The sequence below is a fragment of the Primulina eburnea genome, chromosome 8 (assembly GCF_022965805.1).
Source record: "Primulina eburnea isolate SZY01 chromosome 8, ASM2296580v1, whole genome shotgun sequence".
In the NCBI taxonomy this organism is placed as follows: domain Eukaryota; kingdom Viridiplantae; phylum Streptophyta; class Magnoliopsida; order Lamiales; family Gesneriaceae; genus Primulina; species Primulina eburnea.
In genome coordinates, this window is record NC_133108.1 from 16886618 (window position 1) to 16958706 (window position 72089).

Genomic DNA, 72089 nt, shown 5'->3' on the forward strand with positions numbered 1-72089 from the left:
GTTTGATTGTTAGAAATTTGGGGGAAGCCCTTCTTCCAAGATGGATAGTGAAAAAAGGCTTCTTCTCTTGGGTACCGGCGCCCTGCTTCCTACCTGCTCTCTCAATCTCCGTATCTCCTTCCACATCTCCCCCATCTCACTAATCTCTCCACTTTGAGGGGGTTGCGTCTCTTCAACCCTGCTCTGGTGGACTTCAACATTTTCCTCACGCTCCTGCCGGGCACCCTGTTTGTAGTAGCCCGAATTCCAAATTGGGTAATTAACGGATTAATGGTGATTAAGAAGGTTTAATGTGTAATTTTGACCGTGGTCATGATCGGACGGACCGAAGAGGGTTCGGAAGCACCGAAGAGTTCGGACGATCCGAAGTGTAGTTCGGTGAATCCGATCATAGGTGTCAAGTGTTGATCGACACGTCATTTTCCATGCATGTTCGGACGGTCCGAAGTGTATGATCGGAGGATCCGATCATGAGCTGTCAAGAGCCAATGGACACGTAGCGTTCGGACGTTCCGAAGTGTTGTTCGGAGGATCCGAACATGGCCTATAAATAGTGCTCGGATTTCTCATTTGTGACTTGCCAATTCATGATTTTGCCTCATAGTTGAGAGGTTTTGGAAGGTTTCTAGGGTTAGTTGTTGGTCGAGCGATAGCCAAGAGCTGCCAGGAGTAGTAGCGTAGCGACGCCTGAGTTTCAAGGCAATCGACATCAAAGGGCTGTCGACGGACGAAGGTAAACCCTAAACCTTTGGTAGTACTAGGGAGTACTGGTTTTGCTAGTCGAGCATGGTAGTATTGATTGAGTATGCTTTTGATGCGTAGGCTTGTGCTAGACCTGATTAGCGGTGTTGCGTAAGGCTAGGCTTGCTGTGATAGAGGTACGAAAGTACTATCCGAGATATCCTGGTTGAGTATACATTCTTATATGTGTTGCATGATTATGTGGTGCATTGATATATGTCATATGATGCATGCTATTATGTCACGTTTATTACTGCACGTTGCATTTCATGTTGAGCCGTATCTCCTTCGAGATAGCCTTTACTGTTGAGCTGTATCTCTTTCGAGATAAGCTATATCTTGTGGGGCCGCTCAGCCCTGTCTTGTCTTGTGGACGCATGGACACCGAGAGTACACAGTGGCCGACGGGTCGGGAGGGCTTCGGTGATCCGGGACATTTTAGGTCCACGTCTGTTCTTGCAGTGGATGCAGTGACCCAGAGGTTGGACCGCGCGGCACTATCCACTTGGCGCCTCTAGACTGAGCATTTTGAGATCCTTTGTTACTCCTGTTCCTTGACTACCCTGGTATCATATCATAGCATGTGCATTTCATATAGGTTTGTATACTCATGCTTTTGTACTGGGCGTTCTTATCGCTCACGTCCTCGGTTTTTGTTTATCTTGGACACCCCATTTCCACGGGGCAGGCCTCAGGTTGGACAGCTCGGGAAGAGCAGGAGGAGGACAGTGAGTATCTGGTTGGTTTAGTTTTCAGTACTATTCTATTTCGATATGGTTGTACCGAATATATTTTGAGTTGTTCTGATTTCGATTGGGTTGTATAACTATCATTTGTTGGCCTTATTTCCGCTGTTATCTCTGATTATTATTAATTAAGTTAGTTGCATGCTTAGTTCTCAACTAGTAGGTGATTCTGGAACGGGTCACTACATTTATGGTATCAGAGCATGCGTATGATTTTGGGATATAGATTCTGTTTTGGGATTTCCGTTGACCATTTTACCATTTTCCCTATTCTATCTTGTAGCGATGGCTGACCATTTTGATGACGGGAGTAGTCAGGGGAGTGTAGGTCGATGGGGTGACCAGGACGATCATAGACGTCATCGTGAGCATCGTCATCGTCGGGATGGTCCTAGGCGTTTTGATTTGCATCGTTTTATTCAGATGGGGCCTAAGCCTTTAGTTGGTGGTGAGACTCCCGATGATGCTGAGGATTGGTTAGAGCGCATGGAGAGTTGTTTCGTTTTGTTCATCCTCTAAACTTGATTTCGAGGACGAAATCTTTTTAAGGGGGGGAGAATGTAGTAGCCCGAATTCCAAATTGGGTAATTAACGGATTAATGGTGATTAAGAAGGTTTAATGTGTAATTTTGACCGTGGTCATGATCGGACGGACCGAAGAGGGTTCGGAAGCACCGAAGAGTTCGGACGATCCGAAGTGTAGTTCGGTGAATCCAATCATAGGTGTCAAGTGTTGATCGACACGTCATTTTCCATGCATGTTCGGACGGTCCGAAGTGTATGATCGGAGGATCCGATCATGAGCTGTCAAGAGCCAATGGACACGTAGCGTTCGGACGTTCCGAAGTGTTGTTCGGAGGATCCGAACATGGCCTATAAATAGTGCTCGGATTTCTCATTTGTGACTTGCCAATTCATGATTTTGCCTCATAGTTGAGAGGATTTGGAAGGTTTCTAGGGTTAGTTGTTGGTCGAGCGATAGCCAAGAGCTGCCAGGAGTAGTAGCGTAGCGGCGCCTGAGTTTCAAGGCAATCGACATCAAAGGGCTGTCGACGGACGAAGGTAAACCCTAAACCTTTGGTAGTACTAGGGAGTACTGGTTTTGCTAGTCGAGCATGGTAGTATTGATTGAGTATGCTTTTGATGCGTAGGCTTGTGCTAGACCTGATTAGCGGTGTTGCGTAAGGCTAGGCTTGCTGTGATAGAGGTACGAAAGTACTATCCGAGATATCCTGGTTGAGTATACATTCTTATATGTGTTGCATGATTATGTGGTGCATTGATATATGTCATATGATGCATGCTATTATGTCACGTTTATTACTGCACGTTGCATTTCATGTTGAGCCGTATCTCCTTCGAGATAGCCTTTACTGTTGAGCTGTATCTCTTTCGAGATAAGCTATATCTTGTGGGGCCGCTCAGCCCTGTCTTGTCTTGTGGACGCATGGACACCGAGAGTACACAGTGGCCGACGGGTCGGGAGGGCTTCGGTGATCCGGGACATTTTAGGTCCACGTCTGTTCTTGCAGTGGATGCAGTGACCCAGAGGTTGGACCGCGCGGCACTATCCACTTGGCGCCTCTAGACTGAGCATTTTGAGATCCTTTGTTACTCCTGTTCCTTGACTACCCTGGTATCATATCATAGCATGTGCATTTCATATAGGTTTGTATACTCATGCTTTTGTACTGGGCGTTCTTATCGCTCACGTCCTCGGTTTTTGTTTATCTTGGACACCCCATTTCCACGGGGCAGGCCTCAGGTTGGACAGCTCGGGAGGAGCAGGAGGAGGACAGTGAGTATCTGGTTGGTTTAGTTTTCAGTACTATTCTATTTCGATATGGTTGTACCGAATATATTTTGAGTTGTTCTGATTTCGATTGGGTTGTATAACTATCATTTGTTGGCCTTATTTCCGCTGTTATCTCTGATTATTATTAATTAAGTTAGTTGCATGCTTAGTTCTCAACTAGTAGGTGATTCTGGAACGGGTCACTACACTGTTCCTCTACAAAGATAAATTCTTGATTCCTTTTCATGGCCTCATCCACAGTTCGGGTGATAAATTGGCCCAGCTGTTCCAGGGTCAAGTTCCCCACATTCTCATTGGGAGGGGTTTGCTCGACCCTCGTTTCGTGAATGGGCTGCTCAGTTCTTGTCTCTTGACGAGGTTGTTCCTATCTCGTCTCAAGAGGCGATTGTTCCTGTCTTGCCTCAGCATGAGATGGTTTGTGTCCCCTCCGAGGACACGATGATGCTGAGGTGGCTCTTCCACTCCCTCTCCTCCCTACCATCTCTAAGTCTCAACTCAAAGATTCTTATAGACGGCACCAAGTGATACTCACGGAAAATTTCAGGTCCGCTCCTAGCAAGTGTCATTAGTAAAGACGCATGGTTTTCAAATTGTCCCGAGCCTTAAATCACGAAAAATACTGTTAAAAGGGGGCCAGGAGGGTGTCTTGGCATAGCCCCTCCGACGCTCAAGTCAGTGACTGAGGATATGGGAGGAGCAGCTAATGGTGCTGCTGAAAACAGTATAGTGAATGAACTATCATACGTTCAAACATGGTATTTATAGGAGATACCTGTGCATTTGATGGGCATGTCTTCCACTTGGGCTTGGGATGTGCCAAGGGATGGGCCAGGGATAGTGGGCCCATTTCTGGGGTATCACCATATACGTAATTGAAATAGTAAAACAAAATAAAAACCACAATATTTTAGCATTTATATATTTTCTACAATAGAATTAGTGTTGCGGAATAAATGACATCATATACGTAATTGAAATAGTAAAACAAAATAAAAAAACAAATAACAAAAAAACCACAATCGATTAACTACAGCAACATGTACCTTTCGACAGTAGAGATCAAAGAGGATAGAAGAAGCCTCTGAAAAGCATAGCCTCTGGAATCTTGATGCGATTAAAGATTTCAGAGAGAAGAAGCCTTCGAAAGTTGTGGCTGTGGCAGTAGATGTTCAATCATTAAGCGATCGTGGTTCTAGTTCTTCGGAGTGGATTTCAAATAAACGGTGTAATGGGTGAATTTTTGATTTAGAGAAAATAAAATTCAATTTAGAAATACAAAATCCATTGGGCATTCAAGAAATTATATGGGATTTAGACTATCGATTTCAAATCCAAAACAACTCTACCAGACATGACCTAAGTTTTTTTGGTTTAATTGAAACTAAGTAATTTCCCAATAAATCTTATATCTATCTATATGAAGAAAAAATCATGTAACGAAGGGGATTCTTATTTGTACAAATGGTACTTCGAACTTGGAACGAACATGAAGAAATAAACAAAACTTCTTTATCTCTTGAGTTGTTCTGCCGGATCGGTCGCTCAAGATCTTTGGTCTCTACCTGGACCCGATGAAAAAAATGGAATCACTTCTTATGGACTATTTGAGAATGATTCAGATCTAGTTCATGACCTATTAGAAGTAGAAGGCGCTCTAGTAGGATTTTCACGGACAGAAAAAGATTACAATTCGCTTGATAATGATCGAGTTATTTTTCGAGTTTTGTTTACCATACTTCACGAAATTTAATATTATATATATTGAAGTTCAAACAAAATCATAATAATAAATGATTATATATATAAAGTTTTATGTAATATTTATAAATGTCAATAAAAATCTTGAAAAATAAATTTACAAAATCATGTGAAAATATTTTGCAAAAATAAATCTGTTATTTTAAAAAAATAGTTGTCTACGACGAATGCACATAATGAGCCAACGTCGTCATAACGAGAGTAGCACTAAGGATATATTGGTAATATAACGTGTCTAGGGTTTTGAGCGACCTTGATAAAGCCCAAACCATTTCCCTTGCTTGTTCTTTACCTCGCCGTTTTCGTCTCTGCACTCTGCTGTGGGGATCTATCGTCACCGCAGGGCCTCTCGTCGGCAATCATGGGTATTCTACTATTTTAATTTGAATGTATTCTGTATTTATTTTACGACGAAAGTGACTGAAATCTTGTTTTCCTTAGGTATTTCACGGGATTCTATGCACAAGAGGCGTGCCACTGGAGGAAAGAAGAAGGCTTGGAGAAAGAAGCGAAAGTAATTTTTTTTTTCCTATTTTTCCATACGAAATCTCCCGTTTTTCCAACCTTTTCATATATATGATCACTGATATGATTTTTTTTTATCTGTGCCTGGTTCTGTGCAATTCACTGCGTACTCGATTGAGTCTTGTTTAATTTTTTTTCCGGTTCAATTGCATTGCTTTAGCCTTGTGTAGACTACATTTCTATTTTCGTCTAGTTAATTCCTTCGTTAGATTTTCTGTTAATTTTAGTCCACAAATTAACTAGTCTACGTGTGTTTGCTCTTGAAGAAGAAAAGATTTTATCTTTGCGCCAGTTACGAATTGGTTTCATTTCATCCGACAGATCTTCTCGCTCGTGTTTATTGTTGGATGAGCATTCTTATCTTTTTCATTCCAATTTTCTGTTTTAATTGAGCTGTTTTAGAATTTGATATATTCTATGTTGTTTTTGGTATGCTCTATCTTTGTTATTGTTACATGATTCAATATCACAATTTTCTTTGCTGATTATTATATACCCATTCTCAAGTTCACTTGTATCTGTTTTCTGTAGAAGTAATGCCATTTTTGTAAAGGTTGCACTTTTGTTTGATTTCTGCTTACTTTTCATCCACAAGTTGACTCATTTATTTGTGTTGAATTTTTTCGTTAATCAGGTATGAACTCGGAAGACAACCAGCAAATACAAAGATTTCGAGTGACAAGACCGTACGCAGGGTGAGGGTTCGAGGGGGTAATGTAAAGTGGCGTGCTTTAAGGCTGGATACTGGAAACTACTCATGGGGTAGCGAAGCTGTGACGAGAAAGACTCGTATTCTGGATGTTGCTTATAATGCATCAAACAATGAGTTGGTTAGGACCAAAACCTTGGTGAAGAGTGCTATTATCCAAGTGGATGCTGCACCATTCAAACAGTGGTATCTCCAGCATTATGGAGTTGATATTGGTCGCAAGAAGAAGACTGCTGCAAAGGCTGAAGCAGAGGTATCAACAAGTCATAATTTCATCTGCCAATTTCAATCGGCTGGGATTTGATGTGTTATCAATAATAAATATTCTGCAGGAAAATATGAGTTCACTTTGCAAAATTTAGGAATCAAATTATTGATAAATATTTTTGTTTAATTGGGCTTTAGGAGACCGAGCCTGCTACTGTTGAAGAGGTAAAGAAGAGCAATAATGTTCTGAGAAAACTTGCAAAGCGGCAAGCTGATCGCAAGATTGACCCACATCTCGAGGAACAATTCGGTGGTGGCCGTTTGTTGGCTGCAATCTCCTCACGCCCTGGCCAGTGTGGGAGAGCAGATGGGTATGTGTTGTACTTTCGTGGTTTTCTCTTGGTTCTCCTATTCACACGTGGAAAATGTTTAATAAATTTTTGATTGCACCAAGAACTGGAATCACAATCTGATTGCTTCTTAATGTGAGTTCATGATTCAATTTTTGGGAAAAATAATTTACATTCACGAGTTTCTATTACATGTCCATACTTGATATAAATTTATTCCTGTGTAGTGAAGTTTATGTTTTCGATTGGACTACTTTGTTTGATCTTTAATCACCAAATGTGTGTGCCGATTGCACAACTTATTCAATTATTTTGTTCTGACTTAATTTTTATCTTCGTTAGATATATTTTGGAGGGTAAGGAATTGGAGTTTTACATGAAGAAAATCCAGAGGAAGAAAGGAAAGGGTGCTGGTGGTGCTTAAATTGCATCAGATCTCCTTTGAACTTTCCATTCCCGAACTTCTTATTTATCTATTTGGTTCTCTTTTGCAATGTATTGAACTAAAGTTTACTGCAGTTTTCTAGAGTTGTGTTGAACATTTCAGTTGCCATACCTGAATTATGAGAATTTTGTTGATTTTCTCTTCTTTGCTCGCTGCAATCTTTTGGCTGCTATGATTAGTAAATACTTATGTTGCAGTTGACCTTTCCCCCATCTTTTAATCATGTTGCAAAAGCGAAAGTGGGATTAGTGTGTGTACACAAGGCTCCAGTCTCAAAATTATAAGCATCAGAAACTTCAATCCAAAAGAAATTTGCTTCACGTAGAGCTTTATGCTCTACGTTATGAACGAATCTGTTCCCTGCTTAAAAAAACTAGGTAAAAAGAGATTCTTTATAATACTACTAGGTAAAAGCAGATAAATTTGAAAAGAATTAAGAATGCATCTTATTATACAACTATTGGTTTGAACAGTAATCCAGAGCAGGTAGCAGGAGTTGACTGAAATTCCTCAATTTCTTTCATCACTTGAGCTTTGTCTGCTTCAAACTGTTCATCCTCTGCAGATAAAAAAAAGACATTAGGATCCAACTTCCGATTGTTGCTCAAGTTGAGACTAGAAATGCAGTACCTTTTTCAATGTTGAATGCATCTAAGAAGTGAAAAAGCTTGCTTTTATTTGCGCACAGGATATTGATAATGTCAGGTGGTTTGTTTCGGTTGCACACAAACAACTGCACCATGGAAATGTAAATAAGAATTAAAATTTATTAAACTAGTTGAATTTCACACATTTTTGACATTGTTAGAAGTCTAGTCTGGCGAAACCTTGAACACACGGAATGCATCAAGTTGTATGCTTTTGCGTGATTCCTGCAACAATGAACATAGACGCGTGATGGAAATGCAGTGTATAATTTAACAGAAAATTTGATCTTCTTTGGATTATATGATGCTAGCAGTTAGTAATAAGAGAGGAATTCCCATTAGGTATTTACCCTTAGTAGATTAATTAGAACTCATCACTCCAGTATTCGAACGATCCAGCAAAATATCTCCCAGAAGCTGAAAATTGAAGGGATAAGCAGAGAGTGTCAGGTCCATGGAAATTGGACATCAACAAGTAAACTATCAAGTAAAAACTACCATCGAACAGAAGAAGTTCACACTCTCCGTGTATACCTTGACACTGTATCGTCTAGTCATGTAATTTGAAGATACCAACAACTTCGAGTTGAAATTGGCAAAAATCTAGGGGAAAAGACTTACATAGAAAGTAAAATATCAGGGTCATATCAATTCTAATGGTTAAAACAAGATAGTTACACGTGACAGGAGTTAAAATTATGGAACCAAGTTGCTAAAAAGAACATGAATCATGTTAGCCTTACAAGTATCAGCTCTTACCCAGCTGTAATTTGCAGCCAGGAATTCAGCTACGGTGGACTTATGCCTTGTCATAAGCTCCTGCAAGATATTACAGACCACATAACCAGAGAAATAGGATTGTTGTAGTATCTTTAACAGGCAAGTCAGTCTGGTGCATATTAATAAGCTTCAAAGCTCGTTAAATACTGGGTCAAACATTATCGAGGGTATCTTGAACCGTATTTATTATCTAAGCCAAGTGAGGAAAGAAAGAACCCTTTGATCCAACAGAACAAAAGAATTCACATCCTTATTTTGTGCTTTAGATTCTTGCATTGTACATCTTGATTACCATTTTAAGAAAAGCCAAACAGACTCAACTTACAGAAACAACTCAATAATCGACTAGTTGCACATGTAAATTATATTGAAAATAGATATAAAAAAAAGGGTGATAAAGGAGAGACGCTACTTTTCGAGAGACAGAATAAGAGAATCATAAACAACCTTAAAGGTAGCTGCAATATCTGAAGCAACATCAAAAGTCGGGAGTTGCATGTAATCGAAAAACTTCTTCACGTGCTGTGATTTTAACGCATATCTGCACATGAAAGATAGAATCGAGAATTTGTAGCCACGATTAAAGTGAGAAGGGAGAAAGAGAAAGACACCTTATAATGCTTAAGAATGGATTAAAATGGCAACATTTTTCAATGGAAACATGTAAATATGTTTCCTAGTATATAACCTGATTACCTAGCAACGATTTGATGTCGTATGCACTCCCTTAATATTGCTTCAAAATGCAGATCAATGGCAGAATCCTCGTACCTTCAGAAAAAATACAAAGAGAATTAGTCCTATACATGAATCAACAAAGATGTTCAACTGAAGAAGGTTACGGAAACATATTATCCATAACCACATTTCTTATTTCACAACCTAAAATTAACTTCCGCGAAAAGGAAACATTTCAGAGCGAGATTGCACTTCTTGTCATCAACCCTTCTACTACATGGATCACGTCTCATTTTCTAATTCTCTGACAAATCATTGACACACTAAATTTATTCCATTAGCAAGTCTCATGCAATCTATTAAAAATAAGCTCCACATTCTACGTCCGGAAGAAAACCAAAACTCCTGAGAACAGCCTACTATATTGCTTCAAACATAAAAAATTATCATGCAGAATTTACTATGCGTTTCCCTTAGTCTCCATCGTCCAGTCAAATTTGTGTAACTACTAGCAACAAAAAAGACAATACATGTATCTACATTAGGTAAAGATCAAAGCCAAAAATAGTATTAGAGTAGATGTCCTGTAAGCCAATGGTTAGCTAGCGATTTTATTGACTCAGTTGTAATAAACAATCTTTATTTTAAAATAATTCATTATTTCATGGTTTTTTATTTCTTTATCTGTATACCCTTGTTAACAACATAGATAAAGACCTTGATTATACTTTAATACAAATGAATCATAATTCGTTGTTGAAACTCATTTGTAAACACTATATGATCTAAATTCGTTCCTAATCGATTCAGCCGCCTAAAACATGGATAAAGGTCGCTTGAGCTCGAGACTAACATCTGTGATGTTGTGTACCACGTTTCTTGGTAAGGACATAGAGATGTCCAAACGTGCAGATGGGTAGTCATACGATGATTATACCAAACAACCCTACCTCGGACTTTCCAAGTGGTTATCATTCATCGAAAGGATAAGTCTGTGGTTATGATTGTATATCATTAGTCCTTGCGACCTGAGACAACACTGAGGTTTTATATGCTAGGGCTATGCTTTGACTCATTTATCGGCTCCAGGAGAGTCATCAGGTGGCGAGATTGAGTATAGTTGCGACACATGTAGGAGCCATTGCATTGTAGTCGAGGATTCACCGCTCACCTGTGGGTGTGGAAATTCTATGTGATCTGATGAAATAATAGTGCGTGGAATCTCTGGCCAGAGTATGAGATGTACGTTAGAGAAGGAGTTCTCCAATAGTACATGCGATGCCACTATTTATATGTATCACGTAGTTATCGAATTATTATGCAACTCTCGATGAACCAATGGTTGCAGATTCAATCGGGATATATGAGATTAAGGGACCGTACTGTACGTTAATCATAATCGACTGGTTCTTTAAGACACTATCAATGATACCTAGGGAATCATGAGGCGATGCTACTAGACGCTCTTACCATGATTCGATGAGTTTAATTAGAAATATAATTTTTGACATTCTCATGATCAATTGTTGATACATAGAATGAGGCAATTAGGGTAAGCTCGAATAAAAGATTATGTCTTGAATCACAAAGAGTTGTGAACCCACATCTAGCTGAATCTTTGAACCATTGAGGGTCATACAAGCATTGGATCATTTGTTCTCGTTGAGAGAATAGATTCAAGGAGTTGAATTTATATTATAATATAGTAAATTGAAGAAGTTGAATTTATGATAATTAAATTTTGAGAAAATAAATTCAAGGAGTTGAATTATGAGATAGTAAATTCAAGAAGGTGAATTTATGAAATTTGAAGAGAATATGTGTAATGGGCTTGTAGGAGTACAAGACCAACATACATGTTATTAAGGTTCTTAATTGGACTTTAAAAGATTAATTAATTAAACTAGTTGGACTAGAATAATTAATTGATTAAGCTCATTAAGTATTTAATTTAATTATTGAACCATAAGATTATATATATATATATATATATATATATATATGTGTGTGTGTGTGTGTGTGTGTGTGTGTGTGTGTGTGTGTATTAGGCTTAGGGTTAAACACAATTCATTCACAATTTTTCGAAAAAACCCTAGCCTCCATCGCATTGTGATGTTCGAAAATCACCTCCACCTTCTCTCAATATTTCGGCCTTCACCTTGATTAACTAAAGGATTTTGAGGTGTCTCTCGTTTTAATTAAAATACTACGCAAAGCTTCTTTCAAATATTCTAGTGCTATTTGGAAGAGGAACAAATCTTCCAGTCGTGGACTTGTTAGAAGGATTGAAGGAAGGAGTTTTTGAAGAAAGTTCATAGAGAATTCATCAAGAGCTATATCCGCCTATACCGTATTAGTTGGAGCCAAGTGAATTAATTCACTAAAGGTATATTACTAAACTCCCTATGAATGTTTAATCATAAAACCATACGAGTGCTCATATAAATATATTTTGATTGTCAAAATAAAAGAAAAAAATTTTAAACTTCAGCTGCTTTTCGGCACATGAAACCGAGATCCCTAGTGGTATCAGATCCAAGGTTTTTCTAAATCGTATGGTTTTTAATATTGAAAATTTTATTCTAATCACACAAGAAAATTTTTCAGAAAAAATATAAAAATTATTTTCTAACAAAAAATTCGGATATCCGAGCAGACCGCGCGCGCAGCCGAATGTTGCACCCTGGATGCTGCGCGCGCACAAAATTCCTGCCGCTGCCTGAAACGTTCAGGCAGTGTGCATGCTAGATAATGGGCTTGAATTGTTTGGGCCTAGAGTGCGATTTTATGATTTTTCAAAATTTTGGATTAAATTGATATTTTATGAAAATTGGTTCAATTTTTATTTTAAAAATTAATTTTTTGAAAATTAATAATTTTCTTATAAAATAAATAATTAAAATATGAATTTAATTATATATGGTAAAAATGAGTTTTACAAAAAATCAATTATTATTGAATTATTGGAAATTAATAAAAGTGTTTATTTAATTTATTAAATTCTTTAATAATTGTGGTGGTTAGTGATAAAATTATTAGATATATGATTTATCAAATAATTAAATATGTTTAATTAATTGATGTTAATATTTGATATTAAATGCATGAAGGATGATCGAGGGCCTTGACCAATGTGTTAGGTGTATGTTAGGATATTTTAGTGTTTTATTCATTTTGTTAATATTTTATATTATTAAAGTGAGCCTGGTTTATGGCCCGTTCCCACCCCATGAGATGTATCTCTTATGTGCCATGACTATTTAAATGTAATTATTAGAAATAGTGGGAGATCAAGACTGGAAATTGATGGGACCGATGCACAAGATGAAGACATGTAAAATATTGGAAGCTCTTGTAATAGTTGCATTTACTTCCCTGCATTCACCTAAGTTTTGGACCTGGATCCATGTCTGGCTCACATGGATCTAATATTGTTGGCGATCGATGGATCTAATATTGTTGGCGATCGATCATCCTTATTTATTGTTGAATGTCATATTATGATATATATGCGATATATTGTAGTATGCATATATGTATATTATTAAATAATATAGTTGCATGAATCCGGCAAACATAAAAACTCGTGGCACGCGATTTTGAATTAAAATGATGAGACAATTTTAAAATTAGAATCCCTCATTTTGAATAAGATTCAAAATTTATATCAAACCGAAAAAGTAAAAATTAAAAGAGTTTAATTTTTCCTTGCCTTCCATCAACCGTGGTTGCATGTTGATCGCTATTATTGGGGAGTCCTGGACGCCGGAAAGTTGTGACTTCCACCAGACATATGATGTGAATTGACTGGAACTCCCATGACTTTGGCTCATATTATTAGGGGAACTCATGGCTACCGTCCACTACAATTCAATATTGATGGGTCAGTTTGACATGTGAAAATAAACGGCGTCATATTATTGGGTTCTTATTAAACGTGAGGCGAAACACGCAGAGGTTGTATATGGATGCAATTGGATTCTACCTTTTAAAAATTATAATTGATGATATTATTCGGGATTATAATTGTTTAATTGAGCTCTACGTGCCCACTAAGGAAATATGATTTTCCTTTTTCATCAGAGGGTGGTGGAAATGTCAAAATAATGGGAGGGGACTTTATAAAATAAAAATCCATATTTTATATCTTAGAATTATTTTAAAATAATCAATAACCATTATTCTGTTTCCATATCAGTATATTTTCGATTTCGTCACATAATCAATTTATGTTATTAAAAAGATAACTTAATATCATTTTCATGACTGGCTGAGAAATTGTTCTGAATTCTGAGAAAGTTGCATACACACTAATGTCAGTCATGCTGAACTGACAAAGCATGCAAGATGGTAAGACTATAGTATGCAAGCAAAAGTGTAACATGCTCGCTTCTATGTCAAATGAACTGTAGGGACAATTTGAGGAAATGTGAATGCTGCTGACATTTGAATACACGTGCAAGAGTTGCATGGTGCATGAAACTCATACAATGATGCAAACCACTTTCAAGGAGCTCATGACTACATGCATGCAAGATGGGGCTCTGGCCTATGAGCGTGGTGTACATATGATTGGACTTATTGAGAATATGGTGGGCCTGAAATATGTGATTCCTAACGAGTTACTTGATTACATCAATTTGTTGTCTTTCTCTTCCTCATTTGACGGGGTAATGGTGAACTTCAATTTGAATAAGATATATAATAGCCTTGAAGAGCTAGTCAATACGCTTATGACTTATGAGATCACCATAAAAGAGGAAAATGTTGTTATTCTCATGGGCCTCTCGTCAGACGAAAAATGGCCCACAAAGTAAGGGAAAGAAATGTTCTGCCCCTCACAAGAAACAAACTCAATAAGAGGCAAACTATGAAGTACATTTAAAAGGCCTACAAAGCACGATAAGTTAGAACATATTTATTTCACTGCAAGAAGTTCGGACATAAGAAATTATATGTGCCAGAAATGTTCTGGAAATTATAAGTGAATATATAAGTAAACATGATTTCAACAACAAACAAAAAAAAGTTAGATGATCCAAATCCCACACAAATATGGCACGCTAGACTATGTCGCATTTTCCAAAGAAGGATGCACAAATTAGTGAGAGAAGGCATGTTTGACTTGTCAGCCATAAACTCTCTACCTACTTGTAAGTCCTGTCTAAAAGGAAAAATGACAAAGACTCCATTCAATGGAAATGTGGAACGTGCGCATGGTCTACTGGATTTGATCCACACAGACGTTTGTGGCCGCTAAGTGTTAGCACAAAATATGGACAATCCTACTTCATTACCATTACCCATTCGAGGTATTGGTATGTTTATTTGATGAAACACAAATATAAAACATTTAAAAGGTTCAAAGAATTCAGATCTGAAGTAGAAAAACAGCTAGAAATGAGTATTACGACACTTCGATCTGATCGAGGCAGAGAATACTTGAGTGCTGAATTTTTGGGTTATCTAAAAGAGAATGAGATTCTTTCACAGTGGACTCCACTGGCAACACCACAATTGAATGGTGTTTCTGAACGTCGTAATCAAACCTTGATGGACATGGTTCGATCCATGACGGGATTCACTAAATTTTTGCCTACATCATTTTGGGGCTTTGTGCATGAAACTGCGGCAATGTTGTTGAATAATGTTGTTGAAATCTTAATTTCGGTTGTTTGACAAACTAAGTGATTAATTTATGGAATAACTGATCAAATAGTTTGAAGTAACTGAACTACAAAAATCAACCGACAATTGCCTAACTGAAGATTAATGCGAAGTTTATCAAAGGCAACTAAAACCAGCCGAATTGAACTTACGAAGACAACTGATTGATCAGTTGGAAATTGATCAGTTCATATATTCAGTTGTGAGCTAACCAGTGAATCAGGTGATCATTCAGCTATACACATCATCAGTTGTTGAAAAGGACATTCAACCGACAACAGTACAAAGCAGACTGCAACTCGTATTGGAACGCCACATTTCAGAGTTTACAGTGTACGAATGTCAGAGGAATATTGACGTGGAAATCAACGGATATAAAGATTCAATTAATATTTAACGTTACCGTTGAAGAGAAGCCTATAAATAGGTGAGAAAAGCAGCAGAAGAAAAAATTGATATATCCATTCTCTTAAGCTTGCTGTTACCCTGCTCAATTTATCGCTCTTATTCAAGAATAAAAAAGCTCACACTTATCAAATTTATTTGTAGCATTTGAAGATACTTTTTGAGCATATAAGCACAATTTGTTTTATTGTTTATTTGAATTTTAACTAGATCAGTTGTGCTAAGTTCAGTCAAAGAACTGTGAGATATTTAGTAAACTAAGAGATTCAGTTTTGGCAGTGTTAAGTCCAAACTGAAGTGGGTCTGTACAAGTTTTGTATCAATCAAAGTCTTTTAGTGCATATCATATCCTTTTGATAGAAGGGGTGACATATGAGTAATTCAAATCTCCAAAAATCCATAAATCTTTGTGTTATTACTTCAGTTATTTATTCTATCTTTCAGTCAGTTTATTTCCACAGCTGTTATCAGTTAAACTGATTGTCATTGACTGACAACATTCCTAGTTTCAGTTTGTTACAAAACTGACACTTCATTCGGAAAGACGATAAAATCATGAGTGTTTATTCAACCCCCCCTTCTAAACACATCTCAACCTATCAACCGATCCTAACAAGTGATATCATAGCAGTTGAATTTGTCTCATAATACTCTTATTCATAAACTGATCAACATGTCTTCGTTCAACAAAATAACGATGTTTTCCAGAGAAAATTTTGACGACTGGAAAATCAGAATGCAGGCTCATTTAGCTGCACAAGATGACGACATGTGGTATGTCACTACTGATGCTCCCATGAAGATCCTAAAAGCAAATGCAGCAGTTGCCATTACTGACGGGGTACATCATTGCATAGAAAAGCCCAGAGAAGAATGGAAAACTGAGGACAAGAGGAAAGACAACCTAGACAATGTGGCTAAGTATATCTTATACAAAAAGCTGGATAAAGTCACTTTCAGCAAAATCAAGATGTGAAAAACTGACAAAAAGATATGGGAGAAACTGATCCAGCTGTGTGAAGGAAACGAGCAAACAAAAGAGAACAAGCTATCAGTTGTTGTTCAGAAATTTGATAACATCAAGATGAAGGCTGGAGAATCCATGCATGAATATGATGAGATGATCAGTGGTATTATCAATGGGCTGAATGCACTTGGAAAGGTGTAATCGAATTAAGAAGTGGCAGTGAAGGTGGTCAGAGGTCTTCCCAAAGAATGAGATGTCAAGACCATGGCAATGAGAGAGTCAAAGAATCTTAACAAGGTTGAAATTCATGACTTATTTGATGATCTAAAGGCTTACGAGTTTGAACTTCAAACCAGAGAAGGAGAACCTTCAACACCAGCTGCCACAACTGCTTTAACAACTGTTAGACTAGAACCAACTGGTTCAGTTGACAAATCTGCTGATCAACTGAGCAATGATGCTATGTCATTATTTGTCAAGAAATTTGCAAGGTTTTTGAGGAGGAATCAAGGAAACTTCCAGAAGCAATATCAGAAAAAAAAATCCAAAGAAGAATCCTATGTTTGCTACAACTGTGGCAAATCTAGTCATTTCATAGCAGACTGTCCTAAGCCAAAGAAGGACAGTCGAGGATCAACTGAAAAGGGAAAGAAGCCCTCTGAGCACAAAAGAAGGACCAAGGATGACAAGAAATAATTCAAAAAGAAACATGAAGTGCTTTTGGCTGAAGAAAGCAAATCTAAGTGGGCAGAAACTGACAGTGACGAGTCAGATGCAGAAAGCCCAAGCAGTTCAAGTGAAGATGAAGAGGAAGTCAAGTGCTTAATGGCAGATAATGCTGAACTGGAGTCGACTTCAACTCTACTAATTTCAGTCGTGAGGAACTCATTACCACATTGCATGACATGGTAAATGAATATCACAAACTTGCTTGATCATTTGAGAAGGTTAGAACTGAGCAAAATGATCCCAATGACAACAAGATAGAAACTGATGAGTCAGTTGAACTGTTGAGTCTAAAAAGGGAGATTGCACAACAAAAAGCTGAAAAATGATCGAAAATCAGGCTTTGATATGTCAGTTAAAAATAGAAATTTCAAAACATACTGAACTGATTCAAGCTTGGAACAAGTCTTCAATTACATTGACTGAAATGCAGAATTCACAAAAATCAGTTGCTGATAAAATTGGTTTAGGCTTTAACAGTCATTATGAAAATTCTGCAAGTGATACAAAGCCAAGGTTGAATGAAAACAAAGGAAAGTACATTACCTTTGTAAAATCAACCATGATATATGAATTCTCAGAACCCAGTAAACCTGCTGTTCAATTGACTGAAAGTAAGAACAAAAGCAAACGGTATGGAATTGGATATAGCTCTGAGAGTTCAACTGATTCAAGAAATTTGTCTCCTAAACGATTCAGTCACAAAATTCAGTACTCAAGGAATGGCTATTACAATTACTACAACTGTAAGAAAGTTCAGAAACGATATCAAAAGAATAATCAGTTGAAAAAGGATACAAATCATACTGTTTCATCCTCACATCACACACATATTGCCAAAAATTCGAGAAAAACTATTTGGAACACAACAACTAGGAAGTCAGTTAGAATGATTCAAGTCTGGGTTCCTAAAGGACTAATCAGTTTAGGACCCAAATGAATATGGGTACCAAAATTATATACCGTCACTACAAGAAAAATGACTTTCCGCAGCACGTCATCAACAGCGTGCATTAAAAGCACGCTGCGAATACGACTTTTCACGGCGTGCACCGACCTGTGCGCCGTTAATAGTGTTACACTTGATACTATTACGGCGTGCTTTAAAAGCACGCTGCGGATAGTACTATCGACGGCGTGCATATAAAGCAAGCTGCGGATAGTAACTTGATACTATGAACAGCGTGCATTAAAAGCACGCTGTGGATATTACTATGGACGGCGTGCATTAAACGCACGCTGCGGATAGTAATATTTGCAGCTTGCAATTTTGTGCGCTGTTAATAAATTATATAAACGACAGCTCACAATAAACGAACGCCGTTAATAGAATTATTAACGACGTGCAAGTTTATGTGTGCTGTTAAAAATAAATCATTTTTTTAAAAAAAATTCGTGTTCAGATATTAACGGCGTACATTAATCGCACGCCGTTAATAGTATTATTCACGGCATGCATATTATTAGCACGCTGCCGAAAATGAGTCCGAATTTCGATTTAAGGTCACAATTAGCGACGGTTGATCTATAACCGTCGCCGCCTTACACGATTTAACGCCACATTTAGCGACGGGTTATCTACGACAGTCGCCGATGTAGATCGGCGACGGTTAACTGATAACCGTCGCTAATAGAAAGAAATCGGCGACGGTTTAATAAATAACCGTCGCAACAAAGCGCAAATTATCTATTTAAACCGATCTCCGTTTCATTTCCTCCACACTATTTAACAACACTTAAAATTTTTCTATACTTATATGATTTTTGTTTCGATTTAGATACCTGTTTTTGTTTCCATTTTTGGTTAATTTTTTAATTTTTATTTGTTAAAATTTATTAAATTATAAAGTAATTTTTTTTTTTAAATTTACACAAAATTTAGCGACGGCTTTTATAACCGTCGCGAAGTTTTAACCGTCTTTTTTTTAAATTCCGTCGCTATTTTAGCGACGGTGTTTAATTTATGAACCGTCGCTGATAGGAGACGGTTTTATCCAAAACCGTCGCTAATATTTTTTTTTATGACTTGTAACGGCATACGCATGCACGCTGCGGAAAGTTGTATTAACAGCGTCCATATGCACGCCGTTAATAATAGTATTAACGGCGTGCATATGGACGCCGCGGATAATCTTGAACTTTTAACAGCTTTTAACTTTGTAGCGTGCGATGCGCGCTGCGGAAAGCTCATATGCGCGCTGCGGAAAGCCATTTTTGTTGTAGTGCGTGTGTGATTGCATGTAATAGGAACAAGCAAGGAATCATCTTGGTATCTAGACAATGGCTGTTCGCGAAATATGATAGGAGATGAAAATTTGTTATCTCAACTGATCAAATATACTAGACCAAACATCAGTTTTGGAGACAACTCCAAAGGTAAAATGTGGGTAAGGGTAAGCTTATCCATGGTAACTTTACAATTAAAGATGTTTTGTTTGTTGAGAATTTGAAGTATAACATGATAAGCATCAGTCAGTTTTGCGACAACAATTTCTCAGTTCAGTTTGACAGACACACGTGTTCAGTTATAAACTCAACTGATGAGGTCATCCTAACTAGAAATCGTTGTGGAAATACCTACAAAGTCAGTTGGACTGAACAACCTTATGCACCAGTTTGTTTCATTGCTTCCAAATCTTCTAAAAACTGGTTGTGGCATAAGATGTTGAACCACTTAAAATTTAATCTCTTGCTTATCTGAGTAACCATGATCTTGTAACTGGTTTGCCCAAAATAGGTTTTTCAAAAGATTAATTTTTTCAGCATACCTTAGTAATTGTGAATGATTTTTCAAAATTTACTTGGGTCATTTTTCTCAAATCCAAAGATCAAACTGCTGCACAATTGATTAAGCTCTTCAAAAGACTTTTAAATGAAAAATCAATTGGGATTGATCGAATAAGGTCTGACAGAGGGGATGAATTCATCAATAAAAATATTTCAAATTTTTTAGAAAATACTGGAATCAAGCATGAGCTCTCAGCAGCTAGAACACCTCAGCAAAATGGTGTAGCTGAGAGAAGAAATCGGACCCTTAAAGAAACTGCTAGAACAATGCTTGATGATTCTGGTATTTCTCAAAGGTTTTGGACAGAAGTAGTAAACACTGCATGTTACACTGAGAACAGATCAATGATTAATAATAATCATATGAAAACACCATATGAGATCTGGCATGAAAGAAAAAGTGTGGTTTCTTATTTCAAAATATTTGGTTGCAGATGTTTTATTCTTGATAATGTTAAAAATCATTTAAAAGCCTTTGATGCTAAATCTGCAGAGGGAATATTTCTTAGATATTTTTCAGTTAGCAAAGCATATAGAGTTTTCAATAAAACTTCTTTAAATGTTGAAGAATCTATTCATGTTGTTTTTGATGAAACTGTACTAACTGATAAGCCAACCGATCCAGTTGAGCTAATGGATCGTTTTACAGAGATAAATTTGGAGGATGATACTGAAGAAGAAAATCATATCAATAGAAATATCCTTCAAACACCTGAACCAGAAATACTAGATTAGTCAGTTGAATAGGAACCAACTCCTGACAATCAGTTGGTGGAGCAAACAGATGAAATTCAGTTACCAACTGATATAGCTTCAACTGAAACTGAAAACATTCAGATGCCAACAGAGTAGTTGATGATATGGAAGCAACAAATACTGAACTCATATTGAAGAAATCACATCCTCCAGAATTGGTGATAGGTAATCCATCTGACCCGGTAAGAACAAGAAATCAAATGCTTAATTTGTTCATTCATTCTTCTTTTGTCTCACAACTGGAACCAAAGAAAACTGACGAGGCTCTTCCTGATCCTAACTGGATAAATTCAATGCAAGAGGAGCTAAATCAGTTTACCCTTGACAATGTCTGGAACCTAGTTCCAAGACCAGTTTGTAAAACTATTATAGATACAAAATGGGTATTCAGAAATAAACTAAATGAAGATGGTTCAGTTGCATGCAACAAAGCAAGACTTGTAGCACAAGGATATAGACAGGAAGAAGGAATTGACTATGATGAAACATACGCACCAGCTGCAAGACTGGAAGCAATCAGAATGTTCCTTGCCTATGCATCATTCAAGAACTTTAAAGTCTACCAAATGGATGTAAAAAGTGCATTTCTGAATGGTCAGTTGCAAGAAGAAGTTTATGTTGAACAACCACCAGGTTTTATCAATCACTCTTTTCCTGATCATGTCTATCATTTGAACAAAACTTTATATAGTCTTAAACAAGCTCCAAGATCTTGGTATGAGACACTTTCAAAATTCTTAACTGGTCATGATTTTACTGTTAGACCAGTTGACAAGACCTTGTTCAAATTTTCTAAGAATGATCATATTTTACTTGTGCAAATATATGTTGATGATATTATATTTGGGTCAACTAATCCCAAATTATGTGAGAAATTTGCCAAGTTAATTCAGGACAAATTTGAGATGAATATTATGGGTGAACTGACATTCTTTCTCGGACTACAAGTGAAGCAACTAGAGAATGGTATTTTTATCAGTCAGACCAAATACACGAATGAATTGCTCAAAAAATTTGGCAGGAAACATGATTAGCTGCAAGAACTCCCATGAGCTCATCAGTCAAACTGGAAAATGATCAAGGGAGAATATCAGTTGAGACGACACTCTACAGAGGTTTAATAGGTTCATTATTGTACCTAACTACTAGTCATCCTGATATTTTTATTTGATGTTTGCATGTGTGCTAGATTTCAAGCAAATCCTAAGCAATCGCATTTTTCAGTTGCCAAAAGAATTTTAAAATATTTAAAAGGCACTAAAAATGTGGGATTATGGTACGCTAAAGACTCTTCTTTCAATTTAGTTTGAAATTCAGATGCAGATTATACAGGATGTAAGCTAGATCGTAAAAGAACCAGTGAATCTTGTCAGTTTCTAGGAGACAGATTGATCTCATGGTTCAGCAAGAAGCAAACATTCATAGCTACTTCCAGAACTGAAGCAGAATACCTTGTTGCTGGAAGCTGCTATGCCCAACTGCTCTGGATTCAGCAACAACTGAAAAATTATGGAGTTGATGCTAAAGAATCTCCCATATTTTGTGATAATACAAGCACGATTGCAATAACTTTGTGGGGACCCGGACGCTAATCATCTTCTTAATCATCACTGGGATGTAATTATCTATTCTGATAAACAGGGTCTAAAAATTCTTCTTTTTAAAATATAAACGCGGAAGGTAATGACATCTAATAATATACATATCTGTATAAAATACATTTCAGTATTAACATACAATAATCTAATCTAAGGTTCAACTACTAAATTCAAGTAATAAAACCCAATCTACTGTAAGTCCGGAATCACCACGCTAACTCGTCTTCTCTCATCGTCATCTCGACCCTGATCCAGCCCCACCTGTTGTCATGCACACATACAAAACAAGACAACAGCCGGATAACTCCGGTGAGAATAAATCCCAGTATAAAACATGGTAAACATGTATATACATAAAATAATTCATGAAACATGCTGTTACGAATAAAATCGAAACATTAGATTTCATAAGCTATGAAATCTAATCACACAACAAGGATGCACTTCAAATCAACCAACCATGCATATAACCAATCTAAATCATAAAAACATGCTAGCACAATTGGAAGCAATAATGATGGGTCCTATGATCTAGGAACCACATCCATATAAGCATGCAGTCCTAATCAAATCACGTCTAGACTTGACTCGACTAAAACTCTAGGGATCCCGGTGTGAATAAGACGTCACTACCTACCCTCCAATCGGGGTAATGAACGTCTCATTCCTAGACTTCGGTCTGAGCTGTATCAACGGCGGCAATAAGAGTAATACCTACTCCTATGCTGAGATACACCGAAACGTCTAGATATTTGACAATGCCTGTCAAAGACTTTCCTATCTTAACTGCAATGAATAACAATCTGTAAACAAAGCATAATCATATTCATAACTGAATATAACAATTATCTTACCTGCTTGAATACAGATTCTATAATCAAAGCATAATCAGATAACAATATAAACAATAATCTAGTATGTGATTTTTTATTGGGAAACTCAAATTAATCTAATTTGAGTTATGCGTCCCGAATATCACATGAATTATACCTTTGTCTTCCTGATCTGATGAAGACGACGTCTCGAAGTCGAATCTGTTCATCCCTGATCTGAAACGACAATAACAAATACACTGTATCAATATGTAGTTCAAATCACAATCTGTTCTGAACAATACCCAATTCAGTATATAATCTGATCCATATCTGAACAAACCACAATCTGATTCATATCAACAAGATCATAATATAACATAAATCAATACTGAATCTGACCAATCTGCGCCAACTGATGTTTAGACGGCATATCATATCATGTCGATAACCCGACAATCTCAACATCACAAATAACCTATCAGAACTTGGAGTCAATACCATAATATCATTCTTCTAATTCCAGCATATGAATGTCTAACAACTGCATCTTAAGAAATGCTGAAATATATAATACAGACATACGGTATTATTTCCTCTATCTGACTTCACATAACTACTGAATAACCTATCCAGACCCATAAGAATAATCCTCTATTCATTCTTAAATCAAGAATACTACCATTTAGTTTGAAGTCTCAGTCAATATCTTCTAAAATTCATAACAATTGTATAACCAACTTATTCTTAAATCTGTCTTCGATTATACAATATCCACGGTAGTATAAACACCATATCTGAATCATATTCAATTCTGACAATATCATAAATTCAAATCTTGTCTAAACGTAATAAAACTTACGTCCTTGCGTAGCCTGCGTTGATAGGAACCCAGTACCGAAGTCGGATTTCAATTCAGATATACGGTTTGCTCGTAAATTGAATTCTACCCTCAAGAATATAAAATCTCTCCTCTAAACTCTCGACTTCCAGGCTGAAAGAATGGAGGAGCATCGAGTTTTGCACACATATATATATCCATCTCGCATGCATGGCAAGTGGCATACTTCTTCACGCAGCACGTTGCTCGCTAGGGCGGTCAAAACCTGCTCGCTATGGCGAAGCACTCTCGGCCCTCACAATTCTACATGCGCGCTCGGGCGGACAAAAAGTGCCGCCCGGGCGAAGGACTCTCGGCTTTCTACCATTAAACCCTCTCGCTCGGGCGGTCATAAACTCCCGCCCGGGCGAATGACATTCGGCCCAAATCTTGTGTCCCTCATAATTTTTTTCCAATTTGATCTCGAACTGGCCCGGCTATAATTACATCAAGTCATAATCAACAAATCATCTCAGATTACGTTAATTAAATTCTCGGGCATTACATTTCTCCCCCTCTTAGATCTGAGTTCGTCCTCGAACTCACCAATCATCAAATTCTGAAATATATGACAGAGTTTAACATCCAAACTCATTTCACTAGCCGAATCAATCCCATATTACTGGCTATATAACACCTGTATACGCCAATTGCAATTTATAACAAAGCAATACCACCTGTAGTTGCTATTCCATCTTCGGCTCCCAATACCAATCGTCATCATCCGACATTGGTTTCTTACATCTATTCATTCTAATCTAGCTGGATAGTTATGGTCATACCGTAAGTCATACCCTGACAACCATTCATAACAGCTAGTACTAACATCTAGTACTAAAGTTCTACCCATATCCGCCAATATCTGGTTACTACACGCTGACTACCTGTCAATCTGTCACAACTCTGCGAGGTAGAACTCATGATATTTCCGTCACAAGTACCGCTCCATCCAAATCACAATCTGATATCATCTAATGCAGCATTCTAGTAAATCTGACAATTCCTTTGACATTGATCTATGTCATCTGGTTCTGTTTGTATGTAATCTGGTACAAACTGATAGATATAGATTGAATATTATGTCAATCATAATCATATCATATCATAAGCTGTAGAATTGACGGTACTTTTATCCCGAAAGCCATACTCACATTTTCTTATTCAGAAATATACTAAATCGGTAATCATCTTCTGATTCATATCTTTCTGGCTTCTTTTGTTCTCAATTCAAACATATCAGTACCATTTCTACCAATCTTACAACATAATTTGCTGTCCCAACTGATCTCATCTATCTATGCCACATTATCTGTTCGAATATCTTACATTCTGAAATAGCGGAATGAAACCTGAATCCACCCCAGTGCAGTTCTGACACTACCTGTGACTTCAGATTCGAACTAATGCTGTACAAGATCAGTTAATAACATAAAAGAACGAAGAAATACCTACCTGGTATTCGGCTCTGACTATCAATACCAAAAGCTGTAAACAATTCTGATAACACACGATAACCAAACCCATATAAAATGCAAATTCATATAGCTGTTAAATTGATCTGATCAACAAAATACAGGTCTGAAAATTCGGATCACTGTTCGGGACTACTGTATTTTCCACAAACAACTCTGATACAATTGGAACTGCATAGTATCACACACTGAATAATAATTACAATAACACCAAATCAAACTCAGAATATAAATATCCTATGCTGATCTAGTGAGTTTAAGAAAACTCATAACATAATAGATTCTGGCTGGCTGACCAATCTTCATACTGTCCAGATCAACTGCTATATTTCATCTGCAAATAGAATATACTCCCAACCAATATAAGATGTCTCAAATACTGATTTAGAATCATAACAATACTCAGCAGATGTAAAATAATACAAGAAAAAGATAATCAGAATAAGATAATCTGTCCAAATCAGATAAGGAAGTTCTGACATATCTGACATTCTGCTAATTCTGACATTCCTGATACCACATAGTCTGAATATAAACCTGTATCAATAACTGCATTCGGATCCATACCTGACCCATTGCTGTATACAATAATCACAGTTCTCGGAATATTTAACCCAGTCTTCAAATATTCAATATAAACAATCAGATGCTATGGATATATCCCGGAATCATAGATATAACAAGCATAATTCTTCAAAATACCCCTGAACACATAATCTGTCAATTTAGAAACCAACTAAAATGTCTTCCAGAGAAATACACAATCAACTGGATTCCTTAGCCCATACTTTAATATGTCACTTCTTCCTGTTCATTCTGATATAAAACACATCTGACATCCTATCTAGGCCAACACCAGTCAACTATTAGATTACTAGCCCATGTGTTACTGCTAGACTCGATTTCAGTGGATCTACTGAATACATAAGGATACTATCTATTCCTTTCTGTACTAATCGAGTCAAGAACAGTACAATGATCTAAGGAATTCTAGATCTAGAATCCTCATTTATCAACTATTTCCAGAACACATGCTACAATATTTCTGTACTTGTTTAGCAGTACATATCCATACTGAGATCGAAATCATATAACACCAGTACATCATATCTAGACCAATCCCGGTTTCATTCTACTGTAGTATATAACATGTCACAGAAATCTCTGATATCAACATATTCTTCCAAACAGTAAGGAAATCAATACTACAGCACAAACAGACCCCATAAATATAGCATATCATCATGCTACTCAATCACAGATACTCATGGCGAATGCATTAGTATATATCAATACATCTGCAGTATAATCATAAAGAATAGTACCTGTGGTAGTTTCTGGGTTTGTTTCTCACGCATTGCCACCCGATGGTCCTGCTCCCCAAAATCTTTGGGAACCCTTCTGAGGACACACTCTGGCAAAATGCCCATGTTGTCCGCAGACATTGCATCTACCAGTCACTCCCTGGCATTGTTCGGTGGAATGTCTCCCTCCACACCTAGCGCAATAAACTCCAGTATAACTCGGACTGGAACCACTGGAACTGGAGGAACCACTGCCTAACTTCTTGAACTGTTTCTTCCGAGATTTCAGCAAATCTTGCTTTCCACTCGTGCTGCCACGTTCGAATCTCGAAGGAAATTGTGGTGTCTGGGGTTGCTTCACACACAACCTTGCTAATTGCCGAATCAGACTCTCTTCTGCTCTCTTTGCTTTACTCAAAACATCAGCAAAGTGATAGGGTCGCTGTAGATTCATGAATGCAACTATCTCCGAATTCAATCCTCTAATGAATTGATTCACTACAGCTTCATCATCCCTAGCCATATGAGGAGCAAAACGCAACAGAGTAGAAAATGTAGCAGCATAATCATCAATATTCAAGTGACCTTGACTTAAATTCTCAAATTCTGCTTTCTTGTCTTCTCGGTACGAGGCGGAGAAAAACCTTTGATAGAATTCAGTCTTGAAGACTTCCCACGTGATCACGGTACCCCGTAGTGCTAATACTCTTTTGATTGTAATCCACCAACTTCTGGCAACCTCTTGTAATTGGTGAAATACCAATTTAACTCTTTGGTCATCTGTACAATCCAGTAGATCAAACAATATCTCTATGTCCTCAACCCAGTGCTGACACGTTTCAGCCGTCTCTGTACCATTCAGAATCGGCGGCTCAAATAACTGAAATTCTGCCAACTTAGTTTCCATCGGAGTCGCTGACACATCTATCTGCGGTTCTGGTATGTATGGCGGATCATACGAAGTACTGCCTGTTTCCACAATCCTTCTGGGAGGTACATCTGATTACCACACACATTAGTAACCCAATAATACAAATCTGTGCCAATCTTTTCTGATCATGATCATCTTACTGCTGATCATGAATCCGATCCGATTCATATTCAAGAATACATAATCCCAATTCAAATCATATAATCAGGTAAGCATGTATCTTAAAGCAATAACACATAGTCTCATGCTAGCACACAATGTCAATCAACATGAAAATCAATCTCATGCTAGCACAGACATGCAAGGAAAGAAAATTCATCTACCCCGCTCATTCTCTTCTATCTTAATCTGAGTCAGTCTAAAAGATCTATCAGTTCTTACTATCTCAATCTAAAAGATCTATCTCTAAAGGAACTATCGCTAAAGGAACTATCGCTAAAGGAACTATCGGCTCTGATACCACCTGTTGTGGGGACCCGGACGCTAATCATCTTCTTAATCATCACTGGGATGTAATTATCTATTCTGATAAACAGGGTCTAAAAATTCTTCTTTTTAAAATATAAACGCGGAAGGTAATGGCATCTAATAATATACATATCTGTATAAAATACATTTCAGTATTAACATACAATAATCTAATCTAAGGTTCAACTACTAAATTCAAGTAATAAAACCCAATCTACTGTAAGTCCGGAATCACCACGCTAACTCGTCTTCTCTCATCGTCATCTCGACCCTGATCCAGCCCCACCTGTTGTCATGCACACATACAAAACAAGACAACAGCCGGATAACTCCGGTGAGAATAAATCCCAGTATAAAACATGGTAAACATGTATATACATAAAATAATTCATGAAACATGCTGTTACGAATAAAATCGAAACATTAGATTTCATAAGCTATGAAATCTAATCACACAACAAGCATGCACTTCAAATCAACCAACCATGCATATAACCAATCTAAATCATAAAAACATGCTAGCACAATTGGAAGCAATAATGATGGGTCCTATGATCTAGGAACCACATCCATATAAGCATGCAGTCCTAATCAAATCACGTCTAGACTTGACTCGACTAAAACTCTAGGGATCCCGGTGTGAATAAGACGTCACTACCTACCCTCCAATCGGGGTAATGAACGTCTCATTCCTAGACTTCGGTCTGAGCTGTATCAACGGCGGCAATAAGAGTAATACCTACTCCTATGCTGAGATACACCGAAACGTCTAGATATTTGACAATGCCTGTCAAAGACTTTCCTATCTTAACTGCAATGAATAACAATCTGTAAACAAAGCATAATCATATTCATAACTGAATATCACAATTATCTTACCTGCTTGAATACAGATTCTATAATCAAAGCATAATCAGATAAAAATATAAACAATAATCTAGTATGTGATTTTATTGGGAAACTCAAATTAATCTAATTTGAGTTATGCGTCCCGAATATCACATGAATTATACCTTTGTCTTCCTGATCTGATGAAGACGACGTCTCGAAGTCGAATCTGTTCATCCCTGATCTGAAACGACAATAACAAATACACTGTATCAATATGTAGTTCAAATCACAATCTGTTCTGAACAATACCCAATTCAGTATATAATCTGATCCATATCTGAACAAAACACAATCTGATTCATATCAACAAGATCATAATATAACATAAATCAATACTGAATCTGACCAATCTGCGCCAACTGATGTTTAGACGGCATATCATATCATGTCGATAACCCGACAATCTCAACATCACAAATAACCTATCAGAACTTGGAGTCAATACCATAATATCATTCTTCTAATTCCAGCATATGAATGTCTAACAACTGCATCTTCAGAAATGCTGAAATATATAATACAGACATACGGTATTATTTCCTCTATCTGACTTCACATAACTACTGAATAACCTATCCAGACCCATAAGAATAATCCTCTATTCATTCTTAAATCAAGAATACTACCATTTAGTTTGAAGTCTCAGTCAATATCTTCTAAAATTCATAACAATTGTATAACCAATTTATTCTTAAATCTGTCTTCGATTATACAATATCTACGGTAGTATAAACACCATATCTGAATCATATTCAATTCTGACAATATCATAAATTCAAATCTTGTCTAAACGTAATAAAACTTACGTCCTTGCGTAGCCTGCGTTGATAGGAACCCAGTACCGAAGTCGGATTTCAATTCAGATATACGGTTTGCTCGTAAATTGAATTCTACCCTCAAGAATATAAAATCTCTCCTCTAAACTCTCGACTTCCAGGCTGAAAGAATGGAGGAGCATCGAGTTTTGCACACATATATATATCCATCTCGCATGCATGGCAAGTGGCATACTTCTTCACGCAGCACGTTGCTCGCTAGGGCGGTCAAAACCTGCTCGCTAGGGCGAAGCACTCTCGGCCTTCACAATTCTACATGCGCGCTCGGGCGGACAAAAAGTGCCGCCCGGGCGAAGGACTCTCGGCTTTCTACCATTAAACCCTCTCGCTCGGGCGGTCATAAACTCCCGCCCGGGCGAATGACATTCGGCCCAAATCTTGTGTCCCTCATAATTTTTTTCCAATTTGATCTCGAACTGGCCCGGCTATAATTACATCAAGTCATAATCAAAAAATCATCTCAGATTACGTTAATTAAATTCTCGGGCATTACAAACTTACAATCCAGTTCTTCGCTCAAGGACCAAGCACATTGATGTCAGGCATCACTTCATCAGAGATCATGCTCTGAAGAAAGCTATCAAACTGGAAATATGTGTCAACTGAAAAATAAGCTGCTAAAAATCTTCACCAAACCATTGCCAGAGACTAATTTTTCTCACTTTCGTAATACACTTGGTTTAATTGATTTATCTTAATCGGTTTTATTGTTGCTTTATCAATTGTTGTTTATTCAGTTTGTCATTTATTATCTTCAACTGATGACAATTATATATTTATCAGTTATGATATTCAGTTAGTTAACTGTTTGTCAACTGATATCAGTTAATCATTTATCAGTTATTGTATTCAGTTCGTTAACTATTTATCAACTTATGAAAGTTAAGTTTTTGAAGAAAGTATAGAGACAACAGAAATGATACAAATCAACATTTTATTAAGAATAAATCGAAACCATACAACATCATTTAGTTCTCTTCCTACAACATCTTGCCAATCATTTAACCAATTTATCAGTTGATGGACATGTAGTTCTCTGAAGAACTCTGAAGTAGATATCTTCTCAAGCTGATGCAACTCTTTCCACAGCAGCACATGCAACAGAACTACATCAGTGACAAGCTGTGAAACGTGACAGACGTTAAAATTCCTGAAGGACTTTCTTGCTACAGTTCTCTGAGTAGTAGTGGGAATTGAACCGTGTCGTCGAATAGACTGGAGATCTTGAACTTTAACCCAAGAAGACATGACCTTCATCCAGATGTATTCTTCGATGTCTTTCTTCACAACTTCCAGTTGAGGAAATGTCCTTTGTGTCACTAAGTGATGAGTACTGCTGTAGGCATCTGAAATGCTTGAACGAGACAAACTAGACATACTAGACATATTGAACTGTTGTTATCTAACATTTTCTTATCTTACTTATAGACATGTCTCATTTAAGATTGAAGAAGATGAAAAGACTCAAGTCAATTGAAAAGTCTTTTGACTTACACAGACTGAGTTTTTATTACCCTTTCTTTTAGTTATATGCATTTATTAAGGGGGAATACTGATTTGAAAAGTTAACTGAGAAGACGATAGTCAGTTGGTCTTCAACTAAACTGACTAAGCTTTCAACTGGTCGTTCAGCGGCTGATCTAACTGATCTTCTCCTATAAGTTAACTGATAAATCGAATAATATTCTATATTAAATGATGTGACTGTTTGTCGAAGCATTAAAGGGTTTTTTCAACGAATAGTTTTTTCAAACGTGGACTCACGTAATCCATTAATACTCTACACATGTTTTTACCAACATACACATGTTTTTAATTCAAATTTTCCTGTAGTGACACGTGTCAAAAATTTGAAGAGTCACTTACATTAGTACTATACCCGCTCCAATTCAGTTCTTTTCCTTATGCTTACTTAAAATTTATAGAGCAATAACAAATTCAAGCTTTCTTTCTTGTAGAAAAATATTAAATCAAATGGCGAATCAAATCCGAGCACATATCATAAATGCTATGGCAATCGATTTGGAATCAGTTATGACTGTATCAGATGAAGCTGTGAAGAACATCTTCATCAAACTGGAAGAAGCCGGATTGAAACAATTTTTGGGATTATCTTCCAAGAAATTTATGTCAAAGAGGTTCAGGAACTCTATGCAAACGGATATGTCACTACAACTGGCACGATCGCATCTACTATAAATGGTCAGCTGCTGATCATTGATGAGAGTTCTTCTGTAATCTATTTCAACTGGATACTGATGGGCTAGTTAATCTCACTGAAGTTAAGGCATCTGATGTTGAGGAGATGCAAATCATTCTATCTACTGATGGTCGGAAAATCAAAGTTTCCGATCCAAAGAAGGAACTGAAGCCAGAAGTGCAACTGTTGGCATATATAGTAGCCAAATGGCTTTTTACAAAGGCTGGATCTTTTGCTACACTTACTCTTGAGAAGTTTTAGGTCATGACTGCTATTATGGCTGGACGAAAACTAAACTGGAAGAATATTATTTTCAACATTCTAAGGAATATGTTTCAGTTGTCCAAGCAATATAAAGGCTATGCGGTTCAGCTCAACTATTTGGTGAAGGTAAAAGGGATGGTGACTGATGATTATGAAAAATCATCAAAAATAAAAATCTTCAATGCCAAAAATGTCCAGTCGCCAAAGCCAAAACTGGACATGTCTCATGAGCAGTTCAAGAAGGTAAAGAAGGAGATTGGGACGTAAGAGGCTCCCAAGGCAGTGCAGAAAAAGAAGACAATCAAGCGCAAACTGATTGTCAGTGAAACTGATTCTGAAAAGACTCCATCTCCTAAGGTCTTCAAAAAGCCAAGAACCATGAAGACAAAGCTTGATGCTACAGTTGGGACAATCGCAACTGAAAGACTGATGCATTCGGGGGCTCAACATCCTATCAAGGTTATTCCGCCGAAAGCTGTTCCAACTAAACCCTCAACTGAGGATCAGTTGCCTCTGTCTGCTATCCTACTGAAGAAGAAAGTCACTGAATCTGGTGACAAGAAGAAGCTTGCTGGAGTTAAGGCTCCATTGATCACTATTGCTGGCTACACCTCTCTACCTACTGCAAGACCAAAGGGATTAGTGATTAGAGAACAGATTGATGCAACTACATCAGGATTGAGCATTCCCCATGCCCTGACTGACTCGAAAGGGAAGGGAAAAATGCAAGAAGTGCCCAGGCCAACCAATGCCATCCAAACTCACATTGATCTTATTTGGCAAAAGATCAATGAATTCTCAGAGAACAAGCTCAGGGCCTACAATGAATGGGTGAAGTTCAAAAATGAAGTCTTTGCAAAACAGCTTCAGAAGAAGTCTAAAATGAAGAAATTTATTGATCTGGATACTGTGGTTATGAAGGTAGTCAAGCTTCAACAATTGTTCAGGCTCTGGAGCGCAAGAACTATTTCTTCAATCATCTGAGAGCAAAGAGGCTACAACAAATAGTTGCTGAACTGCGAATGAACTATGATCCTACCAGTCCAACTGCATACAATGACAAAGCGGCACATGACCAATTGGAATCGGATCTTATTTCGTTCCAGATGGAAATCAAAAACTGGGAAATGGATCAAGAACTGGTCATTCCAGCAGCCTCCCAAGATTTCTCATCTGAAGAGCCTGCTGAACAGTCAGTTCAAGAGCCATCCAAAGACAGCTTCTGAACCTACTCAACAAGCAACTGCCCCTTCCACATCAGTTGCTCAACCTACACCATCTTCAACTGCTGATCCAACGCTTTATTCAGAGGCTGAATTATCATTGGCCAATCTTGATGAAGTCATCAAATCAATCACCTCTGAGATTCAGCTGGAAACATCAAGATTAGTTGAAGATGTTGTCTTGTCTGAAGAACTAGATGAACAAGCTGTTGGTTTTGAAGAACCGACGGAGAAGCCCATTTTTGAAGAAACCGAAGAGCCAGTTCAGTCAGAAGTTGTGACTGAACAAGCAGTTTTGGAACCAACTGAAGAGGCTCAGCTGCACTCAGTCTCAACTGAAGAAGTGCCAGCTGAAGAGCCAGCTTTCCAACCAAATGAAGAGCCAGTTTTAAAATCAACTGAAGAACCTTCTATTACTTATGTTCTTCCAACTGTCTCTTCTCCTCCCCAGCTTCAATAGGAACTTACAACGTCAAGTATTTCAGAAATAGTGACGCATGAAACAGAACCAACTGATGATGTCATGGTTGTTTTTACTCAACAAGAAAGGGAGCAGATTCCAGAAACTTCCAGAGCCATGTCTCTTGGGATTTCAGACACTGATGACCTATTTGAAGAACTTCAAACTTCTCAGTCTAACCTCGTCAGTATGATGAATGCTATTTCTGCAATACAATCAATTCAGCTTGCACACTCTTTGAAGCTCAACTCTAACAATGAGTTTAAATCGAACAAACTGAGTCAAATCAATCAGAGTGTGACTTCTCTCTTTCTCCAGATGGAAGAAATCAAGAAAGATAGACTATCGACTGAATCTCATTTCCAAACTCAAGCATTAGTCGGCAGACTCTTTGATTTTCTGGAGAGTACAGTCACTAAAAGGATTCACATGCAGAACATTGTGATGAATGTTGTATCAGATATTGCAGCAGATGTTCGAATCTTATCAAAGAAAGTTGATGTGCTTGACAAAAAGGGAGAAATTAGAGAGACAGAAGAAGAAAAATGGAAGAAGAAGATAGGAAGATCAACAGACTTCAGTTACTGGTTGAAGATTCTTTATTCTTTGTACGAATCTATACATAGATTAGTTCCTAATTTTCATTTTTTGTACGAATCTATACATTACAAGAGTTATATTATCTACAATGAATTCGAAGAATAAGTTTTGAATTTAGTTGATCAGTTCATACTTTACAAATATTGTCAAACACCAAAAAGGGATAAATTTTTGGAAACTTAATTTCGGTTGTTTGACAAACTAAGTGAATAATTTATTGGAATAACTGATCAAGCAGTTTGAAGTAACTGAACTACATAAATCAACCGACATTTGCCTAACTGAAGATTAATGTGCAGTTTATCAAAGGCAACTAAAACCAGCCAAACTGAACTTACGAAGACAACTGACAGATCAGTTGGAAACTGATCAGTTAATATATTCAGTTGTGAACTTACTAGAGAATCAGCTGATCATTCAACTGTACACGTCATCATTTGTTGAAAAGAACATTCAACCGACAACAGTACAAAGCAGACTGCAACTCGTAGTGGAACGCCGCATTTCAGAGTTTATAGTGTATGAATGTTAGAGGAATATTGACGTGGCAATCAATGGATATAAAGATTCAAATAATATTTAATGTTATTGTTGAAGAGAAGCCTATAAATAGGTGAGAAGAGCAGCTGAAGAAAAAATGGATCTATCCATTCTCTTAAGCTTGCTGTTATCCTGCTGAATTTATAGCTCTTATTCAATAATCAAAAAGCTCACACTTATCAGATTTATTTTTAGCAGTTGAGGCTACTTTTCGAGCATATAAGCACAATCTGTTTTATTGTTTATTTGATCTTTAACTAGATCAGTTGTGCTAAATTCAATCAAAGAATTGTGAGATATTTAGTAAACTAAGAGTTTCAGTTTTGGCAGTGTTAAGTCCAAACTGAAGTAGGTCTGTACAAGTTTTGTATCGTGCATATCCTATCCTTGTGATAGAAGGGGTGACGTAAGAGTAATTCAAATATCCGAACATCCATAAATCTTTGTGTTATTACTTCAGTTATTTATTCTATCTTTCAGTTAGTTTATTTCCCCAACTGTTATCAGTTAAACTGTTTGTCATTGACTGACAAGATTCCTATTTTCAGTTTGTTACGAAACTGGCACTTCATTCGAAAAGACGATAAAGTCGTGAGTATTTATTAAACCCCCCCTTCTAAACACATGTAATAGCCGAGCCCAGTGTACGGTACGATTTAAGTTTCGTATGTTATTTGGGTTATGTGATTAGATGTTTAGAGTTGTGTTTTGGGCTATAGTATTATTGGTTATTATTTTATTGAGGTGTTAGTTGGTGTTGATTGTTCGTTTCAGCGTTTCGGATCGATTTTAGTTGATTTAGTACTGTTCATTGCCGTGGCTTGAGTGCACCCGCGCTCTTAGAGGAGTGCCCCCGCGGTGTACTATTCATCATTTTGGAATTTGAAGGCCGTGGCATCACCGCACCCGCGGCAGTGCAAGGACCGCACCCGCGGTAATTGTAGCACCGCACCCGCGGTCATCGTGCATGGGAATTATTTTGGTTGGCCGAAGGCATAGCGCACCCGCGGTGCTTGTGTGACCGCACCCGCGGTGTAAGTATGGGCGAGTTATCTAGCTATTTTTTGGAGTTGTTGGCCATATCTTATCCTATCCTATCTACCTTTTTCGAGATTTCCTCTCATCTACCAAGGGTTTTCCTCCATTTCTTTTGCTTCCTACCTTTGATTCTTGGAGTTATTTGGATTTCCGACTTGAGATCGACGTTCTCCGTGGTATAAGGAAGCTTAGGTAAGTTTTTGGTGCGATTCTATCATGGTTTTTGGAGATGAGTTGTTATAGGGTGTTGTTATTGTTGCTATAATGGATTATTTGATTTGAGTTTGTGGATATAGACTTGATATTGGTGTTGTTTATGGATTATTGTTGTAGGTGGTGTACCAAGAGCTAAGTTTGAGGTGTTCTATTGGTTTGTAAGTGGAATTTCATTCCTTTGCTCACATGATGTTATATGTATTGTGTTTTAAAGGTTTCAAAGTGATATTCCCTTCAATTGATTCATTGTTATGTATTGCTCCCATTGACTATCTATTGGAGGTATTGTATATCTCACTATTGTTAAAAGGGAATACAAGAGAAAATAAAATAGTGAAACGACGGCTTTAAATGCTATTCAGAGTTCAAATATTTTATTGGATTGATTAATCATAGTCAGAGCATTGCATGCAATTAGTTGATCAACGACCATAGGCTTTTATCCCTCACAGTTATCGATTTATATCGATGGGATAATTGCAACCACAGACAGAGATACTATTGATATCAATCCAACCAGAGAAAAGAGAATACCATCTTATTGCTATCTTATTGATATGCTATTGCTACAGTTATTGCTACATTATTCATGTTTCAGAGTTGATGGTATTTATGATTTCAAAGTCATGTTTTACAGAGTATATTGTATCATTGCTATGTTAGAGTTCCACTTGCTGAGTTTTTATACTCATTTAAGTTATTTTCATGTGATGCAGATAAGAGTGACCGACCAGGACAGTGATCGTGGATGGGAGTCATATGCATACACCGTTGGAAGGAAGATTGTTTTGTATCGTTTTGGGACATGATCATAAGAATGATTGTTTTGTATTTTGTATGTCATTTGAATGATCATGTGATTATTTTGTAAACATTTTTATGAAATGTATTTTGAAACTCCTTCCATATTTTAAAAGAAAATTTTATTTCCGCTGTGTATTTTTAATGTTACGGGTCAGGGTGCCACATTTAGTGGTATCAGAGCGGTGTTCTTCGGACCAATGCATATGACTTCGTCTACTTTCAACTGTCCGGGTATGTTTTCTTGCATCTATTTATTCATTGTTATCTATTGATTGGTGTCTTGTGAGCAATTGTAGAGTTTGCCTCCTAAGCGTAAGGCGGCAGAGGGTGAGGATAGTTCTTCCTCGAGAGTTGTCGATGAGTTCGGCAAGTTGCTTAAGGAGCAGGCCAGAGTTCATAGCGATCAGATTCAGCAGTTGCTCCGATTGCAAGGAGCAGGACAGGGTCAAGGCCAAGTGAGATGTCAGGTTGCTCAGGCTGTTGGCACTGATGTCGTCTTTTCTGCTTTCAAGAGAATGGATCCACCGGAATTCGCAGGTAGCACCGATCCTCTAGTTGCTGTCGAGTGGGTCAAGGCGCTTGAAGCTATCTTCGATCATCTCCAGTATGAGGACAAAGACAAGATCAGCTGTGCAGTGTTCATGTTGGTTAAAGCTGCACGTATCTGGTGGAATGCCACGAAAGTTGGAGTTGATGTTGCGACATTGAAGTGGTCAGAGTTCACTGACCTGTTCTACGACAAGTATTTCCCCGATGCACTTCGAGCGAGGAAGGTTACGGAGTTCTTGGAGCTTCGTCAGGGGAGCTTGGATGTTGGTGAGTACATTCTGAAGTTCGAGGAGGGTTGCCTATTTGCTCCGTACATTGCTTCCAATGACAAAGATAAAGGCGCTCATTTCATTCGAGGCCTTAGAGCTGAGATTCGTCGTGATATCAACATGTCCAAGGCCGTGACTTTCAAGGAGATTGTGTCCAAAGCATTATTGGCCGAGCAAGATGAGAAGGACATCACCAGAGAGAGGCAGGAGAGGCACCAAGCTGTTGTTCAGAGAGGCCAGGGTTCTAATCAGAGGGGCAGGGATCGTTTCAAGGGCAAGGGCAAGATGGAGTCGAGTCCTAAACCACCGCCAGTTCCAGTCGATCCCGAGAAGCCACTTTGCCCTAAGTGTGGCAAGCATCATCGAGGAGAGTGTAGACTTGGCACTCATACTTGTTATCGTTGTGGCACGGCAGGCCACGTTGCCAGAAATTGTCCACGAGGAGCTAACCAAGGGAAGGTGCAGGGTCGTATCTTTGCGATGACGAAGGAAGGTATTAATCATGATTCTTCATTGATCTCTAGTACTATTTTGATTTCAGGCAGAGTAGCTACGACTTTGATAGATACTGGTGCTACTCATTCTTTTATGTCTGAATTGTTTTTGAGATCTTTGGGTATAGTTCCTTCTGTTCTTTCCCTCCAGCTTAGTGTTGTTTTGCCTTCGGGAGATGTCTTGTGCCCGACATCGATTGTGTTTGCGTGCCCTGTTCGTATTGAGGGGCGAGTTGTCTTCGCTGATTTGATTGTTATCCCTATCGTTGCCTTTGATGTTATTCTTGGCATGGATTGGCTTTCAACTTACCGTGCAGTTATCGATTGTGTTGCTAAGAAGGTGACTTTTGCAGATGATGGCCAGGGAGGAGTTCTCGCCAGCTCAGGTACTTCGCTGGTCCTTCCTTTTATTTCTTGTCTTGAGGCTGAGAGATTGCTATGTAGAGGTTGCGATGGGTTTCTTGCTTCTATTGTGGATGTGGATAGACTGATTAAGTTGAATATTGATGATATCGATGTTGTGAGGGAGTTTACTGATGTGTTTGAGGATGATGTTTCGGGTTTGCCGCCGGACAGAGATGTTGAGTTCGTTATCGATTTAGCTCCTGGTACGGTTCCTATCTCTAAGGCTCCGTACCGGATGGCTCCTACTGAGATGAAGGAGTTGAAGGCGCAGTTGCAGGATCTTCTAGACAAGGGTTTTATTCGACCGAGTTCTTCGCCTTGGGGAGCTCCGGTTCTTTTCGTTAAGAAGAAGGATGGTTCTTTGCGTCTGTGTATCGACTACAGGGAGCTCAACAAGGTGACTGTCAAGAACAAGTATCCGTTGCCACGGATAGATGATTTGTTTGATCAGCTCCATGGTGCCACTGTATTTTCGAAGATTGATCTTCGGTCTGGCTACTATCAGTTGAAGGTTAGGGAGTCTGATGTCCCTAAGACGGCGTTCAGGACCAGGTATGGTCACTTTGAGTTTCTGGTTATGTCCTTTGGTCTGACCAATGCCCCTTCAGTCTTCATGGACCTGATGAACCGTGTGTTCAAGCCCTATCTGGATAGCTTCGTCATTGTCTTCATTGATGATATCTTGATCTATTCCAAGACCAGAGAGCTTCATGCCGAGCATCTCAGAGTGGTTCTTCAGTTGTTGCGAGAGAAGAGGTTGTTTGCCAAGTTGAAGAAGTGTGAGTTTTGGCTGGATCAGATTTCTTTTCTAGGCCATGTCGTTTCAAGGGATGGCATTGCTGTTGATCCATTGAAGATAGGGGCGATTCAGAATTGGCTTATTCCTACTTCTGTTTCAGAGGTACGCAGTTTCCTTGGTTTGGCGGGTTATTATCGTCGTTTCATTTCAGATTTTTCCAAGATTGCCCTGCCATTGTCCAATCTGACGAGGAAGACTGTGAAGTTCGAGTGGTCCATCGATTGCCAGAGTGCATTCCAGGAGTTGAAGGATAGATTGACGACAGCTCCTGTTCTTTCATTGCCCAGTGGTTCTGAGGATTTTGTTGTCTATACCGATGCGTCGAAGAGAGACCTTGGTGCAGTGCTGATGCAGCGAGGTAAGGTCATTGCCTATGCTTCTCGCCAGTTGAAGGATTACGAGAGGAATTATCCGACGCACGATTTGGAGCTAGCAGCTGTGGTTTTCGCCCTGAAGATTTGGAGACATTACTTGTATGGCGAAAAGTGTGAGATCTTCACAGACCACAAGAGCTTGAAGTATCTGTTTTCGCAGAAAGAGCTCAACATGCGGCAGAGGAGGTGGTTAGAGCTTGTCAAGGATTACGTTGTGACGATCAGTTATCACCCAGGGAAGGCGAACGTTGTGGCTGATGCTTTGAGCCGCAAGTCGAGTGCTTCTTTGAGTTCTTTGATTCAGATGCCATTGTTGATGGATTTGCAGAGAGAGGAGATTGATCTGGTGATTCCAGGTACCATTGCTCGTCTTTCAGCGTTGGTTATTCGATCTACTTTGACGGACAGGATCTGTAGAGAGCAGACTGTCGATGTGCAGTTGCTAGAGTTGAGAGCTAGAGCTGAGGAGAGGGGTAACTCAGAGTTTGCGATGAATGGTGATGGATTGGTGACTTTCAGAGGCCGTATCTGTGTTCCTATTGGCGATGTTATTCGGCGAGATGTCTTGACAGAGGCTCATACTGCGCCATATTCGATTCATCCAGGCAGTAGAAGATGTATCAGGATCTTCGTCGACTCTACTGGTGGCCAGGTATGAAGAAAGATATTGCTTTGTTCATTTCTCAGTGCCTTACTTGTCAGCAGGTGAAGATTGAGCATCAGAGACCTGCTGGGACATTGCTATCTTTGCCGATTCCTCAGTGGAAGTGGGAGCATATTACGATGGATTTCGTGACTGGTCTTCCCAGAGTGCAGAAAGGTTATAATTCTATTTGGGTCATCGTTGATCGATTGACCAAGTCAGCGCACTTTCTCCCAGTCAAGACGACGTATTCCATGAACCAGTATGCAGAGGATTATATTGCAGAGATTGTTAGACTTCATGGTGTGCCTGTGTCGATTGTTTCTGATCGTGACCCCAGATTTACCTCCGAGTTTTGGAAGAGTTTGCACAGAGCTATGGGTTCGCGGTTAGCGTTCAGTACAGCTTATCACCCTCAGAGCGACGGTCAGTCAGAGAGGGTTATTCAGATTCTTGAGGATATGCTCAGAGCTTGTACTATTGATTATTTTGGTAGCTGGGATTCTAAATTGCCACTTGTGGAGTTCACGTACAACAATAGCTACCAGGCGTCGATTGGCATGGCACCGTATGAGGCACTTTATGGCAGGAAGTGCAGATCCCCTTTGTTTTGGGATGAGGTTGGAGAGAGAAAGATGTTGGGACCAGAGTTGGTCCAGCAGACGGCCGATGTTGTTACTGTGATCAGAGAGAGGATGAAGACTGCTCAGTCCAGACAGAAGAGCTATGCAGATGTTCGTCGTAGGCCTTTGCAGTTCGAGGTTGGCGATCATGTGTTTCTGAAGATTGCACCTCTCAAGGGTGTGATGAGATTTGGCAAGAAGGGCAAGTTGAGTCCGAGATTTATTGGCCCTTTTGAGATCTTGGACAGAGTCGGTGACAGAGCCTACAGATTAGCCCTACCGCCCGATCTTGACAGAGTTCACAATGTGTTTCATGTATCGATGCTCAGGAAGTATATTACAGATGCTTCCCATGTTCTTCAGCATGAGCCATTGGATTTGACGCCGAATTTGACGTACCAAGAGATTCCGATTCAGATTTTGGATCGCACAGTTAGAGTATTGAGGAACAAAGAGATCGGCATCGTTAAAGTCCTTTGGAGGAACCATTTGATCGAGGAGGCTACGTGGAAACCAGAGGATGAGATGAGAGAGAAGTATCCTGAGTTGTTCGTGCAGTGACGTCAATTTCGCGGACGAAATTCCTCTAAGGAGGGGAGATTGTAATAGCCGAGCCCGGTGTACGGTACGATTTAAGTTTCGTATGTTATTTGGGTTATGTGATTAGATGTTTAGAGTTGTGTTTTGGGCTATAGTATTATTGGTTATTATTTTATTGAGGTGTTAGTTGGTGTTGATTGTTCGTTTCCGCGTTTCGGATCGATTTTAGTTGATTTAGTACTGTTCATTGCCGTGGCTTGAGTGCACCCGCGCTCTTAGAGGAGTGCCCCCGCGGTGTACTATTCATCATTTTGGAATTTGAAGGCCGTGGCATCACCGCACCCGCGGCAGTGCAAGGACCGCACCCGCGGTAATTGTAGCACCGCACCCGCGGTCATCGTGCATGGGAATTATTTTGGTTGGCCGAAGGCATAGCGCACCCGCGGTGCTTGTGTGACCGCACCCGCGGTGTAAGTATGGGCGAGTTATCTAGCTACTTTTTGGAGTTGTTGGCCATATCTTATCCTATCCTATCTACCTTTTTCGAGATTTCCTCTCATCTACCAAGGGTTTTCCTCCATTTCTTTTGCTTCCTACCTTTGATTCTTGGAGTTATTTGGATTTCCGACTTGAGATCGACGTTCTCCGTGGTATAAGGAAGCTTAGGTAAGTTTTTGGTGCGATTCTATCATGGTTTTTGGAGATGAGTTGTTATAGGGTGTTGTTATTGTTGGTATAATGGATTATTTGACTTGAGTTTGTGGATATAGACTTGATATTGGTGTTGTTTATGGATTATTGTTGTAGGTGGTGTACCAAGAGCTAAGTTTGAGGTGTTCTATTGGTTTGTAAGTGGAATTTCATTCCTTTGCTCACATGATGTTATATGTATTGTGTTTTAAAGGTTTCAAAGTGATATTCCCTTCAATTGATTCATTGTTATGTATTGCTCCCATTGACTATCTATTGGAGGTATTGTATATCTCACTATTGTTAAAAGGGAATACAAGAGAAAATAAGATTGTGAAACGACGGTTTTAAATGCTATTCAGAGTTCAAATGTTTTATTGGATTGATTAATCATAGTCAGAGCATTGCATGCAATTAGTTGATCAACGACCATAGGCTTTTATCCCTCACAGTTATCGATTTATATCGATGGGATATTTGCAACCACAGACAGAGATACTATTGATATCAATCCAACCAGAGAAAAGAGAATACCATCTTATTGCTATCTTATTGATATGCTATTGCTACAGTTATTGCTACAGTATTCATGTTTCAGAATTGATAGTATTTATGATTTCAAAGTCATGTTTTACAGAGTATATTGTATCATTGCTATGTTAGAGTTCCACTTGCTGAGTTTTTATACTCATTTCAGTTATTTTCATGTGATGCAGATAAGAGTGACCGACCAGGACAGTGATCGTGGATGGGAGTCATATGCATACACCGTTGGAAGGAAGATTGTTTTGTATCTTTTTGGGACATGATCATAAGAATGATTGTTTTGTATTTTGTATGTCATTTGAATGATCATGTGATTATTTTGTAAACATTTTTATGAAATGTATTTTGAAACTCCTTCCATATTTTAAAAGAAAATTTTATTTCCGCTGCGTATTTTTAATGTTACGGGTCAGGGTGCCACAACACATCTCAACCTATCAACCGATCCTAACAAATGTCCATACGAAAGCAGTGAATAAAACATTATATGGATGGGAAAAATTCCCAAGTATTCTTACATGAGAATATGGGGATGTCCTGCTTACGTGAAGCAGACAGTGAGAGACAAATTGGATAGTAGATCTACTTTGTAGGATTTTCAAAGAATTTTGTTGGATATTATATCTATCATCCCAATGAAGCAAAAGTGTTTGTTTCAAGAAATGCCATCTTTTTGGAAAAAGAATTTGTATTAGATAGAAAAGGGCAAAATGATAGAACTTGAAGAAATTCAAGATACTCCCTCAACTATAGAAGTTAAACCAATCCCCAACAACCAGTATGTGGGGACCCGGACGCTAATCATTTTCTTAATCATTGTTGGGATTTAATTATCAATTAAGATAAAACAGGGTCTAAAAATTTTTCTTTTTAATATACAATAGCGGAAGGTAATGGAATCTAAATACTACACATATCTATATAAAATACATTTCAGTATTAAAAGTACAATAATCTAATCTAAAGTTCCACTACTAACGTCAAGTAATAAAACCAAGTCTACTGTAAGTCCGGAATCACCACGCTAACTCGTCTTCTCTCATCGTCATCTCGACCCTGATCCTGCCCCACCTGTTGTCATGCACACATACAAAACAAGACAACAGCCGGATAACTCCGGTGAGAATAAATCCCAGTATAAAACATGGTAAACATGTATATACATAAAATAATTCATGAAACATGCTGTTACGAATAAAATCGAAACATTAGATTTCATAAGCTATGAAATCTAATCACACAACAGGCATGCACTTCAAATCAACCAACCATGCATATAACCAATCTAAATCATAAAAACATGCTAGCACAATTGGAAGCAATAATGATGGGTCCTATGATCTAGGAACCACATCCATATAAGCATGCAGTCCTAATCAAATCACGTCTAGACTTGACTCGACTAGAACTCTAGGGATCCCGGTGTGAATAAGACGTCACTACCTACCCTCCAATCGGGGTAATGAACGTCTCATTCCTAGACTTCGGTCTGAGCTGTATCAACGGCGGCAATAAGAGTAATACCTACTCCTATGCTGAGATACACCGAAACGTCTAGATATTTGACAATGCCTGTCAAAGACTTTCCTATCTTAACTGCAATGAATAACAATCTGTAAACAAAGCATAATCATATTCATAACTGAATATCACAATTATCTTACCTGCTTGAATACAGATTCTATAATCAAAGCATAATCAGATAACAATATAAACAATAATCTAGTATGTGATTTTATTGGGAAACTCAAATTAATCTAATTTGAGTTATGCGTCCCGAATATCACATGGATTATACCTTTGTCGTCCCCGTCTGATGAAGACGAAGTCTCGAAGTCGAATTTGTTCATCCCTGATCTGAAACGACAATAACAAATACACTGTATCAATGTGTAGCTCAAAACACAATCTGTTCTGATCAATACCCAATTCAGTACAAAATTTGATCAGATCAACAATATCACGAGATAACAGAAACCAATACTGAATCTGATCAATCTGTATCAACTGATGTTTAGACGGCATAACACTACAGTCTTGTAACCCCGTCAGTCTTAACATCACAATTACACTACCAGAATTCCTAATAAATCTCAGTACAATCTATAACTTCAGTATCTGTACACTTGAAAATGAATAACAGCATAATTCTGATAGCAATCTCAATCAAATCAACTCTAAAATTCATAACAATTCTCTAAACAATCTGTTTCTAAATCTGACTTCGATTCTACAATATCTACGGTAGTAAAAACACCATATCTGAATCATATTCAATTCTGACAATATCATAAATTCAAATCTTGTCTAAACGTAACAAAACTTACGTCCAGATGAAGCCTGCTTTGATAGGAACACAGTACCGAAGTTGGATTTCAATTCAGATAGACGGTTTACTCGCAAATTGATTTTGAAGAAAAAGAACAAAGCTTTCCCCCAAGCTTGTCGATTTCCTTCCGATAAACTATTGCATGTAAGTATATATATATATATATATATATATATATATATACATCCGTAGCATGCATCAAGCCAAGTGGCTCACCTTTCAAGTTGCACGTTTCTCGCTAGGGCGGTCAAAACTTACCGCTAGGGCGAAGCACTCTCGGCCCTCACAATTCTACATGCGCGCTCGGGCGGACAAAAAGTGCCGCCCGGGCGAAGGACTCTCGGCTTTCTACCATTAAACCCTCTCGCTCGGGCGGTCATAAACTCCCGCCCGGGCGAATGACATTCGGCCCAAATCTTGTGTCCCTCATAATTTTTTCCAATTTGATCTCGAACTGGCCCGGCTATAATTACATCAAGTCATAATCAACAAATCATCTCAGATTACGTTAATTAAATTCTCGGGCATTACATTTCTCCCCCTCTTAGATCTGAGTTCGTCCTCGAACTCACCAATCATCAAACCAAATCTGTCAGAAGAAATATATGACAGAGTTTAACATCCAAACTCATTTCACTAGCCGAATCAATCCCATATTACTGGCTATATAACACCTGTATACGCCAATTGCAATTTATAACAAAGCAATACCACCTGTAGTTGCTATTCCATCTTCGGCTCCCACTACCAATCGTCATCATCCGACATTGGTTTCTTACATCTATTCATTCTAATCTAGCTGGATAGTTATGGTCATACCGTAAGTCATACCCTGACAACCATTCATAACAGCTAGTACTAACATCTAGTACTAAAGTTCTACCCATATCCGCCAATATCTGGTTACTACACGCTGACTACCTGTCCATCTGTAACAACTCTGCGAGGGAGAACTCATGATATTTCCGTCACAATTACCGCTCCATCCAAATCACAATCTGATATCATCTAATGCAGCATTCTAGTAAATCTGACAATTCCTTTGACATTGATCTATGTCATCTGGTTCTGTTTGTACGTAATCTGGTACAAACTGATAGATATAGATTGAATATTCTGTCAATCATAATCATATCATATCATAGGCTGTAGAATTGACGGTACTTTTATCCCGAAAGCCATACTCACATTTTCTTATTCAGAAATATACTAAATCGGTAATCATCTTCTGATTCATATCTTTCTGGCTTCTTTTGTTCTCAATTCAAACATATCAGTACCATTTCTACCAATCTTACAACATAATTTGCTGTCCCAACTGATCTCATCTATCTATGCCACATTATCTGTTCGAATATCTTACATTCTGAAATAGCTGAATGAAACCTGAATCCACCCCAGTGCAGTTCTGACACTACCTGTGACTTCAGATTCGAACTAATGCTGTACAAGATCAGTTAATAACATAAAAGAACGAAGAAATACCTACCTGGTATTCGGCTCTGACTATCAATACCAAAAGCTGTAACAATTTGAAACCTTCTGATATAACACGATAATCGGTCTTATACAAAACACAAATTACATAGCTGTTATACTGATCTGATCAACAAAATACAGTTCTGAACATTCTGATTACATTTCTGAACTGTTTACACTAGTCTGCATCACACACTGACTCCCAATAACATCAAATTCTGAATAGAAAGAACCTATACAGATCTAGTGAGTTTAAGAAAACTCATAACATAATAGATTCTGGCTGGCTGACTAATCTTCATACTGCCCAGATCAACTGCTATATCTCATCTGCAAATAGAATATACTCCCAACCAATATAAGATGTCTCAAATACTGATTTAGAATCATAACAATACTTAGCAGACATAAAGCAATACAAGAAAAAGAAAATCAGAAGAAGATAATCTGGTTCTGACATATCTGACATTCTGCTAATGCTGACATTTCTGATACCGCATAGTCTGAATGAAAACCTGTATCAGTAACTGCATACCGGATTCATACCTGACCCAGTGCTGTATACAATAATCACAATTCTCGAAATATTTAACCCAGGTCTTCAAATATTCAATATAATCAATTGAATGCTGCCAATATATCAATAAATCATAGAGATAACAAGCATTATTCTTCAGACTACCCTTGAACACATAATCTGCCAATCTAGAAACAGAACTGAAATGTCTTCAAGAGAAATATGTAATCAACTGGATTCTTCAGCCCATACCTTAATCTGTCAATTCTTTCAGTTCATTCTGATATAAAACACATCTGACATCCTATCTAGGCCAACACCAGTCAACTATTAGATTACTAGCCCATGTGTTACTGCTAGACTCGATTTCAGTGGATCTACTGAATACATAAGGATACTATCTATTCCTTTCTGTACTAATCGAGTCAAGAACAGTACAATGATCTAAGGAATTCTAGATCTAGAATCCTCATTTATCAACTATTTCCAGAACACATGCTACAATATTTCTGTACTTGTTTAGCAGTACATATCCATACTGAGATCGAAATCATATAACACAAGTACATCATAATCTAGCCCAATCCCGGTTTCATTCTACTGTAGTATATAACATGACACAGAAATCTCTGATATCAACATATTCCTCCAAACAGTAAGGAAATCAATACTACAGCACAACCAGACCCCATAAATATAGCATATCACCATGCTACTCAATCACATATACTCATGAAGAATGCATTAATATACATCAATACATCTGGAATATAATCATAAAGAATGATACCTGTTGTAACTACTGGGTCTGTTTTTCTGTCATGGTCACCAATGACTGTGCTCTTTAAGATCTTCGAAAATGTTTCTGAGGACAAACTTTAGCAAAGTGTCCCGTCTGCTTACAGATATTGCACTTCCCAAGCACTCCTTTGCATTGCTCTGAGGAATGTCTCCCTCCGCAAATCCTACAGTATACTCCTGTATAGCTCGGGCTGGAACCACTGGAACTAGAAGAAACATTTCCTACTTTCTTGAACGGTTTCTTTTGAGCTTTCAATGGTTCTTTCTTTATATCACTGCTGCTGCCAATCTCGACTCTAGAAGGCAGTTGCTGTGGATTCGGAGTTGGAAGATCATACAACACTTCCTGTTGTCCTGTCAGAACCGTTTCCGCTCTTTTGGCTCTATTCAAAGTATCAGCAAAACTACTTGATTGCTTCACATTCACCAATGTACGTACTTCTGGATTCAATCCCTGAATGAACTGACTAGAAATAGCATCATCATTTCTAGCCACAAGAGGAGCAAAACGTAGAAGTGTGAAGAAATGTGCCAAGTACTCTTCAATACTCATCTGGCCTTGTCTCAGGTTTGCAAATTCTGCACTTCTGTCCTCTCTATATGACCCGGAGAAAAATCTTTGATAAAACTCAAACTTGAAAGTCTTCCACGTAATCACTGAACGACTCTGCTCTAAAGCTCCTTTGGTGAGTAACCACCATCTCCTGGCAGTCTCATGCAATTGGTTCTCAATAAGCCTAATTCTACACTCATCTGTGAAATTTAGAAATTCAAATAACATTTCTATTTCTTCAAGCCACTTCTCACAATCTGCTGGCGTCTCATTTCCCTTCAGAACCGGCGGCTGAAACGACTGAAACCTCTGAAACTGTGTTTCCATCTGAATCTCTGCCCCATCTATCTTAGGTTCTGACCTACCTGTCTGATCATATGATGTACTGCCTTTTTCTGGAATTCTGCGGGGAGCTATATCTGATTACCAAAAACATCAGTAATCCATACCACCAATCTGTTTCAAATCTTTTCCTGACCATCTTACTGCTGGTCATGAATCCGATCTGATTCATATTTAAGAATACATAATACCAATTCAACTCACATAATCAGATAAACATGTAACTTAAAGCAATAACACATAATCTCATGCTAGCATCACAATGTCAATCAACATGAAAATCCAGCTCATGCCAGCACACACATGCAAGGAAAGAAAGAAAATTCATCTACCCCGCTCAATCTTTTCTATCTCTAGAAGATCTATCGCTAAAGAATCTATAGCTAAAGGAACTATCAGCTCTAGGAACCTTATGGCTCTGATACCACCTGTTGTGGGGACCCGGACGCTAATCATTTTCTTAATCATTGTTGGGATTTAATTATCAATTAAGATAAAACAGGGTCTAAAAATTTTTCTTTTTAATATACAATAGCGGAAGGTAATGGAATCTAAATACTACACATATCTGTATAAAATACATTTCAGTATTAAAAGTACAATAATCTAATCTAAAGTTCCACTACTAACGTCAAGTAATAAAACCAAGTCTACTGTAAGTCCGGAATCACCACGCTAACTCGTCTTCTCTCATCATCATCTCGACCCTGATCCTGCCCCACCTGTTGTCATGCACACATACAAAACAAGACAACAGCCGGATAACTCCGGTGAGAATAAATCCCAGTATAAAACATGGTAAACATGTATATACATAAAATAATTCATGAAACATGCTGTTACGAATAAAATCGAAACATTAGATTTCATAAGCTATGAAATCTAATCACACAACAAGCATGCACTTCAAATCAACCAACCATGCATATAACCAATCTAAATCATAAAAACATGCTAGCACAATTGGAAGCAATAATGATGGGTCCTATGATCTAGGAACCACATCCATATAAGCATGCAGTCCTAATCAAATCACGTCTAGACTTGACTCGACTAGAACTCTAGGGATCCCGGTGTGAATAAGACGTCACTACCTACCCTCCAATCGGGGTAATGAACGTCTCATTCCTAGACTTCGGTCTGAGCTGTATCAACGGCGGCAATAAGAGTAATACCTACTCCTATGCTGAGATACACCGAAACGTCTAGATATTTGACAATGCCTGTCAAAGACTTTCCTATCTTAACTGCAATGAATAACAATCTGTAAACAAAGCATAATCATATTCATAACTGAATATCACAATTATCTTACCTGCTTGAATACAGATTCTATAATCAAAGCATAATCAGATAACAATATAAACAATAATCTAGTATGTGATTTTATTGGGAAACTCAAATTAATCTAATTTGAGTTATGCGTCCCGAATATCACATGAATTATACCTTTGTCGTCCCCGTCTGATGAAGACGAAGTCTCGAAGTCGAATTTGTTCATCCCTGATCTGAAACGACAATAACAAATACACTGTATCAATGTGTAGCTCAAAACACAATCTGTTCTGATCAATACCCAATTCAGTACAAAATCTGATCACATCAACAATATCACGAGATAACAGAAACCAATACTGAATCTGATCAATCTGTACCAACTGATGTTTAGACGGCATAACACTACAGTCTTGTAACCCCGTCAGTCTTAACATCACAATTACACTACCAGAATTCCTAATAAATCTCAGTACAATCTATAACTTCAGTATCTGTACACTTGAAAATGAATAACAGCATAATTCTGATAGCAATCTCAATCAAATCAACTCTAAAATTCATAACAATTCTCTAAACAATCTGTTTCTAAATCTGACTTCGATTCTACAATATCTACGGTAGTAAAAACACCATATCTGAATCATATTCAATTCTGACAATATCATAAATTCAAATCTTGTCTAAACGTAACAAAACTTACGTCCAGATGAAGCCTGCTTTGATAGGAACACAGTACCGAAGTTGGATTTCAATTCAGATAGACGGTTTACTCGCAAATTGATTTTGAAGAAAAAGAACAAAGCTTTCCCCCAAGCTTGTCGATTTCCTTCCGATAAACTATTGCATGTAAGTATATATATATATATATATATATATATATATATATATATATATATATATATATACATCCGTAGCATGCATCAAGCCAAGTGGCTCACCTTTCAAGTTGCACGTTTCTCGCTAGGGCGGTCAAAACTTACCGCTAGGGCGAAGCACTCTCGGCCCTCACAATTCTACATGCGCGCTCGGGCGGACAAAAAGTGCCGCCCGGGCGAAGGACTCTCGGCTTTCTACCATTAAACCCTCTCGCTCGGGCGGTCATAAACTCCCGCCCGGGCGAATGACATTCGGCCCAAATCTTGTGTCCCTCATAATTTTTTCCAATTTGATCTCGAACTGGCCCGGCTATAATTACATCAAGTCATAATCAACAAATCATCTCAGATTACGTTAATTAAATTCTCGGGCATTACACAGTAGTTGAAGTACAAGCTACCTGCAAGATATACGCTTCTTCATGATCAAAGACATGATGAGCATTGTGTTGGATACGATCCAATGAATTTCAAATAAGCAATATCTGATGCTAATTCAACCAAATGGCTTGAATCCAAGCAGTTTGAATGAACTCTATGTATTCAAACAAAGTATGGACATTGGTGGATCCACCTGAGGGAATCGTTCCCATAGGATGGAAATGGATCTACAAAAGAAAGCTTGGGGTGGATGGGAAGGTATTGACCTTCAAAGCAAGACTAGTTGCAAAAGGTTATACTCAAAGGCAATGAATTGACTATGAGGAAAATTTTTCACCAGTTGCTATGTTTAAGTCCATTAGAATACTACTAGCCATAGCAGCATGGTATGAATATGAAATATTGCAAATTGATGTAAAGACTGCATTTCTCAATGGAGACATCAAAGAAGAAATTTATATGTCTCAACCTGAGGGATACACATCATTATGAAGTGAGCATTAGGTATGAAAACTTCATAGATCAATATATTGTCTCAAGGAGGCTTTAAGGAGTTGGAACCTCAGATCTGATAGCACTATCAAAGAATTTGGTTTTGCTAAGAATTTTGAGGAACCATGTGTGTACAAGAAAGTTAGTGGGAGTGCAGTGACATTCCAAATACTTTATGTTGATGATATCCTACTCATTGGGAATGATGTAGGATTACTACAATCAACTAAAATATGGTTAGCAAGTAAATTCTCCATGAAAGATATGGGTGAAGCATCATATGTATTGGGAATACAAATCTATAGAGATAGATCAAAGAGGATGCTGGGACTCACCCAAGCCACTTATATCGATATCATTCTGAGTCGATTCTCTATGGAAGAGTCCAAGAGATGATACTTACCAATGTTTCATGGTATTACTCTATCTAAATCCATGTGTCCCAAAACTGATGAAGAGATAGAGATGATGACACGTATTTCATATGCGTCAGCCACTGGTAGTATCATGTATGGTATGGTATCGACACGTCCTGATGTTGCTTACCCTATAAGTGTTACAAGCTGATATTAGGCGAACCCTGGTCCAATGCATTGGAAGGCCGTGAAAGATATTCTTACGTACTTGAGAAGGACTAAGAAATTTTTCATAGTCTAACGGGGTGGAAAATTGAAATTGGAAGGCTACATTTATTCTAGATTCCAATGAGACATAGATGATTCGAAATCGACCTCTGGCTTTGTATTCATGCTTAATGGTGCGGTTGTCTCTTGGAAAAGTTTTAAGCAAGACACCGTTGCGGATCCTACCACTGAAGCTAAATACATTTTCGCATTTGCTGAAGACAAAGAGGTAGTTTGGATGAGGAATTTTTTCCAAGAGTTGGGCGTTATTTCTAATGGAGTTGATCCAATCCCAGTGTACTGTGAAAACTCTGGTGGCGTTGCGCAAGCAAAGGATCCAAGGCCTCATCAGCGATCCAAACATGTACAGAGAAAATTCTACATCATTCGAGAGATTGTGAGAATGGATATATCAGTCGAAAGAGTCCCTTCTGTAGAAAATTTTGCTGATCCACTTACATAGCCCTTGCTAGGACCATTTTTTTGAGAAGCATCGCGAAGCAATGGGATTAAAGTTTATGGGCAGTTGGCTCTAGGGCAAGTGGGAGATTGTTAGAGTTGATGCCCTGTAAGCCAACTGTTGGCTAGGGATTTTATCGACTCAGTTGTAATAAATAATCTTTATTTTAATATAATTCATTATTTCATGGTTTTTTATTTCTTTATCTGTATACCCATGTTAACAGCATAGATAAAGATCTGATTATAAAAATGAATCGTAATTCGATGTTGAAACTCTTCTGTAAACACTGTATGATCTAAATTCGTTCCTAGTCGATTCAACTGCCTAAAACATGGATAAAGGTCGCTTCAGCTCAGACAAGCATTTGTGATGTTGTGTACCGTGTTTCTTGGTAAGGGCAACGTGCAGATGGGTAGTCATACGATGATTATACCGAACAACCCTCCATCGGACTTTCCAAGTGGTTATCATTCATTGAGAGGATAAGTTCGTGGTTATGATTGTACTCCATTAGCCCTTACGACCCGAGACAACACTAAGGCTCTAAATGCTAGGGCTGTGCTTTGACTCGTTTATCGGCTCCAGGAGAGTCATCAGGTGGCGAGATTGGGTACAGTTGTGACACATGTAGGAGCCAGTGCATTGTAGTTGGGGATTCACCGCTCACCTATCGGTTCGGATATCCTATGTGATCTGATGGAATAATACTGCGTGGAATCTCTGAACATATTATGAGATGTACGTTAGAGAAGGAGTTCTCCAATAGTATATATGATGCCACTATTTATATGTATCACGTAGTTATCGAATTATTATGCAACCTTTGATGAATCAATGGTTGCAGATTCGATCGGGATATATGAGATGAAGGGACCGTACTGTACGTTAATCATAATCGACTGGTTCTTGCAGGCACTATCAGTGATACCTAAAGAATCATGGGACGATGCTACTAGACGCTTTTACCATGATTTGATGGGTTTAATCAGAAATATGATTTCTGACATTCACATGATCAATTGTTGATACATAGAATGGGGCAATTAGGGTAAGCCCGAATAAAAGATTATGTCCTGAATCACAAATAGTTGTGAACCCACTGCTAGCTGTATCCCTGAACCATTGAGGGTCACACAAGCACTGGATCATTTGTTCTCGTAGAGAGAATATATTCAAGGAGTTGAATTTATATTATGATATAGTAAATTCAAGGAGTTGAATTTATGACAATGAAATTTTATGATAATGAAATTTTGACAAAATAAAATCAAGGAGTTGAATTTATGAGATAGTAAATTCAAGAAGTTGAATTTACGAAATTTGAAGAGAATAAATTCAAAGAGTTGAATTTATAAAATTTGATGGTTTAATTTATTAAACTCAAAAGTTGAGTTTATTAAATATTAAATTTTGGAGGAGATAAATTCAAGGAGTTGAATTTATAATTTAAATATTAAATTCAAATGTTGAATATATAAGGGATTTAAATTAAATGTAATGGGTATATGTGTAATAGGTTTGTAGAAATACAAGACCAATATACATATTATTAACGTTCTTAATTGGACTTTAAAAGATTAATAAATTAAACTAGTTGGACAAGAATAATTAATTGATTAAGCTCATTAAGTATTTTGTTTAATCAATAGACCCTAAGCTTATATATATATATGTGTATTAGACTTAGGGTTAAACACAATTCATTCATAATTTTTCGAAAAACCCTAGCCTCCATCCCATTGTGATGTTCGAAATTCACCTCCACCTTTTCTCTCAAATAATTGGCCATCACCTTGATTAACTTCAAGGATTTTTGAGCCATCTCTCGTTTTAATTAATCTCTACGCAAAATTTCTTTCAATTATTCTAGTGCTATTTGGAAGAGGAACAAATTTTCCAGTTGTGGACTTGATAAAAGGATTGAAGCAAGGAGTTCTTGAAGAAAGTTCGTAGGGAATTCATCAAGAGCTATATCCGCCTATACCGGATTAGTTGGAGCTAAGTGAATTAATTCACTAAAGGTATATTACTAAATTCCCTATGAATGTTTAATCATAAAATCATACGAGTGCTCAAACATATTGGAATTTTGATGCTTAATGAATGAGAATTAAGCAAATAAAACAATGTGTTTGATTGGAAAAATTTTAAACGAAGAACGAAGCTTAATGAAAGAATATTATGTTCGATGGTTCTGAATAAAACTCGAGAACAAGTTCATCAAATGTTGAACGAACTTAAAACGAGTAGTCGGAACATGTAAGGGACGAAAATCGGGAAAAAAAAGTTGCGCATGAACAGTAGCAGGCGTGCACCTGCGCGCGGATCTGCACGCATGTGGTGCACCCGTGCGCGTTTCTGCGCGCGCCTGCCGAGCGCTGCTCAGCAGTGTGCGAGCGAGCGTGTGCTCCTGCGCGCACAGACGCGTCCCTTCGAGTTTTTCTGCATTTTTCTGACATTTTTTCATTCCTTTGGCATTGTTTGATGCTTGTGATCAGTTACAATGGCCAAGGGACATCCCTATGAATGAAAGATCATGTCTTTTCACATGAAAATCATTATATGTTTGATATTTTGAAAATCAAACATAACATACACAACGTATCATCTCTTTGCATCTACTTCTTCTTCCTTCTTCAACAAGAGAGAGTTTCTTCATTTCCTTGTGATAGAACTTGAATATTTGAGTGCTCATTATTCAAGAGTTGTAGTTGAATCTTGGGAAAAGGTTGCCACAAACCTCTAGCACATTGTGATGGGCAAATTCTTCTTAAGAAGAAAGTGTTCAACACTTGCCTCTACAAAGCCGTTCCTTTGATTTCTATTTGCTTATCTTCTCATATTTGAATACCACAAACAATAATACAAATATATTTTGATCATCAAAATAAGAGAAAATTATTTAAACTTCCATTGTTTTATGGTACAAGAAAACCGAGATCCAACAAAGAGCTCACCTAGTTATCAACTGATCCATAAGATCAAGATTGGCTTCCTAGTAATCAGAAGCAATCAATCGCGACTGAACCTGCTGTCTTTGAAGATTCGCAACAATTTGAGCGGCATCTGTGCGAGTCTATAAAGAAAATACGTCTTGACATTTTTTATGTTCAACAACAAAGTAGTGTACATTCAATCTCTTTCGAAAGTTTTTAAGGAAAATTCAGAAGAAATACAATATTAAATAATTGTGCTTGCCTCAAAGTAAAATTTAGGGAGACACGAAATGAGGAGTCGCAGGGTGTCATCACTAAAGAACTCTTGAGTCAATTGTGCACAAGCTTCGGCAACAAGTTGTGAATCTTAGACGACGTAAAGAATCCCTTCTGCTCCCTGATCAGTGCATCTAACAGTTCCAACTAAAATTTAAAGCCTGAAATTTACGAGGAGATTCGAAACTAAAAAATACAAACCATAAAGGTAGATCAAGAAACAAGACTGTTCTCTATTCAAATTTCTGTTCAAATTCCAAAGACAATATCTGAATTCTGAATCCTTTTCTAAATAGCTGCAACTTTAGCTTCGCATTTTTGTTACGAGGAATTAATTGAATGGAAAAAGAGAACATAAAAAAAGGAACAAAAGTTAATGATACACCTTTTTAAATTAACACCATCCTACCATGAAATCAATTCAAACCTCAAAACATTAGAATTCCAAACTAAAGAAATTATTTTTATTTATGTAATAAAAAACGGGACCACATGCATGGTTCGCCGAAACGGGAACGGAACGGTCGGAACGGACGTTTCGGAACCGGAACATCAGCAACCTTGATGAAGTTGCGGGGTGGAACCAGAACGCAATTCGCGACGGTTTTGTTTTGAACTGTTGCTAATAGTGATGGTTTTATGTATGTAGAACCGTCGCCGATTTAACATCGGCGACGGGTTTATTAAAACCGTCGCTATAGTTAGCAACGGTTTGAACAGAACTGTCGCCAAATTAAAAACGGCGACGGTTAAATAAAAACCGTCGCTAAATTTAGCCACGATATTTCATAAAACCGTCGCAAATTCTAATAAGCGACGGATTTAATAATGCACGTGTCTTTGCTTTCTAGTACAAATAATGCAATTTGTGTCCAATAAATTGTTAATAAAATTTTAAAAATATTTAAATGTCTTATTTACATCAAATAATCTATTTAAATAATATTTTTATATTTCTAAATTTTTTCCAAAATTTTTAATTTTTATAAATTTTTAATATTTTTTTAAATACCCGTTTCGCGAAATTTCATTGTAACTGGAACCATAGCATCCGTTCCGATATCCGCGATCGCGACAGCGAACCATGGCAATAACAGTCTTCAACGCAGGCAGGGCATGTTACAAAAACCACCTTTTCACCTCGTTTACACCTGCCAGCGTTAGCCCCCCGAATCGAGGTACAAGAGCAATTCCCTGGTTCGACGTAAGACATCGGCAGGAGTCCGATGTTTCTTGGGTTTAAAGAGGTTTTTCATGGAACCGCTACGTAAAAGCTTGGGAACGAGCTTCTTGAAATTCAACGAAGAACGAGACCTCCTCAAAGGCTGATCATTCTCTTCCGCCGACATCATGTACGTATCTCTTTGACAGAAAACGAACGATGTTTCTCCCTTTTTTCTGTCGGAGTTTTACGTATGAAGATTGAAAACGACGGGTGAATTGGAAAAAAAAGGTTTGTGGGTAGGAACATTTTATATAGAATGGAGGGAGAAAGGACAGAATTGGGAGATCGAGCGATCCGATGTAAGGATTCTGGGTTCAGTATTAATCTTGAAGAATTCGAGTCTTACTCCTGTCGAAATGCGAGACACTTGATTATAGATTCGTAGGATTCGGGAGTCCTAATATTATCTCCTATATTCTTGGGTTTTATATATATTGTAAGATTGTGGTAGAAAATATTGAGGTATTTAATATGGCTTATATTACTTTAAAAAATTCATGAATTTCATGATGTGATAATTAATGGGCGTGAGCATGCGACATACTTATTTATGTTCAATTAGGCTACTTTTACTTTGTTGGGGATCGATATGGAGTTTAGAGGGGGGTGAATAAACTCGTTCCTTTGTTTGACGTTTCTGCAAAGGGTGCTAGAATCCTGTTAGAGATATTATAGTTTTTCTTGTTCGAATGTATAACCAGCAGATCACAATAATAAGTGCAGAAACGATCTGATGGTATGGGGTGAAAACAATAAAACAGTAGGCAATAGAACAGTGGTTGTTTCTGGAAGTTCGAAGATAAAATATTCTACATCTCCCCTTTTTCTGTTTCCACAAGGTATCACTAAAAGACTTTGGTTATTACAGTACAACACTTGTACACACCCACTTCAGCAGTATCCTTCGCCTATTGAAACTCTTAGTTTCTCAACACGATGTAAATTATTACAACAAAGTTGTGGAGAAGACTCTTTTCCAGATTACAAACTCTTCTCAATAATATATAGTAAAGTGTTTAGCTTGAAGAGATTACGAAACAGCAGCAGCACAATATATCTCAAAATATTGGATATTTAGAATAAAGCGTGTGCTGCTTTTCCGTATGTTGTGCTTGAAGATAAGTAGTAGTTGATGATAGCTCAAACTGGCGTTGGAATAATCGTTGCGTTGATAATAATAATAACGTTTTTTTCTATAAAGGATTGACCTCTATATATATAGAAAACTTGAGTCCAACATCTATAATAAAAAACAGTTTTTGAGGCTCCTGAGTAAAATCAGCTTTAATACCTAAAAAGGGTCTTCCGGAAAACTTCAGAGTAATCTGTCTTGTTTCATACCAAAACTAGTAAGGAGCGTTAAATGTCTTTATACACCATTAATGATGTAATTTATGCTAGTACTAGGTAAAGTAATGGTAACTTTTAAGACTGTAACGATCAAGTAAAATATGTTAAGTTACTTCTGCTTAAGCTAAGTTCTGCTTTTAAAGCTATGTTCTGCTTCAAGTTTTCTAAGTCGAGTTCTGCTTTTGTTAAAGCGATACGAGGGCTTCTACTTTTATACTGTCTTCTGATTTAGCTATTACAGCCTACTGGTTTGGACTCTCATCACCACAATTAAATTAAGTCTAACAATTTCCCCCTTCGTGGTGATGCAAAAACCTAGATGTTAGTAAATAAGAAGAACAACAATCATAACAATAAGCAGATAGCAATTAATAGCAAAATAATCGATAAGTAAATAAGTAGTAAAACAGAGTTCAAAAGTGTAATGCCTGAAGTAAATATCACAAGTTGTTGATTTAGTAATATGATATTACTAAGTAATTAATGATTTTTAAAGAGAGAAATATGACATATTTCGGTCATATGAAATCCAAATGATTTGAAATTTGGATATAACGTAGAGAACTCAAAAATATAGAAGTTTCATGTTTTGAGTTTTGGAAAATTTGATCGTTTAACTTGTCCAAAAAGATATACTGGTGTTAAAAATGTTAAATATTATATTATATTATATTATATTATATAATATAATATAAAAAAAGAAAAGATAAATATGGACTTACGTGAAATGAAAGAATGAATCTTTCATTCTTACTACTGTAGAGGTGAGAGAAAGTACAGAATAGGATTTCGATGTTTCGTTTCAATCGTGCGATTTATCGGTTTATCCAATCGACGAGCCGACTTCAGTTCTGGAATCGTTGACACGAGTTCTTCGATTTGAGGTATAAATTATATAGTTTTGGTGATGTTTGAAATTCGTCGATTTTTGGAATAAATCCGATAAATTGTTAAATCATACTGAAATTGAAGATTGTTGTATAGTGTATGATTTTAACGAAGTAGAGAAGATTATAATGGTGTTATTCTGAACTATTCCCAATTTATTATAATTAGGGATTTTAATCGTTGAATTGAAATTGGTGAGTTGTTTGTCAGTTGTTATTAATTCTGATTATATATTCGGAGTCTACGAAGTATAGGCTACACGTTGATATAAAAGTTTTCGTAATTTGACGGATGTTGTAAAATAGCCTATTATTTGAAGTTAATTAATTATGGTGTATTTAATGGTAGTATTGTGAATTAAATACACCAGAATATTAAATTGTTGAACGATAAGAATTTATAATCGAGTTTTATATTTTGTTGAATTAATGGTTGTTGAGCTATTTGATGTGATATATTGAGGCTGTTATGGCTGTGTTGATACGTTGACAATGATCTGATAATTGTTGTTGAATTATTTAGATACGTCACAAGCCTCGGGATCAAAGAAATAGCCAGATTTTATATATACTCGATTATCAGGTACGTGTTGACGTACGAGCATATGTTGTTATTGTTTAGTATTGATGAATACTATTGCGTTGAACGATGATAAATCACCGAAATTGGGTGATTTGATATTATATTTGTTGTTATTTATTATTGTTGATATTGTTGACTATCGTTGTTGGGAGACGTCTCGTTGATGTTGCCACATTGATGTTGTTGTTCAACGATATTGCTGTCGCCGGAGTTGGGGTGCGACGTATCGTGGATGTTGTTGTTCGTTCGACGATATTGCTGTCGGCGGTGTTGGGGTGCGACGTGTCGTCGATGTTGTTGTTCGTTTGACGATATTGTTGTCGCCGGAGTTGGGGTGCGACGTATCGTCGATGTTATTGTTGCATTGTGATGTTGTTGAGGTTGTCGTTGGCTGATTGTCCTGTGGGGACCCGGACGCTAATCATCTTCTTAATCATCTTTGGGATTTAGTTATCAATTAAGATAAAACAGGGTCTAAAAATTTTTCTTTTAAAATGCGGAAGGTAATGGAATCTAAATAACATACATCTCAGTATCAAATACACTTCAGTATAAAGGTACAATAATGTACATCATTCCCTCAAACTAATCTAGGGTTCAATTACTAAATTTCAAGTATTAAACCAAGTCTACAATAAGTCCGGAATCACCACGCTAACTCGTCTTCTCTCATCATCTTCTGACCCCGATCTTGTGCCACCTGTTGTCATGCACACATACAAAACAAGACAACAGCCAGATACTCCGGTGAGAATAAATCCCAGTATAAAACATGATAAACATGCATATACATAAAGTAAATCATGAAATATTCTATCATGAATAAACATAAAAACAATAGATTTCATAATCTGTGAAATCAACTCAAAAATAAGCATGCAACTCAAATCAGCTAAACATGCTATTCAAATCAAATCATAAAAACATGCTATCATGACTGAAAGCAATAAAAATGGGTTTCATAGTCTATGAAACCACATCCATAAACGCATGCAGTTCTAGTCAAATCATGTCTAGACTTGACTCAACTATAACTCTAAGGATCCCGGTGTGATTAAGACGATCTATCACCTACCCTCCCAATCGGGGTGACTGTACGTCTTATTCCTAGACTTCGGCCTGATCTGTATCCACATCTACAATAGGAGACTGATCTTCCCCTAAGCTGTGATATCACCGAACGTCTAGAAGTTTGACTGTTCTGTCAAGACTCCCTATCTTAAATGCAATGAATAACAATCTGTAAACAAAGTATAATCTTCTCAAAAGATATGAATATAACATCTATAACCACATCAAAATCATATCATAAAATAAACAACAATAATTCTAGTATGTGATTTTGTTGGGAAACTCAAATGGGATCTTATTTGAGTTGTATCTTCCCGAATATCACATGAATTATACCTTTGTCTTCCTGATCTGACGAAGACGATGACCTGTATTCAAATATGTCCATATCCAATCTGAAATGACATTATCGAATACGCTGTATCAGTGAATAACTCAATACATAATCTGTTCTGATTAATACTCAAATCAGTACATAATCTGATCAATGTCTAAACAAGATACAATCTAATTCATATCATCGATATCACAATACAATCTCAATCACTACTGAATCTGATCAATATCAATCAATACTGAATCTGATCCATATCAATCTGAATTGGCAATATAGAGCAATATCATATCAACATACTACTCAAGGCAAATCTTATACACTTCAATAATCATTCTCGGTACAAGTTCATCGGCATAACGACATGATTTCTAAATACCGATCAATCTATCAATAATCAGTATCTCAACAATGCATCAATCTCAACTTCAAAATCATCCTCAATTCATAAACAACATAATCTACCTCATAACATCTCAAAATATACATAATCTCATATACAAACATTCTGAAAAACTGTAACAATAGTATACAATATCCGTTCTTCGATCCAATTGTATTTCTACGGTACCAATAACTTCAAGAACATATATCTACAAGCATAATACAATTTCCCAATATCAATATCTCAAATCATGCAGAAACTGAGTGAAACATATATTCTCTTGTAGCCCTTGAAGCAAGGAACAAGAATCTCTATTCGGTATAAAGATCGGATTGCTAATTCTTAAGAAATCTTACCCCAAAACCTTGAAGAACTTGAGGAATTTCTAAGGATGTTCTCGGTTCTCAGTTGCTGAAATAAGAAGAATGATTCAGCAGGCTTATATATATATATACTTCGCCACGTGTCATTATAAGAAGCAAAGGTGGCTTTCTCGCATGCAGCACCGCGGGTGCGCTCATGTCCAGACCGCGGGTGCGCTCATGCTTCGGCATGGTTTTTATTTTTCAAAAATGATGACCGCGGGTGCAGTTTTGTTCTTACCGCGGGTGCGGTCACACCACCGCGGGTGCGGTCTTGCTTCGAATAAAATTTTGCCAACTTTCTGTCAATGCACCGCGGGTGCGGTGTGGCTTCGGCCTTTCTTGCAAAAATCCACAATTTCATGACCGCGGGTGCACTCCTATTCTGAGCGCGGGTGCGGTCTTGCAAATCCCTATTTCTCATGTCTTTTCTTCCCTCATTGCATGTCATGCGTTCTCATATCTTCCGAGTCTCACGTTAATGAAGATTAATAATCTTGGTTTATCAATTCTATAATTCTCGGGCATTACATGTCCAGAGACAGCAAAGGGAGTATTTCTGTTATCATTCCAGTTATATTTTATATTGTTGATAATATAACTGTTATGTATTACGATGATGATTGTTGTGTATGCTCACCCTTTGGGGCTGTTTCTGTTGGGCAGGTTACAGGACTATACTGTGAGACATGATAGTGGTGAAGGATTAGGTGTGTCTAGTCAAACAGTTCTGTAGTTGATAGTAGATAGAGACAGTATAGTTTATTGTATTATTTGAGTTATGTGTGTATGTATTTATTATACTGTTTCTGCTACACTGACGTAGATAGTGTGGTGATTGCACTATTTTGTCGTATATGCATTATATTATGACGTCGTCGAAAAGAAAATTTTTATGCATATGACGTCACATGTTGTATGATTACGTGGCGAGGTTTGGGGCGCCACATTGGTGGTATCAGAGCATATGTTAGATGTCTAGGATGGTTAGGATTTGGGTTTGTGATGAGGGGAGTTGGATGACGATATTATCTGCGTGTGTCTGTGCATTTGACTTGTTATTGATGATTTCTCGATGTGATTGATTGTTCTTTAGTTGCGTGTACTTTCGTGCGAAAGGTGTGATGATGGTTACTCGATTGTAATTGTTAAATGTTATGATTAACAATTTGATTTCCAGTGATGGCAGCTAGAGAACAGGTACATCCACACGAGGAAACGGAAGAGGTTGACAGTGGGTTTGGACAGATGAATCCATTACAACCTCCTCCTATAGGACAGGCACCTGCAGATCAGCCTTTATTGCCTGGTGAGTTGACTTTGGCACAGTTTAGCAGTTATCTTCCACCGAGATTTGATAGCTCTGAGACTGGCGAGCGAGCAGAGGAGTGGATTGAGAGGATAAAGCAGATATTTGTTACCGCTCCATGTGCTAGGTCTGCTTGGTTACGATTGGCTACATTTCAGCTTTCGCAGAATGTATTATTGTGGTGGCAGACGACTGAGGCCGGATTGAGAGCTCAGGGCCATACTGTTGATTCGGATGTGTTTCGGGCTCGTTATCTTGATAAGTATTTTTCTATAGCAGCTAGACAGAAGAAAGAGAGAGAATTCGAGGATTTGAGACAGGGCAATATGTCTGTTGCTGAGTATGAGTCTCGGTATTCTGCATTGCTGAAATATGTGCCACATATTGCTACAAATGTTCATGCTAAGATGAGGCACTTCTTGAAAGGGTTGAAGTTAGAGTTATTTGATCGTGTGCAATCAAATAACCCGATATCATTTGAGGATGCAGTGACGAGGGCAGAGATGGCTGAGTTGGTGATGCAGGAGTATGGGGCTCATGGACGATTATCAGAGCCGACTAGTGAGTCATTGCGACCACAGGGACAGTCTTTTAAATATCAGAAGGGTTCATCTTCTTCATCCTCATCTGGGAAGCGCCGATTTGATTCACGACGTGTTGAGAGTCGTGGGGGCAGTTCTCAGTCTGTTCAGGGGCAGAGAGGGGAGTCCAGAGCAGTGAGATGTTTTCGTTGTGGGGCACCTCATCTGATCAGAGAGTGTACACAGACCGAGATCACCTATTTTGAGTGTGGCGGTGTTGGTCATCTGGCGAGACAGTGTCCTAGTCGTGAGGGACAGCGAGAGCCTATGAGTGCTAGAGGTAGATCCTCAGAGAGAGGAGGACGGCGGTCTCAACAGTTTACACCACGACCTTCTCGAGGACAGCCACGTATGCAGGGAGCTGGTCCGCCTTAGGCACAGGTGTATGATTTGACACGATAGAAGGCGGAGGAGGCACGAGAGGAGATGATAGCTGGTAAGTGTTATTTATGTTCTTATCCTGCTTATATTCTTATTGATACTGGTGCCTCGCATACATTTATATCGAAGAGGTTTGTGGTTGAGCATCATATGTGCTCGTCTCCATTGTCTATGTCTCTTTCTGTTTCGACACCTTCTGGAGTTGATATATCAGTTGTATCTATGATATCAGATGGCATTATTTCTTATGAGGGCTATGAGCTGAGATCTGATATGATTATTCTAGAGATGACTGATTTTGATTGTATTGTGGGAATTAATGTGCTGAGGAGATATTGTGCGACAGTTGATTGTTATCAGCGAGTGGTATATTTTTATACAGATGAGAAAGAGCGTTGGACATTTTATGGGAAGGGTTATCGTCCCCGTGTTCCGTTGGTATCTGCCATCCGGATGTCTCGGTTATTGGAGCATGGGCATGAGGGTTATCTTATTTATGCTGTAGATGTGACAGAGAAGAAGAAAGAGGTGGGAATAGAAGACATACCTATAGTTGCTGAGTTTGCCGATGTATTTCCTGATGAGATTCCAGGCTTCCCACCAGCTCGTGAGGTGGAGTTTGGGATCGAGTTGATGCCAGGTACTTCCCCTATTTCTCGTACTCCTTACAGAATGGCACCAGCAGAGTTGAGAGAGTTGAAAGCCCAGTTGCAGGACTTGCTGGACAAGGGATACATTCGCCCTAGTGTATCGCCTTGGGGTGCACCAGTCTTATTTGTGAGAAAGAAAGACGGAACGATGCAGCTTTGTATTGACTATCGACAGCTGAATAAGGTAACGATTAAGAATAAATATCTCCCTCGTATTGATGATTTGTTTGATCAGTTACAGGGAACCTCAGTATATTCGAAGATTGATTTGAGGTCAGGATATCATCAGATACGAGTTAGAGAGGAGGATATTCAGAAGACAGCATTCAGGACCAGATATGGGCATTATGAGTTTTTAGTTATGCCGTTTGGGTTGACGAATGCTCCAGCTGTGTTCATGAGTTTGATGAATAGGGTATTTCAGCCTTATCTCGACCGGTTTGTTATTGTGTTCATTGCTGATATATTGATATATTCCAGGAGTGAGGCTGAGCATGTAGGCACTTGCGTTCAGTGTTACATGTGTTGCGAGATAGACAGTTGTATGCCAAACTCAGTAAGTGTGAGTTTTGGTTGGATCGAGTGGTCTTCTTGGGTCATGTTATATCGAGAGATGGGATTTCTGTTGATCCAACGAAGGTCGAAGCAGTGTTACAGTGGTCTGTACCTACATCTGTACCAGAGATCCGTAGTTTCTTGGGTTTAGCAGGTTATTATCGTCGATTTATCGAGGGATTTTCAAAGATTGCTAGGTCTTTGACACAGTTGACTCAGAAAGGTGTGCGATTTCAGTGGTCAGAAGCATGTGAGAGGAGTTTTCAGGAGTTGAAGCACCAACTGACGACTGCACCGATGTTATCAATCCTTACCGAAAACGAGAGGTTTGTTGTTTATACTGATGCATCATTACATGGTTTGGGATGTGTTTTGATGCAGGATCGACATGTTGTGGCATATGCCTCGAGACAGTTGAAACCACATAACAAGGTACCCCGTGCATGATTTGGAGTTGACAGCCATTATCTTTGCCTTGAAGATATGGCGACACTATTTATATGGTACCTCGTTTACGATTTATACGGATCATAAGAGTTTGAGAGTTTTTTTTACTCAGACAGAGTTGAATATGAGACAGAGACGATGGCTAGATTTGCTGAAGGATTATGATTGTGAGATTGAATATCATCCTGGTCGAGCCAATCTTACAGCTGATGCATTGAGCCGTAAAGTGAGTTGTACAGCAGAGGATGTGAGTCGTTTATCAGCTATGATGATGTCTTGTTGTTCCTTGGGATATGATTTTGATATCTCGACGACTCCTATCCAGGTATCTACCTTATTAGCTGAACCTGATATATATGGTTGTATTCGTGATGCACAGATGACAGATGAGAGAGTTCAGCGATGGAAGGAGTTGGTTTCTCGGAAACAAGATACTTGTTTTACAGTGGCTGATGATGGCAGTTTGAGGATGAATGATAGATGGGTAGTTCCTGATATATCTGAGTTGCGCCAGGGCTTGTTGTGGCGTGCACATTGTAGTCGATATTCTATCCACCCTGGTGGCTGAAAGGGGATCGGTTACAGTGACCGGAAGCGCAACGGAAGTTTAAAATTTTCGATTTTACAAGACAATTTTCGGCCACCTCAAGATTTTGTGCAACAAATACAATAAAACACAAAAATGACATTCATAGGGTGTTTTAAAGAAATATACCTATCAATCTCAAGAGATTGATTATGGCTCCAACTTAGTTGTCAAACAACTAAGCTCTTGAATGGCAAGACCTTCTACAAGCTTTCTTTGTTTTTGAAATCTTTCCTTCTAATTAGGCCCACCACCAACTAGCTAGAACCTTTCTTATTTTGCACTAGAAAAATAAGAAGATTTTTCAAAGAGAAGTGTATTTCTTCCTCAACACTTGAAGAAAAAAAGAGAGGAAAAACTTGGAGAGAAGAAGGAAGAAATTTCGGCCATGCATGTATGAATGAGGGGGAAGGGAGACTTGTCTTGGTCTTGTAAAAAGTAGAGACAAAAGTAGCATGTCAAGCCTTGATATTTGAAAAAGTTGTCTCCAACCCTTCACCTCCCATGCATGCATATTATATGGTTTTTATCAAAATAAAAACCATGGACTAAATTTAATTATCTCAAACATATTTGAGACTAATTAAACATACTTGAATTTACCCAAGTCCCATTAGTTAAATAATTAATTTAAATTGAGCTCTAAAAGACTCGATATAATTTAATTAATTCAACACTTGAATTAATTTAATTATTTGGATTCTACTAGGTCCACTAGTGTTTAATTAATTCAAAACTTGAATTAATTTAATTTAGTCCATAATAATGTTTATGAAAATCACAATTTTCAAATACATTATTCACTTGGCCAACTTTTAATTTAGGAACACTTCCATAAATTAAAATTTACATTTCTCTCATAGAAGTCATACTTCTATTTTTCTTTACAATTATAAACTCATTTATAAGTCGTTCAACACATTGAACTATTTTCTCCTTTATAGAAGTCATACTTCTAATTTTCCTTACGCTTATAAACTCCTTTATAAGCCGTTCAACACATTGAACTATTTTCACTTCTCAACGGGATCTAGAAAGCCACCACTTGTGTGGCCCTCAATGGTTCATTGATACAACTAGCCGTGGGTTCACATCTCCATGTGATTCGGACTAAACATGTCCTTATATGAGCATACCCCAATTGCTCCATTCTTACTTATCAACCCCTTGATAACAAGAACGTCAGAACTCAAGTCTGATAGTACCCAACCAACCATGTTAAACGCCTAGCAACATCGCTTACATGATTCCCTAGGTATCCAATGATAGTGCCTGCAAGAACCATTCAATTATGGCTAGCGTACAGTACGGTCCCTTCAACTCATATATCCCGACCGATTCGACAACTATTGGTTTATCGAGAGTTGTCAATGAATCGATACTATGTGTCATGTCGTAGTTGCATCGATGGTCTAATCTATGAAACCCCTTTCACAATTACCACCATACTCTGGCCAGAGATTTCAACCTACATACACATGATAACACATAGGATATCCATACCCGAAGGTAAGCGATGAATCCCCGACTACAATGCATCGACTCCTATGTGTTTCGACAGAACACCCAACCTTGCCACCTGATGACCCCATGAGAGTCGATAAACAAGTCAAAGTGTAATTCTAGCACATAGAGTCTCAATGTTGTCCCGGGTCATAAGGACTAATGGTGTACAACCATAAACTAGGACGTTTCCACTCGATAAGTGAGAACCACTTGGAAAGTCCTTTTATGGAGGGTTGTTCAGTGCTCTCAACAAGGAGCACCTATCTGCATGTTCGGACATCACAATGTCCCCTACCAATGAAACATGGTACTCACATCGCAGATACTAGTCTCGAACTCGAGCGGCCTATATCCTTCTTAGTGGCGGCTGAATCGACTAGGAACCGTTTAGAATATACAGTATTACAAATATGAGTTTCATGATACTCATCATATGAGCATCTCATATTCTTTCTACTATTTGTATATTCAAGGGCTTTATCTATGCAACTAGCATGGATATACAGATAAAGATGTGCCAAAGTAATAATTTCAAATATTACTAAAATAAAGATTACTTATACATAGAGTTTCATTGTGAACACTCGGCCAACACTTGGCTCGACGGGAACCTACTCTAACAATCTCCCACTTGCACTAGAGCCAACTACCCGTATGCTTCAAACCCATTGATTCGCGATGCATCTCGAATAATGGTCCAGGTTGTGGGGACCCGGACGCTAATCATCTTCTTAATCATCGTTGGGATTTAATTATCAGTTCTGATATACAGGGTCTAAAAATTTTTCTTTTTTTTAAAATGTAAATGCGGAAGGTAATGGAATCTAAATAATATACATCTCTGTATAAAAATAAAATTCAGTATAAAAGTACCATACTGTACAAAATAGGTCTAAGGTTCAGTTACTAAAATCAAGTAATAAAACCAAGTCTACAATAAGTCCGGAATCACCACGCTAACTCGTCTTCTCTTATCATCTTCTTGACCCCGATCCATCCCCACCTGTTGTCATGCACACATACAAAACAAGACAACAGCCGGATAACTCCGGTGAGATATAAATATCCCAGTATAAACAATGTATTAAATGCAATCATATAAAACATATATAAAAGCATAAACAAACATCGAAGCATGTATCTAATCTGACTACATGAATCAATGACTCGTGATCTACTCTTATCTTATCTCAAATCTAGGGATCCCAATCTAATTTAGACTTTGGTATGCTGTATCGAGTGTGTCTGAGATAAACGTCGATCTACATCTGAAGCTCGTCGATACACCGTAAGTCTAGAGTCTTATCGGGTCTGAGAAAGACTCGGCGGTTCTGCCCTAGCTAGGCTGTCTGACCTAGACTCGGACTCTGACTCTGTTCTAAATCAATACATTAAAATATCCATCTGATAATCTGCAAATATCAATGCAATAAAATAAAGTATGTAATTTAGGGAAACTCAAGTCAAACCTAACTCGAGTTGTGCAATCCCGAATCAACATTTATTTATACCTTTCTTGCTGTCGTTCTGATACAATCAAAGTCTTGATTCAACGTCTGTCACTGTTCAATCTGGCAATGACAATATCAATATTCTGTATCAATATTCAAATCAAATCACAACATCTCTGTTTTATCAAATTCTGGCGGTACAACAGTACAATCTTGCGATACTGATAATACTATATCAGTGTATATTAATTCCCAACATTTACAATCAACCACCGCGCAAATCTGATATCAATTCCAGTCAATCCCATTCTGAAATGCATAACAATTCCATATTCAGTCTGTTTCTTAATCTGACTTCGATTCTACGCTGTCTAACATGTCAAGAACAACATATATGATGTGTATTCAATTCTAACAACATCATAATTTCAACACATGTTAAAAAGTAGTAAAACTTACGTCCAGTTGTAGCCTACGTTGCTAGGAACTCGGTACCGAAGTCGGATTTAAAATCTAACGGACGGATTGAAATAAAAAGGCGTAAGGATTTTCACGGAGAGTCTCGGTGCTTTTCTATTCTTCTGAATTGTAAATGTTTATCTGTATATACATATATATATATTCTACGTTGCATGTCCAAGCAACGTGTTATCTGAAGGCACCCTTGGCGCTCGGGCGGTCAAAATATACCGCCCGGGCGCCGAACTTTCTGCCCGCGACGAATATTACAGCAACATTGGCGCTCGGGCGGTCGATCTTTACCGCTCGGGCGCCAACAATTCTGTCCGAGAAGTTATATACTTCATATGCTTGGTTTAATTCGATCTCGTAATGGCCCGGCTATAATCACATCAATTTAACTTCAATAATCTCGTGTTAATATAATTAAAATCTCATATTAACAGAATCAAGATCTTGGCCCTTACACAGGTAAAGACTTAGCTAGTGGATCGACAACATTGTCTGCGGAGCCGACTTTGTCGATAGACACTTCTCTTTCCACAATCTCTCCGAGGATGTGGTACTTTCTCAATACATGTTTGGACTTCTGATGAGACCTTGGCTCCTTTGCTTGAGCTAAAGCTCCCGTGTTGTCACACAACACCGGGATAGGAGCAACTCTATTAGGAATGACGTCCAACTCTTAGACGAAATTCCTTATCCAAACAGCCTCCCTTGCTGCATCTGATGCAGCAATGTATTCGGCCTCTGTGCTGGAATCCGCAGTATTGTCTTGCTTGGAACTCTTCCAAGAGACAGCAGCACCATTGAGCATGAATACAAACCTAGAGGTTGACTTCGAGTCATCAATATCGCTTTGGAAGCTAGAGTCGATATAGCCTTCCAATTCTAGTTCTCCACCCCATAGACCAAGAACAATTTATTGGTCCTTCTCAACTACTTGAGGATGTCTTTCACAGCTTTCCAGTGTGGAAGACCAGGGTTCGATTGATATCTACTCACTACACTTAGTGCGAAAGCCACGTCAGGACGTGTAGATATCATCCCATACATGATGCTACCAATCGCAGATGCATAAGGAATGCTTTGTCATCGCCACTATCTCTGCATCAGTCTTGAAAGACAGACTTGGATAGGGACACGCCATGACACTTTGGTAGATGTCCTCTCTTGGACTTATCCATCGAGAACCGCTTCACGATGATATCAATGTATGTGGACTGGGTGAGACCAAGCAATCTTTTCGATCTATCTCTATAGATCTGTATCCCAATACAAAAGATGCTTCACCCAAGTCCTGCATCGAGAGCTTACACGCTAACTATATCTTAGTTGATTGCAACATTCCTACATCATTCCCAAGGAGTAGAATGTCATCAACATAAAGCACCAGGAATGTCACAACACTCCCACTGACCTTCTTATACACACAGGATCCCT

The 72089-nt window shown here is 38.0% G+C and overlaps 1 protein-coding gene and 1 pseudogene across 1 annotated transcript; one reads left to right on the top strand and one right to left on the bottom strand.

Moving 5' to 3' along the window:
- Positions 1-5279: 5279 nt before the first annotated feature.
- LOC140838908 (small ribosomal subunit protein eS8-like) lies at positions 5280-7441 on the top strand. Its single transcript, XM_073205534.1, has 5 exons — positions 5280-5426; positions 5503-5575; positions 6221-6548; positions 6701-6873; positions 7195-7441. Exons 1-5 carry the CDS (start codon positions 5423-5425, stop codon positions 7274-7276), a joined length of 660 nt encoding a protein of 219 aa, XP_073061635.1. The 5' UTR covers positions 5280-5422; the 3' UTR covers positions 7277-7441.
- LOC140838909 (putative MO25-like protein At5g47540) lies at positions 7198-58136 on the bottom strand (annotated as a pseudogene).
- Between the last annotated feature and the right edge of the window lie 13953 nt (positions 58137-72089).

What these genes read in the sequence shown, in the direction of transcription:
- LOC140838908 (XM_073205534.1), top strand. An exon ending in GCTTGGAGAAAGAAGCGAAA is followed by an intron (nt 5,576 to 6,220) that starts GTAATTTTTTTT and finishes TTCGTTAATCAG; the next exon opens with GTATGAACTCGGAAGACAAC. An exon ending in CAGTGTGGGAGAGCAGATGG is followed by an intron (nt 6,874 to 7,194) that starts GTATGTGTTGTA and finishes TATCTTCGTTAG; the next exon opens with ATATATTTTGGAGGGTAAGG.